At 55.9% G+C, this 52,865-nt stretch overlaps 2 protein-coding genes across 3 annotated transcripts; one reads left to right on the forward strand and one right to left on the reverse strand.

Annotated features, from left to right (window-relative positions):
• Positions 1-4,255: 4,255 nt before the first annotated feature.
• RCC2 (regulator of chromosome condensation 2) lies at positions 4,256-29,119 on the forward strand. 2 transcript variants are annotated; one of them, XM_032392694.1, is made up of 13 exons: positions 4,256-4,404; positions 5,449-5,737; positions 10,839-10,932; positions 14,281-14,424; positions 16,723-16,854; positions 17,261-17,349; positions 18,584-18,698; positions 20,642-20,808; positions 22,894-23,074; positions 23,331-23,436; positions 24,313-24,385; positions 25,957-26,034; positions 26,748-29,119. In XM_032392694.1, the coding sequence occupies exons 2-13, from the start codon at positions 5,456-5,458 to the stop codon at positions 26,850-26,852; spliced, it is 1,566 nt and encodes a 521-aa protein (XP_032248585.1). In that variant the 5' UTR covers positions 4,256-4,404; positions 5,449-5,455; the 3' UTR covers positions 26,853-29,119. The 2 variants fall into 2 exon arrangements, with proteins under 2 accessions (XP_032248585.1, XP_032248590.1); XM_032392699.1 differs by lacking the exon at positions 4,256-4,404 and adding an exon at positions 4,716-4,887.
• Positions 29,120-30,361: 1,242 nt separating this feature from the next.
• Positions 30,362-49,129, reverse strand: PADI6 (peptidyl arginine deiminase 6). The gene is made up of 16 exons (XM_032418265.1): positions 48,972-49,129; positions 48,011-48,194; positions 46,173-46,245; positions 43,754-43,821; positions 43,191-43,302; positions 42,274-42,399; positions 39,154-39,332; positions 38,773-38,876; positions 36,465-36,576; positions 35,105-35,212; positions 34,740-34,894; positions 34,041-34,197; positions 33,811-33,934; positions 32,658-32,728; positions 31,648-31,809; positions 30,362-30,825 (listed from the first exon to the last, which is right to left on the reverse strand). Exons 1-16 carry the CDS (start codon positions 49,061-49,063, stop codon positions 30,580-30,582), a joined length of 2,073 nt encoding a protein of 690 aa, XP_032274156.1. The 5' UTR covers positions 49,064-49,129; the 3' UTR covers positions 30,362-30,579.
• Between the last annotated feature and the right edge of the window lie 3,736 nt (positions 49,130-52,865).

Genomic DNA, 52,865 nt, shown 5'->3' on the forward strand with positions numbered 1-52,865 from the left:
TAAACCACAAGCCAGAGAGGGCCCTAGAGCCTGGGTGGCTTAAAAGTCCAATGATAATATTTAAAGATCCTTTGGATTCTAAAACTTCATGGCTCACTGGCAGAAATAGAGTTAGAAGAATTTCCTCTCCCAGAAAACACCTTTCCAGACACTATGGCAAGGATCCCTCCCCCAGCAATTACTGTTCTCAGAATCAGGGAATATTCTTCCAGAAGTAACCCCAAAAGAAATCTAGTACAAACTCTATCTTGCCATTTAACAGGTGGGAAAACTCAAGAACAGAGGCAGAAAGTGTTGGGTCCAGAGCAAATTACCCGTTTTCTAGTTATGCTTTCAAAGGCAGTGCTGTCCAATAGAAATAAAATGTGAACCGCAAAATTTTAAGGAAGTAATTTAAAATTTTGTGGTAGCCACATTGGAAAGAGTAGAAAGAAACAGGTGATGTTAATTTTAATATTCCATTGACCTAATGCCAAAAATATGATCATTTCAACATGTGATCAGGATGATAAAATTATTAAGGAGATATTTCAAATTCTTTTTTATGGTACTAAGATTTTGAAATTCGGAGTCGGTATGCCTCTAGCATACCGTAATTTGCATGAAGCCACATTTCCAGTGCTCAGTATAGTCCATGGCTACCATGTTGGACGGTGAAGGTGGAGATCCAAGTTAGAGCATCCTACCCTAACCCCACTGTACAAACACAGACCATCGGGACCAATTTTCCATTGGTCATTAGCATTCTTCTCATGATCCGTGATCTTTTTTTTTAAAGATTTTATTTATTTGTTTGACAGAGAGAGAGACAGTGAGAGCAGGAACACAAGCAGGGGGAGTGGGAGAGGGAGAAGCAGGCTTCCCGCTGAGCAGGGAGCCCGATGCGGGGCTCGATCCCAGGACCCTGGGATCATGACCTGAGCCGAAGGCAGACGCTTAACGACTGAGCCACCCAGGCGCCCAAGTGATCATTTTTTTTTTTTATAGACCCTGGAGTTGCAGCTTTCTGTGGCCAAGGTGAACAGCATTCTGCTTCTGGGACGGACCTTCAATGCCACCTAATCTCACTTGACATATGACTTCACCGAACACCAGAAGAGGCCAAACAGCCCATCGTGGGGCTCGGTGATGGCAGGCTGGCGGCTGGAACCCACATTTCCACAGTTCCTCGTGTGAAGTGCTTGTAACACAGGGCTAGCCGCCTAGAAGTGCCCGAGAAATCTCAGCCACCTTCTTCGTTTCTCCTCTTCCAGTTTTGCACCGAACCGGTCTGTCCCCAGAGACGCGCCGCTCGATGAAAGTGAGATACAACTCAGAGCGAGTTTCGGAGGAGGAAGTGTCATTTCCAGTCTGCCTGGTGGGTGCGCCTCCCGAGGTAACGTTCATTACATAAGCGGCAGTGGGACACACCTACCTGATCAGTGTCTCCAGCACACGCCTTTCAGCCAGGAAAGCCACACCGCCTCTCCCTAGGAGGATAGTGGTGTGGAACCCAGGCATGTACATGCAAAAATTACTTCTGCCATCTGACGAGTAGGGCCAGTTCTTGGGTGTTATCCCCAAAGTACTTTTCTCCTGCAGCACCACCTCAAGAAAAACCAGTTTCAGGAGCGCCACACCTAGGATCACATGATGCAATCTGATATTAGCGTCTCATTGCATCAGTGTTCCTGACGCATGTGTTTTCTGCACTGGCAAAAAGACTTATAATGGGGAAGGAGAAAAAAAAAAAAAGGAAAAAGACTCACGGGCTGAAATCTAAAAGTACTATCAGTACTTCTCCTAATTGGCCACATAGAGTGTTTGGAGGATAAACACCCAACCAACCACGGAGACCTGGCAGGCATCAGCATGCCGTTTCCTGAAGGGGACTTGATGGCATATTTAGGCAAAATTCTTTTCTGGTTGGTTCTACTTAGGTTTTATATGAAAGCATCAAGGTTTAATCTCCTAAATCTTTTTTAATGCAGGTCTGTTAAGAAGAGGCTTTCAAAGGGTTTTTCTATTTTCTGTCTTGACGTATCTGAAAATCTCTGGAAAGTACCAGTTGATTTCTCATTTCTAAAGTTCTCTTACATAAGCGCTCTTGGCTCCCTGGACACACAGACTTGGGACTGATCAAATACCTTAGATTTGGGACCCCTGGTGTCTCTGTCTTCCTTTAGATATTTGTTGCCTCCTGAATCGTGCTTCTTGCTATAACGATTAAGGAATGAATTAATTGCAAAAAGCCTGGAACCCTACCCATCTTCCGGAAGCTGTCTAAAGAAGGAACTTCTGTGTGGCAGTCTAAGACAAAAGGGAGCAGGTAAAAATCTTTGGTAGGAAGCCATGTGCTATTCAGATCATAACGTTGGAGGGGAAACCAGTAAGTCATCCACCTCCCAGGATGAGTAAACAGATTTTCTAAGAAAAATCAATCCTTAATATGGTTCACTAGGCACTACATGATCTAGCTCTTGCCTACTTACCCAGTTCTGGGCACATTGCTCTTCTCGCCCGGCCCCATGGGACACTTATCCTCAACATGGCATGTCTCTCAAGGTCCTGGGACTTTTGTATGTACTGTTCCTCCACGTGCCCTGGAATAGTCTTCTTTATCGCTCTTCATCTGGTGGGTCTTACCCATCCTGAAAGTCACTCAGTTTAACTTTCTAACGGAGGCCTTCCCTGCACCCCGAACAGGATGAGTGCCATTGCTGTAAAGGTCCCACACAGGTATTACTCCGCAATGCTTCCGTAGGACGGGAGAAAACTTTCCTCCTCAACCCTCTTAAGGGTCGCTGGCTGAGTCTGAAAATCATGCTGACGAAGACAGTTTAACAGGAGAAAAGCATATGACTTTATTTTAATGTAAGTTTTATGTGACATGGGAGCCCTCATAAGGAAATGAAGACCAAAAGGAACAGACCCGTACATTTTTCTGTTATGTTTGATGGAGAGTGGAGGGTGCTGGAGGACTAGCGTAGGTCAGAGGTAGGTGTAGGACACTGGGGACATGTAGCAAGGGTCGTTTACTAGGATTCTTCTCGGTGTTCATTTGTCTTCGGAGAGAAGGCTGTTCCTTTCCTCCTGGGATGAGGCGGGCACCTCTCATCTGAGGGTTTTATGACCTGTTTTTGGGAAGAAGGGTTGGGAGGGAAGGGGCTTAGGTGGTGTTGGGGGAGGTTGGGAGATGTGGGGGGATATCAGTGACCTTAAACCGGCTTCCGCAAGTTTTCTGGAAACTCCTTCAGCTTACAATATTCAATTCATCAAGGTGCAATGTTTTGGAGTAGCGTGTCCTGAACCCCATCACTTATCACGCTTGTGATTACTTACTTGCTTAATGATCTATGTCTCCCGTTAGACAGTGTTTCACTAGGACAGGAATCTCGTTCTCTAGCTTTGGATACCCAGCACCCAGCACTGTGTGTCTCGCAGGTACTGGGGGCTCAGTAAATATTTATGAAAAATTTCCATCAAAACTAGCTTCTAGGGCGCCTGGGTGGCTCAGTTGGTTAAGCCACTGCCTTCGGCTCAGGTCATGATCCCGGAGTCGTGGAATCGAGTCCCGCATCGGGCTTCCTGCTCGGCGGGGAGTCCGCTTCTCCCTCTCACCCTACCCCCTCTTGTGTTCTCTCTGTCTCAAAAAAAACAAAAACAAAAACACAACTAGCTTCTCGTGCATCCCAGGCCAGCGTATTAATTAGTAGCCAGTTCACTAATCGAGCAAATCTTTATGTAACTCTACCACGTAATAGCACCTTGCTACATTCTGGGGACACAGAGGCAAATAAAACGCAGCTTCCCTTAGCACAAGAGAAAATTTTATGCAAACTGTATTCATCTTTCATTCCAATCACTCAATTAGGGCACGTCCCTTGTTGGCGGATGCGTGAGCAAAGTAACTATTTTCCGGCGAGTGTCCTCAGGTGACCTGTCTAGACCTGCCCAGGGAAAAACAATCTAACATTCTCCTAAACCCCAAAGAAATCCCTGGCGCGGGACGCAATGCGCAGAGGGCCCGGGGCGCGCGGCGCAGCCTGCAGAACGCGGAGGACCAGGGCGCGTGGAGTCTGGCCGCGTGGCGCCCGGCGCAGGCTCCAGTGGGCCGGCCGTCCCGCGGGCTCCGGCGCGGGCGCGGGCGGGCCGCCGCGGGGTCCGCCGGCCGGCAGGGGGCGCGCGCTCCCCGGATCCCCAGCCGCCCGCTCCGTCGCGCGCTCGCTTGCCGCCCGGCAGCACATGTGTTTCTGTTTTGTGTTGTAGCATTTGTTCTGGAAGCTCGTATTTACATTTTAAGTGTATCTGGTGAGTGGGCTGGAGCCCTGGTCTGGGCCGGGGGGGAAAAAAAAAAAGCCCTCCGGTTCATCTTTTAGTTGCTCCTCTTCCGTTTTCTCTCCGGTTTCTTATCACTCCAACCAGGTAGGGACTGAAAATCAAAATCGACAATGTTCAGTTTGCGGGATCTGGGAAAGTTTTTTTTTTCCCCCCCTCCTTTTTTTTTTTTTTTCTGAAGGAGAAAAGGTAAAAAAAAAAAACCCTAAGGAAGGGGGGTTGGGGGATTGAATGAATAAAAAGGGGAAGGAAGGCGGATCCACGTGGTTTAATCGGAGACAGACAGAGATCCCATTGTTCAAAATCAATAAAAAAAAAAAAAAAGGCAGACAGGGCGAAAGCGCAGGGACGCTGGGGGAAAGTAGCGGCGGAGCGGGGCACTTCGCAGCCGGGATCGGAGGGACCGGCTGGGCCGCACGTTCGGGGAGGGGCCGGGAGAGTTGGGCACCATTAAAGTTTTTATTTTTCGTGTCTGTGCGAGCAGGTGTTTGGGGCTGGGGGCCGGCTTCATTCGCCCCCCTCTCGCCGGGGGCAGCCCACCCCGAGGGATTAGGCTAATTAGAGCCAGAGGTCGGAACCCCCAGGCTGGCGCGGAATTGGGGGCTCGGGCGGGGGAGGGGGGCGACCGAGAGAATTGCATTTAATTGAGGGGGCTCGGGGAGGGGGGCGCGGAGACAAAAGCAGCAGGTGGGGCGGCCAGGGAGGGGGTAGCTCTTTCAAAGGGGGATCTTTGAAGTATCCCGGAGCCTTCTCTAATTAGAAGCTAGGGGATCGCAGGCTCCTTTTTCTTTCCCTTTACTTTCTTGGGGACCAGGCTGCGATGGTGATGCCATGTAGGCAAACCTAACTTGAGGATGGCCCGGGGGGGGGGGGGGTCTCCATTTTTTTTCTTTCCCTAAGCGGATTGCAGTCGGAGACCTGGGCTCCCGTGCGGGATTCCCCGGAGGAGGCGCGCCGGGGCCCGGGAGGGGCGCGATTTCCTCCCGGCTCGCCCCCTCTCCGCCCACCCCGCGGCCGCCACTTTGGGGAGGGCAGGGGAGGAAGTGGAGGCCGGTGGCTCGGCTGCGCTCCCCTCCCCCCGCGCAGTTTATAACCCGTCCATTGTGCGCCGCTGCCCCGTGTCTCCTCCAGCGCGACCATGCCCAGGAAGAAGGCGGCGGCGGCGGCCTGGGAGGAGCCGAGCTCGGGCAACGGCACGGCCCGCGCCGGGCCCAGGAAGCGCGGTGGCCCGGCCGGCAGGAAGCGCGAGCGGCCCGAGCGCTGCAGCAGCAGCAGCGGCGGCGGCAGCAGCGGCGATGAGGACGGCCTGGAGCTCGACGGGGCCCCCGGCGGGGGCAAGCGCGCAGCGCGGCCGGCGGCGGCCAAGGCGGGCGGCGCGGCCGTGATCATCACCGAGCCCGAGCACACCAAGGAGCGCGTCGTGAGTGCGGGGCCGGGGGGAATCGGGGGGCCGGGGCCGCGGCGCGTCACTGCGCTTCCTGGCCGGGGGCGGCGGGGCCGGCGCAGGCTGCGGGCTGAATCATCGCCGCCGCCGCCGCACAACAAAAGGGCGCGGGCCGGGGGCGGGCGCGGGCCGCGGCCTAGCCGACCCCGTCGCCCCCGCCGCCCCCGCCCGCGCGGCCGTTGGCCGTTGGGGCGCGCGCCCCGGGCCCCCGCCGGGGGAGGGGCGGCCGGAGCCCGCGCCCGCCCGCGCGAGGGGGTCATGGCCCCGCCCCCGGCGCCGCGCGAGCCGACTCCCTCCGCCTCCCCTCCCCCTCCCGCCCCGGGAAGGGAGACTTTTGCAAGTTGTCTCGGGCCGGAGGAGAGGACGCGCGCGCGCCGGGTGCGGGCCGCGGCGCCCGGTGCCCTCGCCGCCCCCGGCTCCCGTCCCCCTCCCCAAGGCCGCTGTTCCGCCGGGGCGCCGCCGGGAGAGGGGGCCGCCGGGGCGCTGCGGGGAGCGGCGGTTTGCGCCGGGGCTTTGAGGTTCCCGCCGCCTCGGCTCCGGCGCTTCGGGGGGGCGGGGCCTGGCGGCCGCCGCGCATGCCTCATACAGCCCTGCGCTGTCTCGCGCCGCCTGGGAGGCGGGGGTGGCCGGCGCCGGGGCGGGGTGCGAGGGCGCATGCTCCGGAGAGCCCTCCCCCTGAGGTCGGGAAGCCCCCGGGGCTGAAAGGTGTTGGGGCTTTGTTCAGCGTTTGAGGTTGGGGGCGCGGGTGCTCGGTGCGGGCTCCGTGTACAACCCCCTTCCCTCCCCGCGGGAAGAAGCATCTCCCGTCCCCTGAGTGGGCTTCAATTCTCTCGTTAGAGTTGGGCCTGCAGATCTTAATTGAGGTCATAACCAACTCTGGTGCCTGCAAAACCCTGCACAGAGCCAGAGATCTTAGCCTGGGGTCTGCGATCCTCAAAACCCACGGGCTTCTTGTGGGACGTGTATTCAGTAGAGGATCAGAGCATTGGCCAGATTTCAGATAGCCCCAGAAGAGTAAGAACTTCCACTTAGGGTGTAGGCACTCTGGAGAGGCCCTTTTCTGTCCCCAAAGGGTGTGTGAGGCTTCGCAGTACCAGAGTGCTTCCCTCAGAGGTGCTCAGTGTTTAAATGGTTAACAAGAATGCGTTTCATCATCTGCTTTACAGATGAGGAAACTGAGGCACAGAGTTTAAGGGCCTTGTCCCAGCATCCCATGGCAGTAAATTTCCACATGGGCTCAGGTGTATACTGATGGCGTCCTTAACCCCTGTGCAAAGTGTTCATGTGAAAATGCTTCGTAACTGCCCTCCCGTTGAAAGGGTCAGCACATCAGATGGTGGAGGAGAGACCGTGTCACTGAACTGTCTTAACCTTGGGTCTGGGACCAGGCTGTGCCAGGAACTGGCCAGAATGGAGAAACTGGAGCACAGGAACGGTTTTCGTTTGACAGATGTAATTCTCTGTGCGGGACTCTAGCTGTTTGCCCTTCCCGTCCCGGTGTGTTAGGAGGGAAACGGAACAGAAGGGCCAGCAGGGCTCTGTCTCTGCTGTGTTCTGTGTGCCGGAGCGCCTGTCAGCTGCAGGGTTCCAATCAGCCTATCAGAGCAGCGTGTTTTCTTGTCCCGAAGTGAAGGAAGTGATCCTTACCCCAATGCTGAGGTTCACCCAAGCATGTAGTCCCAGAGAGAGTGTGCAAAGGGGCACACGCTGGCTTGTCTGATGGGAATGGTACTTTCTTAGTCTTACTGAGAGATTCCTTTGCTCCCCAGGAGTAGACAGACCCAGCAATGCCTTGTAGTTTGCATTTGCTTTGTATTTACGACCGCGAACCTTGTACGTTCTGGATACACGTACACAAATCTATACATACCTTCTCCCACCCTCTTAAAAAACAAGCAGTAGTGCGGTTTCCTTTGGACTAGTAAGCGCATCCAGGAGACTGAGCATCCAAATGCCTCGTGGAAGATGCACACCCTAAGTTTCCAGTTCTTGTTAGCATCTTTTGAGTTTGGTCCAGAGTCAAGGCCAGGCCCGTGCTGCCCCGCTGCTTTCCCACGGGCGTGGGTCCCCCCGCCTGGCCCCAGGTTCCCGGCTTCCAAGGGAAGCATCAGCTCGCTCCTGCGAAGCAGGCCTGCCCCGGGCCGCCAGCAGTCCCTAGCTTGTTTCCATAGAGGCTTTTTGCGGGAGAATTTTGCAAGCCTCACTGTGGAGGGCCGCCTGAAGGAGGTGTGTGTGTGAGAGCAGTTGCCGGGAGCGGTCTGGAACTCCAAGCCGAAGTCGGGGCTTGTGAACCCAGATACTCGTGTGGTTGAGGGGCAAGGTTGCCTTGAGTAAAGAAGTGTATTTTTGTAAAACAGTCTTAGGATTTCAGTCTCAGGAAATGCTCTCTCCCGGGCTTACGTGTAGTGTTGTCAGATGAGCATTTTACAGTGGTCTAGGGTGGATGACGTGTGATCACCCTGACCCTGGAGGTAACGCAGGCCGCCTCGGCAGAGTTCTGGAAAACGGGAGTGTCGCCGGCTGTGTGGGTCTTTGTGGTTTCCTCAGTGTCGGGGTGCTAAGGTCTTGTGGACCCCAAGACGAGTCTGTCCCATCTGCAAGGGCCAAACAAATATGACCAAAAAGCGAGCTTGAAGTCTGTTCTAGTTGATAGCCCGTTAGGGAATTTGCCGTTGCTGGCATTTCTCTGAGCAGCCTTCCCTCTGCCGGGGGTAGCGGTTTCTTAAAAGGATATATGTTAAAAGGTGGACTCTCAGCTTCATAAACATGCTTTTTGCTCTTGGGCAATAATTCAAAAATCGCTTTGAACCAGAAATCCCATTTTGCTGATTGAAGAAGCTCAGTGCATTTTTCTGCGCTGGCCATTCATCTCGGACCAGCTTACGTGACCGGGGTGTCGGGAGGCAGCAGGTGGAGTGAAATTCACTCATCCTCTTGGGGAGACTGTTGGACTGGCTTCCCTGCCACATAGCCTTTAGTCACAAAGAGCACTCTCTCGGCCCATCCGGGAAGGCTGGATTAGACCGCGAAGGGTCCGAGCCTCCGTCCCTCAGCCCCGCAGCCATCCCTGGGGTTCCTCCAGGTGGAGCCCGCAGACATCGGGGTCTTTCCCACCTGTCAGGCCAGCTCAGGTCTGTGACCAAGAGGGACATGGGCTGTGATTTAAAGGGTGTTAGGAGTTCTGTTCCTTATTTGAAATTTTTCTTTCCTAGAAGGTAGAGGGAAGAATTACATTAGGGAGAAATCAAGTGGGTGGCCTGTGGCCAACGGCTGTGCAGATCATAGCATGAAGCCTAGTCTGTTAGTTTCATCTGATGGGTGAGGACCTAAGGCCCAGGACAGGAGAACCTGAGAAAGAGAACAGTCTCTCTGGAGGACTCCGACCACGGTGACTAGAGTAGACTGCACTGACGAAGGCTTGCCACAAGCCTTGGATCAGAAAGGTGGGAGTTTTGGAGAAGCCCAGTACCCACAGGCCCTTGCTCCCTGGCGCAGAGGAAGCCCGCTCCTGCCCGGGGCCATCGCAGAACTCTTGCAGTCTGAGGGAGCGGCCGCGCTGGTGGATGCCCCTCCATGTCGTGGTTTCGTGGTCACGTCGCCCCCGGGGGTCGTCTGCTGCCCTCTCCACGCAGACCTGAGGAGCCGTGGGGGGCCGGCGGGCATCTGGGCAGAGACACAGGGCCGCTCCTTCCTTGGGGAACTTGACGGGACCCACTGGCTGCTCTTCATCCTCTGTGGTAGACCTGCAGAATGTTCCAGCCAGGCCTGCCCGCTAAGCAAAGAAGGGGAGATAACTGAGGGAAACTCGGCTCCCGTTCAAGTAACCCGAGCCCGTGGGTGCTGTGGGCTGGGACTGTCCTCCGATGGAGGTCGTTCTCTCAATAATTTACGTGTGATGAGGTCCTTCTCCGTCCCCAGCTATTGGGCTCCCCTTCGTGTGCTGCCTGCAGGACGGGGCCTGTTGTGTGGGGTGCCCATGGCCTCAGGTCTGGGTCACACAGCGTCCCCCTGAAGATGTGTTCCTCTTAAAAACGCATGCACCGTGTCGCCAAGCATCCCGCCAGGGCAGGCACAGCCTAGAGCTTAGAATGACCGGGGCCAGGGGCGCTTTTTTTCATCGAGCCTTCCAAGAACAGTTCTGTAAACAGAAGGAAACCATTCTTTTCGGTGACCTGGGTGGTGAGGTAAAGGATGACGGCAAAGAGGGAAGTCCCCCTTCCCCGGCCCCCGCAGGGACCTGGGTGCATGGTTCAGAAGTGAGTCTCCGGCTGACGGTCAACTTTTAAAAGTGTGTTTGGACATTTCGTTAATGCAGCACATTGCTGAGTATTCTAAAGAGTGCCACCCCAGATTGGACAGTGGCCTTTTTGAGTGTCGCGTCCCTCGACCACCCAATAGTGTGTGGTCCTAGTGCCATTCTGTGTGGGGAGGCTGAGCGTCTGGACTCCGGAGTCCTGGGGCAGGGAACACGGCCTCTCCCTCCGAGGGCCCGGCCCCGGAGCCGCCCCGTCCCCACTCACCGCTGCTTCCCTGGCTCACGGTCCGGCAGCCGGGATCTCCCATGTCACACGGTGCTCTGATGCTGTTCCCCGCCCCCCCCCACCCCCCCCACCCCCCGGAAAGGCGCCGCGCACAGCAGGCAGCAGAGGGCCGGTCCAAAGTCACTGGTGATGCAGGGCTCTGCTGGCCCCAAGGTCGGCCGCTTTAGGACTCCCTGCGCCTCCACGCCTGGCTTCTTGCAGTTACCTCTGAGGCAGTTTGCAGGGTGGAGGGAAATGCCACGTATGTAGCTGATTTTTTTAGTGTTTTGCACAAGGTATTTTCAAGAGAAATAGACGATCGGATAAAAATGAGCCTGGGCCTCGCAAACGAGCTGCCGTGGGCAGGTTTGGGATTATGCACACTGATGAGGTGGAGACCACCTCGGGCCTCCGTTCACGGTACGAGCCACGGGGAGAGGCACGAATAAAGAATAATGATTTTTCTTTTGTTTCTGGCTGTCGTGGGACAGACTGCCAAAGCTGGAAGCTGCATTGCAAGCTAATCCTTTTTTTCCTCTCTTTCCCTCTCTCTCTAGAAACTTGAAGGGTCTAAGTGCAAAGGGCAGCTTTTGATTTTTGGGGCAACCAACTGGGACTTGATTGGTCGAAAAGAAGTGCCTAAACAGCAAGGTATGAGACCCGGTTTCTAAAACTACGAAGCTACTGTTTGTCGAGTGTTTCCTGTGTGCTAGGTGTCCCGTGTGGTTCCTGCGAGCAGCCACCAGGTAGGTACTCTCTGCGTTGACAGAAGTGTTCAGAGAGGCCAAGCAACTTGCCTGAGGCCACACAGCCCCTCTAGTGACAGGGCAGGACTCAAACCCTGGTCTTGTGCCAGTCTCTCATTTCACAGTTCTGTGTTGTTGTTGTTTTTAAGATTTTATTTATTTATTAGAGAGAGAGCAGGAGAGAGAGGGAGAGAGAACCCGAAGCGGACTCCATGCCGAGCACAGAGCTGGACGCGGGGCTCAGTCCCACAACCGTGAGATCACGACCTGAGCCAAAACCAAGAGTCAAACGCTTAACCGACTGAGCCACCCAGGCACCCCTCACAGTTATGTATTTTAAAAACCCAGTTCCATTTAGGATTAAACGGGAGAAGTACAAATAGTCACAGATAGCATGGACACCTTTTTCCCATCCTCCTCCTCACATCAGTTACTTTCATGAACATGAAGAGGCTGGTCCCGTGGGATGTCAGAATGTCCAAGACGTTTGTCACATGTCACACGTCCAGCTTGTTAGACATTGCAGAAGAGTCCATGAGTTTGCACGCTGCCAAATTGTTGCAGGAACTGGTCAGACGGAGCGAGCAGCAGTGTGGCGTGGAGGGAGCAGAGAAGCCCCAAGAAGTAGCTTTTGGTTCCCAGTGGCTTTTAGAAAATCGGTATCTTTCCTCAGGAGGATACTGGCCCATCCAAGAGAAGTGGAGCTGGCCTGTCGCCACATTTTATGGCTTCTTGATTTCATTTGGAAAGATTCCCAAAGTACTTTCCAACATCGCCCAGCGAACAAATATTTGCACACGGACACTCCCTGTGCCTCAAGCTGGGCAGAGGAGATCATCGTATTCCGTGAATGCAGCAGGACTTCCAGCAGCGCCTGGGGTCCGGCTGAGCTGGAGGGGGCCCGAGCCCTTTGCCTCCTGTCGTGGAAAGGACCACCTGCCCCGGGGCTGGTGTCCAGGAAGCCCCTCCCGGGGTGTGATGGCCACCATCTCCCTGCCGGCCCCGTGCGGGCGCCAAATCATGTCTCCGAGCTGCTCTTCCAATGAGTGGCCGGCTCACAATCACACACGCTCAGGCTGGAGCAGGGAAGTAAATGCCAGAGGAAAGCAAGCGGCAGAGTATGGGCCGTCTCCTGTGGACGTAGGGTGGGGTGCCGGGCTCCCCACACCCCGGTGAGGCCCAGAAGGAAGGAAAACTGCCTCTGGTTTAAAATCCACTTTCACGCCCTGGTTGAAGGCATTCTGGGCGCATTTTAAGACTGCCTTTTTGTCTTCTCCCATTCCGGCCTTTGCTATCCTCATGGATCTCCCTGCAAGTGAAGTTTTATATAATTAACAAACATTCTTCCTAAGTATTTTAAAGTATCCTTTGGCCCTCCGTGACCTTGCCAGGGAGACTATAGGAAAAGGGGGAGGACTTGTTGTCCCGCTGGTGCGAGCTGAAGGGGAGGAGGAGTTCTCCTCCCACCCTGGCCCTTCCCAGTCTCATTGCACCCTGGGGGGGGGGGGGCGGCGGGCAGCCCCCCGGGTGCCCACTGCCACGAAACCCCTGGAATCGGCGTGATGCCCACTTCGTTGATAGCATGACACGGTGGCTCACGCTCCATCCCCTGACCGCCAGGCTGGCCGAGGAGCTGCCACTGCCGCCGGGCACCGAGTTTGACTCGGATCACTCGGACAGGGCTCCTCGGGAGCCGGGACAAATCCTACCCCTCGGGCTCTCGGCGTCTCGGGCATTGATCCTCCTGGAGCTGCCCTAGGGAAGAGGCTTCGGCACACCAGGGCGTCCGGCCCCCTGTGAGACAGGTCCACTTCAGGCTGGGTCTGCTACGGTACCGGGTCCCTCCACGGTGTCCCCGGGCGCTGTGCGTTTTTCCCAGAGATGACACGGGTCAGTCCTGCCACCGTCCTTTTCGCCTTCGTGATAAACAGACATTGGCAGAATCCCTGAAGGCCGTTGTTTGGTGTGCTCTTTCCGGGGAATTGTTGGGTCGTCTTCCACCTTCCAGGAGAGCAGAGTGTCTCAGGGTGGAGCAGCTCTCGGGGGTGTTGCTGTGTGTGGGGGGGGTGCTGACTGCAGCGGCCCCATAACTGAATGAGGGCGCGCCTGGCGCCCTCTGCTGGTGGGGCGCGGCAGGGCAGGACTGGCCTCGAAGAGTTCACCGATGCTTTTCCACTGGAGCCCGGTAACTGAGCAGCCTCATAACCAGCTCCGACATCCAGATTAACGTGACACGGTTGACGTGGCAGCTGCTAGCATTTCATAATGGTCCCCACGGGCCGAGAAACGTGGCTCGTGTCTCTGTCCTCGAGAGCCCCAAATTGAAAGTATTAAGCAAAACGTTGGCCATGCCCAGTCTACAAATGGGGAGGAGAGGGAGTTTTGAAGGAAGCAGCTGTGTTCTTCCCACCCACACGCCTTCCAGTGTTCCTGGGTGCTCCCTGGGTGACAGGCATTGGCGAGGCCCTCAGGTTGCTAGGGCCTGGAAGGCACATGAGTTCAGTAGGCTTGAGTGCTGTGATTGGCCTCCCGGTGTGTGGGAGCCATGAGCTAAAAGAGGGATGTGGGCATGGAGGGCTTCCCAGAGGAGGGAGGGCTTGACATGAGGTTTGAAGAACAAGCAGGGGACACGGAAGGGCATTCTGTGGGAGGGAGTGCATGGCAAAGCATGGGGCCATGACCTGGCCACTACAGTGGGACCCCGGAGAAAGGAGGACACCGTGTGGCAGGGGAGGGGTGTCAACTGGGCCCCCCTGCACGGGGCCTGGTAGATGTGCAAGGGGGGTAGGTGGTTCTGGGGAGGATGGGGACACTCAGACTCCGCTCGGAAAGGAGCCTCTGGCTGTAGGGGTGAGGCCGAGGTGGGTGGAGGGCAGACAGGGGAAGGTGAGAAGGGGTATGGGGAAGGAGATGCCGGGTCCACCACCAGCTTTCCTGGGTTGGGCTCGCAGCAGGAGGGAGAGCACCGTCCCTTTTTGGCCATTTGCATGTGGGCATGCTCAGCAGCCGATGCACGAGGGTCTGAGATCCCCGTGGGTTGGGGCCGGAGACAGAGGTGGGGCGACAGTGGTCGGTTTGTTTCAGTTGCTGCACACTTTCTCTCCTCAGTCAGCCTCCCGATGCGAGGCTGACACAGCACCCCGGGGGTTCTATGTCGTAGGAGAGTGGACCCTTTGTGGCTAGTGACGTTTCTTGGGGTGCATTTCGCTCCCCAGTCACTGTGGGTGTTTGATTTGCATTCTTCCCTTTGCAGCTGCCTACCGCAATCTTGGTCAGAATTTGTGGGGGCCCCATAGATATGGCTGCCTGTCGGGGGTCCGGGTGCGGACGGTGGTCTCGGGTTCGTGCGCTGCCCACAGCCTCCTCATCACCACGGAAGGGAAGCTGTGGAGCTGGGGTAAGTCTGGGGTCGGGCGGGACAGGGTGACTTGTGGGGCTGAGCCCTCCCGGGGGGCTGACTTTCTCCTCTGTCTGCCTGGAAGGGTGGCCTTTTTGCAGCCATATTTCTTCTCCCCAATTTCCAGTTGGTCTTGCCTGTTCCTTGCAAGTGCATCCCCTTCCTCCACCCTTCTGCCATTTGCTCATACACCGAACTCTTTGAATCTTCTTTTTTGGAGGAAAGATTTTTTTTATTGGAGAGCGCATGAGCGGGGGAGGGGCAGAGGGAGAGGGACAAGCACGGAGCCCTACATGGGGTTGATCCCAGAACCCTGGGACCATGGCCCGAGCTAAAGGCAGACGCTTAACCTTTTCCTGAATGTTCTGACTGAATCTGGATTTTTGTGATCTTGAGGTACCTAGAATTGAATTCCTCTTTTAGATACGCTGTCCTCTGGGCAGACAGTCCCCCCCTTCTTGCTTCGTGGCACAGTGTTGACGTAAGACCTCTGTTCTTGCCACTTTAAATGCCACCGGCCACGTCATGGCATTGGCCACCGTGTCTCTGCGATCCTGTCCCTCCAGTTCCAGGGATCACACCCGTCTGCAGGTTCAGTTGCTAGGTTCCTATTTCTTCTTAGATTTCCTGACCGTTGAGTTTACTTTTTTCTGAGTGGAGTTGCTCTTCTGCTGCTGGACCCCTTCGCCTGGGTCCCTGGGAGGTGGCGTCCTTGCCCTTGGTCCCCTCCATGGGGCTCCCACGCACCGCTGCCTATTTCCTCCTTCCAGATTTTTGATCCAGGTACTGACTAAGGCTCAGTTTAGCCCCACGCCCTCTGGTAGCTCCGGGACTCTTCCTCCAGCTGGGTATGTTGGCAGTTGTCCCCGCCCTTTGTTTCTGGTCCTTTGGCTAGCTTTTAGTCCATATGACTGCTTTTTTATTTCAGTCTGTTTGAACCGTTTTTTGCAACTTCATGAGCTGCTGTACCAAAGTCCAAATATATTAACATCTGTTGTCTTGCTGCACTCTGCTAATTTTGTAATGCTGTTGGAAAAAAAAAAAAAAAGCTAACAAGTGTGTCTGGCCCAAATTTAAACTTTATAGTCTCTTGATGACATGCTGACATTGCCACGGTTTTCCTTTTCCCCGATTGGCGCAGAGGTGTGTCCTTCCCCCAGAGCACACCCCTTCTGCCTAGCGTGCCAGCGCTGAACACAGCAGTCTGTCTGAGCTCCGAACTTGAAATATCTTCTTTCTGATCTCTTTACTGAATTGCACTTACATGGTGCTTCTAAAAATGTGCTCTGTGCTGGCCCTGTGGGCAGGGAGGTGCAGAAGGCCGTGCACCCAGCCTGGCCCCCGAGCAAAGACCTGTGTCCCTTCAAACAGACTTAGTGGCGGGGTGGGGGGGATACGTCCCGGTGGCACGGTTAGCTGCTTGAAACGGCCTGGGATGTCGTCTGGCGTCTGGAAGCTTCAGTGCTACAGCACGTCACTCTTGAGGGGTCCGTACCGGTCGGCCACTCGGGCCTCTTGAGGGGCTGAGAAACCATGCCTTTCCTGGTGAGCTTGGACAACTCCTGGTAGAAGCTGCCAGAGGGCTGGAATCCGAGCAAGCCTGTGTGGCTCCAGAGGCCGTGGTGGCCCCACTGGGAAAGGCTTGTGGCCCGCGCGGTCCTGTCCTCTGTCCCTGGCTGAGGGTCCTGTGCAGGGCGGTCCACAGGCGGTGGGCTTGGCACTGCTCTGTGGGCATCGTTTCCAAGGCAGGTAAAAAGAAATGATGATTAGAAATGAACCAAATGGTCCATGGAAGATGCCCAGGGCAAGTCTGTGGGGCAGGTGTCGAAAATGGTTCCCCTCTTAAAATCCACCTCGGAGGGAAGGGAGCGAGGGAATTGTGGGCTGGCTGGCAGGTGGAGTGAGAACTGGGAGTTTCCGTGAGCTCATGTGCCTGCACGGGACACCCAGGGCAAACCGAGCGCTTCTGTCTCTTGGTGGCAGAGCCACGGAAGGGGCTCCCGGCCAGGTCCCAGCCGCTGTCCCAGAAAAGCAGGTCAGAGAAGGTGAGGGAGGTGGCAGCGGCCTGCGGAGCCGTCTCTGGGGACGGCAGCGTGTATCCTACCCTGGTCACCCAGCCCCACTCGCGGGCCTCGAGAGATTGGCCATTGGCAGAAGAGCCAGGGCTTGCTTCTGCCTCGTCCTCGGCTGTCACGTGTGGAGGGCGCCTTTGGGGGGACCCAGATGTGTCTGCCTTTCCCGAGACGCCGCTCCGGCCACCCTCTCTCCTTCCCACTGTATCTTGCTCTTGTTCTGCAGGTCGCAACGAGAAGGGGCAGCTGGGACACGGTGACACCAAGAGGGTAGAAGCCCCCAAACTCATTGAGGGTCTGAGCCACGAAGTGATCGTGTCTGCGGCATGTGGGCGGAACCACACCCTGGCATTGACGGGTAAGGAACGGCTGGTTTCTTCTGAATCGGGCAGGAGGCCACACGGTCCCCCCTGGGCTTTGGGTGGAGTTGCCTCTGTGGCTCTTGGTCAGGATCAGAAAGATGCCCAGAGAGCCCCGGTGGGTGCTTCTCGGGGCTGCTGACGGCCTCACCCACCTCCTGTTGGCATCGGAAGGCGGGCCAGGAGGCAGAGGCCGGAGGCCGTGCCTAGTGCCTCCCCGCACACTCGGCCTTGGCCGTGAAGGGCTTCTGTCCCTGAGCTGCCCGCCCCACCTCTGCCGTACGGTCTCACTTGTGCTCTTCCTGGCAAAGGAGCTGTTTTATTATTTTGGAGCCTTTGATCCCAAATCGAGTTCAGAACCCTCAGTGTTCTTTTCCCTTCTGTGATACTGTTCTTTCCTTCCAGAAACGGGCTCCGTGCTTGCATTTGGAGAAAACAAGATGGGGCAGCTTGGCCTCGGCAACCAGACAGACGCTGTCCCGAGCCCCGCGCAGGTGCCACACGCTCCCCTCTCCTGGCTCCAGGGCCTCTGTCTCTCTTTGCTTTTGTGCTCAATTTTCCGGGCTGACACCAAGCACTGCTCCCTATAGTTCAGTCGATGCCTTGTGGAAACGGTCTAGAGTCTTGGAGTGGAATTCACGTGCTGTAGTCTTGAAAGCACACTTCCTAGGTGCCCACGGTTGAAAAACCTCCAGAGAACAGTTCTCTCTGCTTGAAAGAATTTGCTACGGAGGCCTGTTTTAAGCCTGTTCTGTTCCAAAGAAAGTGAGAAATGTTGGATGGATGGGATTCGTCTTTCACTGCAAATACCTTTTGAGTTCTGACCTTGTGTGGCATCACCTGCCGGGGGCTTAGCACCCAGACAGGAGTTAGGTGGTCTTTTATTCCTGAGGAACGTGTGCTTCCATCAGAGAGGTGGCGATCACACCTAAGAGGGACTACTAACGGAAGGCAGCCACGTGCTAGTGAGCGTCTGATTAGTGGTTGAAGGATGAAGGCGGGGCCTCACATTTCCTGGTCTGTAAAAGAGACTGTGTGTGAGCTTACCTGGGGTTTGAAGGATTTTTGAAATGTCCCTGTTGCGTCTGCCATTTGCACAAAGGAGGAAGTGACAGTTTCTAGAGGAAGCCAGGAGCGACGGGCAGGGCCCAGGGCTCACACTTGTTGGGTGTGATAATAGCACGGTTTCCAAGTCCCATCTGACGTGTGTTCCCAGAGCCCATGCTGAGTTCCTCAGGGGGGCCTTGGCTGTCTTATTTCCCAACTTTGAACAAAAAGTTTTATCTCTTGTCCACACCTTCCGTGGGGACTAGTTAGGCTAGTGTCTCTGCAGAGGGTAAGGAGAACGGAAGAAAGCGTCTGTCTTCCAAGTTGATAGTGGCAGGGTGAGGTTTGGGGGTTATATGTGGGCTAGTCTCTGTTTCTTTACCCCTCCCACCCGGGCTGCTCGGCTGAGGTCTGTGCTGACCGGTCGCAGTGTCGGGCATTTTGGGGAATGCGGGGCTGGGCGCACCACGTGCCCTGTCTTGGGATTCGACTCTGCTGGGAAGGTGGGGGTCACAAGGGTATTCCTTCATGTACACTCTAGGCTTTGGCCCTCACAATTCCTGGGTCCGTTCAGTTTCTTTTGCAATCTAATAATTGTTTCACACCAATCTGCAGAGAGGGGGGAGGCTTTTTATCAGTCTTTTAAAAAATGTCTGAGAGTCTACTGTCTTGTCTTTTCAGATAATGTACAACGGCCAGCCAATTACCAAAATGGCCTGTGGGGCTGAATTCAGTATGATAATGGACTGCAAAGGGAACCTCTATTCCTTTGGGTGCCCTGAATATGGTCAGCTGGGTATGGAAACATTTTTTAAAAGCTCTGTAATCTAACTGCGTATCTGGAACCAGAAGTCAGTGTGGGCCTGTACACACGTGTTGGAAATGTGGGTAATTGATCACAGATAATAGCCTTGATCCATTAAGTGGATCTCCCGTTTACTGGGACAGCACGTCCTAAATCACAGGGTTGTGGAGCATTACAATGGCTTGGCCTTAATGAGTAAGTCGGGACTGGAGTCTGACAAAGGATTCTTTTTTTCTGGGAGGGGAATTCATTTATATGTAAAAGGATTTCAAAGTTGTAAGAAAAAAAAACCACTTTCATTCAGTTTCGTATTTAAGAATTTGCCTTTATTGGAAGCGAGAACACACAAGGTAAAGGTTGTTGTGCAAACCCTAGGCTGGGCGGCTACCCCTGGTGTCCACCTGAGCCCCCTTCCCTGTGACTGGGACCCCTCTCGTTTCCGTCCCTGAACAGAACACACTCCCTCCTCCAGAAACACATTCACGTCTGTCTCATTGAGTAGAAAGGGAAAGCTCAGAAAGCCGTTCCCTTAAGTGGAAAATGTCGTCTCGATCCTGATTTTACAAGGTCTCCATTTTCTTTTCCCATCTGACACCAAAGTGGTTTTTTTTGTTGTTTTTTTTTGTTGTTTTTTTCCTTCTGGCGCCTTCCCACAGCCCAGCCCCTGGCGAGTGGGAGGTGAGGAGTGGGCGCCCTCTGCTGGCGTCTCAGCTGCATGCCACTCCGGATCCCGGCGGCCCCCGTATCTGGGTTGCCGGGTCCCCACGTCATTAAGAGCAGGCAGATGGAAGAGGGTATAAATAGAACAAGGAGCATCGCGCTGGCCTTAGACTCCAGGGAACAGTGACTTTGTGAAACTAAATATACCTCAAGTCAGAAGTGAATAAGAACGAACAGCCCCTTACGCACATGCGATGTTGGTTGCCAGGGAGTTGCCAGAGACTGTTGGAGAAACCGTTTCCATGGCCACAGGCCCTGGTGCCATCTCCAACCCCGGGCAAAACACCGGAAGTGTGTTTCCAGTGTCCTTCCGGAAGTGTGTGTGGTTCCCCTGCTGCGTCTCTGGCTGCCCCGGATTTGCGGACGAGCAGGTGGATTTTCCTGGAGGGAAAACTCCCTGACCTTGGTAGTGCTGACCGTGGCTGGTCCTTGAGCAGGGGCCGTGTGCCACACGCTCGGAGCGCCTCATACAGACGCTCAGGTGCCCGGTCGTTTGAGGTACCGGCTTTACGAGTATCTGCGGAATCGGTCCTACTTCTCGGCTGTCTTTGAAACCCACTTTGAATCTCTTTGTCCAAATCCAGAGAGATCCCTTTTAGAATTAGAACATATAAATGTAACCTCAGAGAAGTGTATCCCCAGCACACGCTCCCGCCCCCACCCTCTCTTGCTCTCATGACGCATTTTACTGGGTCAGGCAAGGCAGAGACGAGCATGTGCTATTAACTGTATTTTAATGCCCGTAATGATATGTTTAGGTTACCGGTAAGTCCTAAAAACTTAAGTCTAGGGATTGTGGGTTGAGCTTTTTCTGTCCATTCTTGGCCCATCCAGGGGCCAAGTGGGGCACAAACCATACTCGGTAGGCCATTCCTTTAAACCCGGGGTCTCTGGCTTCTGTGACCACGGCTCATAGTCAGAAATGTGGTTTGTGTTACGGTCTGATCCAAAAGTTAGGGGCACATACAAAGAATTTTTACAAAACAACATCCTCGTTATGGACAGTATCCTCGGGTGTCTCCTATTCTGTCCCTTTCATTTCTTAAAAATAATTGGTTTCATCCCCCAAAATCGATTTCATGGTACTGATCAGGTTGCGCCCCCAGATGGGAGGGCATTACATTGGTGGACAGAAGTGTCCCACGAGGCCCCGATGGGTCAGGCTGGGGCACGTGCTCGTGGCCGCCACTGACTCCTGGCTCTGGTCGCCCCAGGACACAACTCGGACGGGAAGTTCATCGCCAGGGCGCAGCGGATAGAGTATGACTGCGAGCTGGTCCCCCGGCGTGTGGCCATCTTCATCGAGAAGACGAAAGACGGGCAGATTTTGCCAGTCCCAAATGTGGTCGTACGAGATGTGGCCTGTGGCGCTAATCACACGGTAAGGCCTGAGGGTTTCTGGCTTTTCCTCTGCTTCCCGAGCATCACCTCCGCGGAGAAGGGTTGTGTGTATGCTCCGGTGTCCCAAAACTTGGCTCTGGCTGGGAACTGATCCCGGAGATCTGCAACATCCTGCCCTCCTCCCACGGCTTTGCGCCATTCAGTTGTCTCGGGTCATAGTGCTTTAATAGTGTCTCTAACTTCTGGAGATGCAGCTAAGGACAGACTTTGGGGGTCAGAATCCTACTGTAAGTGTCTTTCTGGCCTCGGCTTTTGTCTAACAGAGCACCACAGACCTCGTTTCTAGGTCCATAGATGATCCCCCATATCGAGGGTGTTGAATGGTTTTTAGCTGTGAAGGCTGTTCCCTTAAAGATCACTTGGAATAGGGGTGCCTGGGTGGCTCAGTCGTTAAGCGTCTGCCTTCAGCTCAGGTCATGATCCCAGGGTGCTGGGATTGAGCCCCGCATCGGGCTCCCTGCTCAGCGGGGAGTCTGCTTCTCCCCCTCCCCCTGCTTGTGCTCTCTCTGTCAAATGAATAAATAAAATCTTTTAAAAAAAAATCACTTTGGATAGATGGCAGTACTGTTTTTGTGTACGTGCTGTTTTGTTTTGTTTTTATAAGATCTTATTGGTAAGTAATCTCCACACCCAACGTGGGGCTTGAACTCAGCCCCAAGATCAGGAGTCGCTTGCTCCACCGACTGAGCCAGCCAGGCGCCCCGGTATTTGTGTCTGTTTATCTTCGTTTCCTTTTTGCAGTTATTTTGCCCAAGAACGTCTGTGAGTCAAAATTGGCTCTCTTCTCTGTTGAAAGAGCACTGGGCTGGGAGTCCAGAGACCAAGCTGGTCTCCTGGTGTGTAGCTGGCTGACTGGCGAGTGACCTCAGGCATGGCTTCTTCCCTGCAGTGCTCCCTGTCTGGTGCTCAGTGACGTGGACTAGGAGATTTTGGTCCCCTGGAGTCTAAAATCTGTGGTTCTCTTCTGTCCTGCAGTCTGGGGAAGCAAAGGTGGATCTTGTGCGGGCCTCATGTCAGGTGGTTTTAAGAGGTTGTACGTTCATACCATTCAAATGCTGAATGTTGAAGACGCCGTGAAGGAAAAGTTTTTTGGGTTTTTTTGTTTTGTTTTTTAAATTTTTTTAATTTTAATTTTTTAAAATTTTCTTTATTTGAGAGAGAGCACAAGAGGGGGTAGGGTCAGAGGGGAGAAGCAGACTCTCTGCTGAGCAGGGAGCCTGATGCAGGACTCGATCCCGGGACTCCAGGATCATGACCTGAGCCGAAAGCAGTCGCTTAACCAACTGAGCCACCCAGGCACCCTGATTTGTTTTGTTTTTAAGTAGGCTTCACACCCAATGTGGGGCTTGAACTCATAACCCTGAGATCCAGACCGGAGCTGAGATCAAGAGTCTGATGCATACCTGAGCTACGGGGGTGCCCTGAAGATCAATTTTTTTTTTTTTTTTTTAAAGATTTTATTTATTTATTTGACAGAGAGAGACACAGCGAGAGAGGGAATACAAGCAGGGGGAGTGGGAGAGGGAGAAGCAGGCTTCCCGCGGAGCAGGGAGCCCGATGCGGGGCTCGATCCCAGGACCCTGGGATCATGACCTGAGCCAAAGGCAGACGCTTAACGACTGAGCCACCCAGGCGCCCCTGAAGATCAATTTTAAATTGTTTTCAGTCCCTGTGACCAGATGGAGGTCCCCTGTGAACGGGGTGGGGTGGGGCGTGTCTAAGAAAGAATCCCAGGCAGGCAGGCCTTCCCTTGGTTCCTTCTGCAGTGCCATCTACACTGTGATGGGGGAACCCGGTGCATTGACCTGCCCTCTGGAGACTCAGCTCATGCTTCTGAGGAGGAACCAGGGGGACTTGTGACTTTACGGAATAATGCAGGACGGAAAGTAGTGTCCGCAGCAGAGGAAAGAGGAAATGCCCTGTGCCCTCCCCCGCCTTGGGGGCAGGTTCGGCTTATCTGCAGCATTTCTGCCTCTTACCATGTTCTCTGCAACAGAGCAATGCTCCTCTCGTCCCCTCCCGTTGGGGGGCCCGTCCCAACGCTGTGTGTTCTCTCCGCCCGCAGCTGGTTCTGGACTCTCAGAAGCGTGTCTTCTCCTGGGGCTTCGGTGGCTATGGCCGCCTGGGCCACGCCGAGCAGAAGGACGAGATGGTCCCTCGCCTGGTGAAGCTGTTCGACTTCCCCGGGCGTGGGGCATCCCAGATCTACGCCGGCTACACCTGCTCGTTTGCTGTCAGCGAAGTGGGTTAGTGACTTCCCCCCTTTGGCCTCAGGAGCGGGGGGTGTGCAGAACCTCCCTGGCAGATGAGCACTCTGGTGGGTGGGGAGCCGCAGAGCCCTTCTGCGTTCCTAGACCGAAACCCTGGTGTTCTGTCAGACAGAATGTTCCTCTCTTGTCCGCAGTGTGTGGCGTCTTGCCTTTCTTGTTGTTGTTGCTGAAGAGGAGAATTCAGTTCTTGGCATGTGTGGTCACAGTGGCAATGTGTCTTGTCTTTCCCCAGGTGGCCTGTTCTTCTGGGGGGCCACCAACACGTCCCGCGAGTCTACCATGTACCCGAAGGCCGTGCAGGACCTCTGTGGCTGGAGAATCCGGAGCCTGGCTTGTGGGTATGTGGCCGTGTTGCCTGGTGAGCAGGACGTCTGTCCCCTTCCTGGGTCTGGTGGACACCCGGGGGAGGGGGCCTCTTCCCTTGAGAGGCTTCATTGTACCACCCCCACCCCCCACCACCACCCCGCTCCCTCATCAGGGCATCAGATGCACCAGAGTTCAGGAGGGGGAGGGACTGTTTGGGGCAAGAGGGCTTGGTAGGTCCTACATGACGGCTTGTAGTCCTGCCTTCACAGAAAAGAATACCCTCTTGACGGTTTCTGTTCTTCAAAGGCTTGGTGGGCTCTGCTCATCTTGCAGGTTAAAATTTTAGCTGAACATCATGGTAGGATTTTACTCTGACACGCTGGGAAGAAGTTGTCCTTAAGCCAGTACTTTTCAGTTTGAGGACACCTGTTGAGCTCTCTAGCACTTCTTTGTGAGGAGTTTATGTTAATCAAGTGCCAGGTGGCTTGGGGTGGGGGGGGGACAGTGTCTTTCGGTAGGGGGGGCTCCGGCTTTCATCTCTGCCAGAATGTCTAGCCCCATCTATGTTAGTTTTTGCTGCCCATGTTCCATCCCCTTTGGAATGAGCGCTCCATCCTGATTCGATGACCTCCTTTCCTGGTGGAACGGTCTGGGGCTGGGGGCCTGGTTCCTGGCGCTGTCTCGGGGCTCTGCTTCGGGGCCTGCGTGGGACACCGTTGAGGGTTTCGGAGAAGCCTGTTGGCCTGGTGTGTGTAGTGGCAAATGCGTGCCTCGCAGAGTTTTTAATGGGATGGCCTGGATCTTAATGCTAGTAGGTCACCCCCTGCTCTTGAGCCGGCAGCCTGCAGGAGCGCCCGTGGGGGCCGGGGCCGCTGGCCACGCTGGTGACAGCCCCTACCTGTTTGCAGGAAGAGCAGCATCATCGTGGCCGCCGACGAGAGCACCATCAGCTGGGGCCCATCGCCGACCTTCGGGGAGCTGGTAAGCGGGGGGGCCCGTGTGGCAGGGCGCAGGACCCAGGCCGGGCTCTCTGCGGCTGTGCCTCCTGAAGACGGGCGTCTGAAAGGCTGCGACGCTCCGCCATCTTTGGGTCACATCGGCTCTCGGAGAGGATTCTGTGCCCATCACGTCATGGTGACAGTGCTTCACAGCCACATTGTAAACGAGAACAGGGCGGTTTCAGATCCCATTTCCCTGTGGTCTTGTAGCGCGGTTGAGGTGTGCCGGTGACGCGGAAGGGGGTGCTTTCTCTGCTCCCCTCCAGGAGGGTGCCCGTCAGCCGGAGCAGCGGGGCATCGGGCACCGTGTGGCCCCCGGGTTTTCACCTGCTCCTCCACAGAACGGTGCGCCACGGGGCCAGCCTCTCGGGTCACTTGGGGACATTATTCCCTCATTTTTCCTAAATAAGTCAAAGTCTGTGTTGCCTGCTTTTAATCTCCGTTGCCTGACTGATGAGAACCGATGGCCCTCAATTTCTCGCCCGTACTTGGCCTTCCCCAACCGTCTGATTCTTCAGTTCTGGTGCCTGATGAGTCTTTAACTTTTAATTTCCTCATCGAGAACAGCTTGGCTGCCGAGCTCGGCTGGCGGTCTGCCCGTTTAGTTGCGATTTGATCCTCAGCCTCTTTGTTATTTCCTGTGGGGAAGACGGTCTGTTTCCCTTCCCGCCTCGCTCGTGGGTGGGAGCTGAGGGGCGATGGAGAGGAGGGAAGGGGGGGCTTCTTGGTCCCTTGAGCCATCTCCGGGACTTGGTGGCCTTGTCTTCGGTGTTCTGTGCAGACTTCGGGGCTCCACGGGGGCCCTCTGGCAGCAGACACTCCAGCCTCTCAGAGGCAGCCCCGAAATCAGGAGACTGAGCCTGGCCCGGTTTTTATGGATTCTTCTCAGAGAGGGCCAGGTGTTTTTAGGGCCTATCAGAGAGGGATTCCAAATACCAAATTTAGAAACCAGAGGGGAACGAGGGGGACTTTGGGGCGGCATCTCCGGGTGAGGAGGAGACAGCAGGGCGTCTGGGAGGAAGCACTCACTGAACGGGAAGGTGTGAGGAGGCATCTGGCGGCAGATGGAGCTGGGAACGGAGGGCTCTGCCGGCCCCGGAAGCCCCCATCCCCACCCGGTCTGCGTGACTCCCTGGGAGCAGTCTTCGAGCAGAGCCCGTTGGCTCTGGCGTCCTGGGGTCTGGGGGGGATGGGAGCTGTTCAGTGTCCAGCCTGCAGGGGGAGTGTGGGGACAGCTGATGTTCTTCGTGATGATGGTGTCTCCCCAGTGACCACCCCCAAAAGGTGTCCGTCACCACACAGACCTGCACAGGTGACAGTTCAGCGTCAGGTTCTTCCTCGGGTTGAGAATCAGTCCCCTGTTGGCAGCACTTCTGCGGTAGGTGTTGCTCACGAGGCCGGCCGTGGTGTCCGGCGTGGCGGGGCTCTGTCACCATGCCAGCCGTCGCTGGCTCTGGCTCCCGGACACCGGGGTCCCCACAGATGTCGCCATGGTTCCCGTATCTGGACTGTACCGCAGCGACCCCAGCTCTGTGTCTCTGTTCGCTTCGCCAGGGCTATGGGGACCACAAGCCCAAGTCCTCCACCGCGGCTCAGGAGGTGAAGACGCTGGATGGCATTTTCACAGAGCAGGTGAGCGGGGGCCTCCGGGCCAGCGAGAAGCTAAAGGGGCTGGTAGCAGAGCGAAGAAAGGCTGTGCCAGACCACACCTGACTTGCCCTGCTCCTGGGCGCGTGAGCCTGTTTGAGGCTGGTCTCGTCTCCCTGAGCGGCTTTTCTGCCGCATCATGCGCTAGAGGTTTGGTGGGGAATGGGCATCGGTAGGAAGAGGCACGGGGGCAAGCTGGCCAGGCTCCGTAGCTGTTCTCACCCTGAATGACGCTGGCCGCAGTCCAGCCACGGCGGATTTGTTCTGGGGACAAGGGTACCACTCACATCTGCTTTGTACCTTCAGCCGAGACTATGCACTGTTAGGCCGGGGGGGCAGATGGCAGGGGTGAGGCTCCTGCTTCTCTGTCCAACCAACCACCCTGCCCACCCCTGTCTGCCAACACACAGATGGGGCATGTGCCCCCACACAAGGCAGGATCGTGGTCCAGAGAGGCAGAGGGAACAGGGAGCAGGATCCCCACGTCCCTTCCGGTCTCTGCTGACAGCGTTGAACCCCTGCTTGGTGGCAGCCTGGAAGGCTTTGGTTGGCAGGGCGTCAGTAACGGGTCACATGGACACTAGTGCCATGGGGCAAAGGGCGTGGAGGCGGTCCCGTCCCCAGTGCCTGGTGGCCCGCTGTCCGCTCCACTGTCCAGGACGGGCCCTGGCCCATCCAGCGCTGATCTGTTCCCCCAGGTGGCCATGGGCTACGCGCACTCCCTGGTAATAGCTCGAGATGAAAGCGAGACCGAGAAAGAGAAGATCAAGAAACTGCCAGAGTACAACCCCCGGACCCTCTGATTCTCCCGGAGCCCCCGCAGCTCCACCCGCGGCAGCTGTCAGTTCCACGTGCACTGGGACGGGACGTCAAACGAGGAATTTAAGAAAGCAGAAGTTGACCGAAGGTGCATTTTTGTTAGACTCCCTGAGGTTCCGTTTTATAAGTGATTCAACGTCAACTACCTTTTCTGTATGCTTTCCAAAGTGATTTTTTTTTCCTCTTAATGTTTAATTAAAATATTTGCTCATAGTTGACTTACCATTCCTACAAGAGGCAGAAACTTTGAGCAACCTAGGTGTTTTTTTTTTTTTTCCCTTCAAGTTGTTTTTCTTTTTTTCCTGCTCCTAAATACACTTCTCAGAACACCCCTTTCCAGTTGTAACTAGCATTGTGATCCGAGTGGGGGCTCCCTGGGAGAGGAGTCCCCGTTGATGCAGGAAGAAATGTCCCTTCCGGGAACCTGCAGCGGCTGGACAGAGACCGTCCTGGTGGTGGATCTCCATCCAAAATCACGCCCGCCTGCTTCGGAAGCATCTGGGTCACTTTCTTTCCCGCTTGTTCCTGTAGACCAGCTGAGGCTGGCGTTCTCTTTCTCTCCTTGGCTGCTTGTAAGCCCCACCGCCTTTTGGCTGCAACATTAATAGAATCTGCCGTTTCCCCCCTGGTGGGGGCTCTGGGGTCTGTGTTTAGCCATTTTTATCTACTTTAGCTGTAAAAGAAGTCCAAATGAAAATCAGGTGATTGTGGACCCAGTGGGGACCTGGGGGGTGGGCAGACGTGGGGACAATGTGTCTGGTTCGGCTCTGAGGTTCCTCTGACGTGGCCAGCCCTCGCCATTAGAGATTGATCAGCCAGCAGTTTAAAAAAAAAAAAGTGCATTCTGGAGTCCTTGCAAGGATCAGCCCTTTACGTACCAGCCTTTATCACCTCTGTGCTTCTGTCCCTGCCCCTGCCGGATCCTGCTGGAACAGACCCTGGCTCTGAGATGCGGGGTCCTGTTCTACTATAACCCAGCTCTCTGGTCGCCTTGCTTGGCTGTGGTACCAAAGAGTTGGGATTCCTGAAGAAGTCCCCCTTCCCCGCGTGTCGGCGCAGACCTGTGACTGCCACCCCGCTTCCCGCCACGTGCCCTCTGCCCGAGCTCGTCACCGGCGTTGCGCTGCTCTGCGTGAGTTACGAGGTGCCTTTCCCGGACCCCTCCGCTCACTTGGACCCAGGAGAGGCGACAGCTCTGGCTGGGGCTCTTGGTTTCGAGAGGGTCTGGACTGGTTTGGGTGCTTTAAAATAGATTTTTTAGTTCCGTGGTGCTTCTGGGGGAGATGGGGATAGAACTTCAGTGTGACACTTGGGTGGATGGGAAAGTTGAATATGGGTCTTTTTTTTTATTCTTTGCTTTGCTGTTGTTACCACCTGTCATTGTCTCGATGTTAAAATGCCAAAAATGATCTAGTCGTCGTTGCTTTTTTCCCTGCCCGTCCCCCGTCACGCCTTACGGCAGCTTCGGCCTTTCCAGGGCATTTGACAGGATCTGTCCTGGCCGGTCCCAAGGCCTTGCGCGAGGAGAGCGGCCCGCGTCTTCCTAAGGTTTAGTCTGACTTCACGCTCATCTTTGCTGTCCTGTCAGTCCGTAGTCCAGGGGAGAAGCTTCTGCTAAACTAACCTAATTTGTCCAAATCACCCCCAAAGCCACCATCTCGGGCTCTCACTTCCGTGCGGGGCACCCACCCGTTTTCCCAGACACAAGTCTTTCTCCTGGAGTGGGGCTTCGGCGCATGTGCCCCTTGGACCCGCACAGCTGCCCTGGGGTCCCCTCTGCGGGAGCCACCCCGGGGCAGGCAGGGCTCCGATCTTCCAGGGGACTAGTCTGAAACCCGCCACCAGCCTACTTTAGGGCCCCTTGCCAGGGACTGGAGCAGCCTAGGCACGGAACTTCGAGTGAAGACGGCCCTCTTCTCTACCACAATCACTCCTTTTGGCTTAGAATTTTAAAATGAACTTCCTAACGGGGAAAAAAATCCTTCATGACAAGGAATTAGGGGGTGGTCCTGCACTCCAAGAGAAAGAGTAGCCCTGGCCCCGGCTGGGCTGGGCTGAGAGAGGACTTTGCGCCGACCCCCAGGGCATCTGACCCACCTTCTAGCTCTGGCAGGAGTCCCTGGAAGAGGGGGTTCGGGGCAAAGGGGAGAGCACCCAAGAGGAGGTGGTGATTTGGTCGAAGGTGCCTGGTTTAGTGCTGTAATTGTCTTATTTTTTTTTATATATATATTTCTTGGAGTAAACATTTTAAATAAATGACATCATTGTTTACTCTGTTTTGGCTTTTGTGCTTCTTTTTCAGCAGAACCAGCATCAGATGTTAAGAACGCGGAGCAACTCCGTTTTTCTCTGCTCCCGCAGGCACCCCCCACACCGAGGCTCCCCTGAGAAAGATGGGCTTCAGGGGAGCTCGGTTCAGTTTCTAGGCTTAAACCTGGGGTTGAAGGTGAGTGGAGCTCCCACCTCTCCCTGGAAACCTGTGACCCTCAGGGAGGTGTCCTCCTTCACTGGCCCAGCTCAGAAAGGGGGTTTGGGTTTGCCCCATTGGGGCTCTGAGGGCAAACGCTCAGGCACGGAAAAGCACTGGAACAGGGGTAGGTCCATGTGCCCAGAAACGTCTGTCCTCATTCCCCACCCTTCCCCCTGCCCCCCACTTCCAAGGGGAACCCGAGCCCTCCTGTCTGTCATCTGCCACGTAAGCCCCGGTCACAGAGGTGCTCCAGGCCAGGGCCAGCCGCCTTCCGCTGTACAGCCAACTGCCCACCAGGGGGCACCGAGGAGCCAGTCAGGTGCTCCGAAGCCCCAGACACTTTGCTGTGTCCGGGTTGACCCCCTTTGTTCCCAGGCTGCTGCTCCCGGCTGACTCGGCTGAGCTCTTCCCCTGGGCCCCAGGCGCCTGCACTCAGAGCATCCAACAGCCGCCACTGTGGAGGCTCTCAGCTGCTGGCTGCACTCGGTCCTCAGACCAGCCTCCCCTCCCCTCCTTGTCTTTGCCCCCCTCCCCCATCCCAGTGGCATTGCCCATCAGCAGGAGGAGGGGCGGAGCCTCTGGGTGGTTAGACCTCAGAAGCACTTACCTAAAAAGGGTCTTCGTGCCATCCACCCAGGGGTTGGCGGACAGGTGGAAAGAGGCAGCTTTGGGTCCCAGGATGGGCATTTCTTCTCTCCAGGACACTTGAGGTTAACAAAGGTACCCCCCCCCCCCAGGCCTGCCCCCACTGTATCTTGTCCCTCTGACCCCAGAGATGCCAGCTACCCACAAGGGGCAATGCCTCTTCCTTCCCCGAGCCTGGAGGCTGTCACTGTGCTTAAGTGTGTAGACCCAGCCTGCCAGAGGGGCTTGAACTAGAGACAAATGGAAGTAATCTGAGTCCAGCCTTGTCCCTGCCCCCTTCCCTGCCCAGGTGGGGCAGCCTGACCACAGGAATCCCAGGGACTCAACTTTCCATCCTTAGCTGTCATCCCCATCCTCAAAACAAGACAACTACCAAGATGCATTCAGAACACCTAGAACTTTAATGGATACTTAGTAACCACTTCTCTGCGAAGACCGTTTTCCAAGGGGGTTTGAGCTGGCAGCGTCGGCCACCCCCTCCGGATACTGAGGGACGAGGGTGGCCGGGGGGAGGAGGGGTGTATTGCTCTCCGGACAGGCAGGGCATTGGGATGCTGTGGAATGGTGATTAAGGGGCCGTTCACGCTGGGGCGGGGCTAGGCCTGGGGCTCGGGCACCATCCTCCACCATTTGAAGGCAAAGGGTACCCGGCGGATGTTGGCACAGGCACAGAAGTCCCCGATTTCAGTCAGGTAGCAGTCGAAGTCATCGATGAAGTTGCACTTGAAGCCCAGGGGCTCTAACAACTGGCAGATCTTTTCTTCCAGGCAGCAGATGCCCTTGATCTGGGGCCCAAAAGGCTTGGGGATGCCCAGATTCTTGTCCATCACGATCATCTGCAGCTGTCAGAGACAGGATGGGCAAAGCTGAGGTCGGGGTCAGGGCCACGGAAGAAAGCCCGCTCGGTGGTCAGGCTGGACCACACGCAGCAAGCACAGGGCAGCTTTCTTGAGGCTGTGTCCCTGCAGACATGACCAGTCAACCTCCGCAAAATCCAGCTCACTTTTGCTGAACCTTCCCGTGGCCCTGACAGGTTTCAGCAAAACCGAAATCCCGGTCGGGCCACGGTCTGGCTCTGCAGATCTCCCTGCTTCCTTTCTCTACGGCGCTTCTCTTGTTCTGGACAGGAAGTTTCCTAATCTGGGTGCCTCTCCTGGGATGCCCTCCCCCCAAGCTCTGTCGGTTGACTTCGGTCCATTTCTCCTTTCTCAACTCCAGCCTCTCTTCCTCAAACACACTTCCCCCACTGCTACCCACCCCTGCTCCCAGGGCCACGTCGTGCCAGGGGGCCCCCTGGTCTTCTAGAATTAAAAGCTAACCACGTGTGAGTGATGAATGCAGGGCCTGTGTCCCTGGGATTCAGAAGAGGGCAAGCAGTGCCCCTGTCTGTGAGGTGGGCATGTAGCACCGCTCCCTCAGGGTTGGGGATGAGCCCAGGGCCTGGCCCATGGTCACTGCTTGGCCAGTCACCCAGCCTGGGACCTGCTGGTCTGCTCCCTGAAGCAGTGTTCCCTAACCGAGGGAGAGAAAAGCTTCCACACCTCCCTTCCTCAGGCACCGCTGTCTGCTGGGCCTGAGCCTCCAGTCCCGCAGCAGGGAGGTCAGGAGACCAGCCGGAGTTCGCAGAACATCCCCCCGCCCAGCCCAGCCCCTGCATGCCTCACCAGGTTCGGGAAGTAGGGCCTCGCGAACAATTTCGCCATCTGCTCGTTGGAGGGCACGTTAGTCAGCTGCCCCAAGCAGAAGAGCTGCGGGATGTCAATGATGTCCCTCTCCACCAGGCCCAGCTCCTTCTTCAGGATGTCACGGTTCAGGTTAATGCACTTCTGTGGGGCAGGAAGGGGCCGGGAGACCCAGGGTCATGGCCTGAATGGCCACGGTCTTCATCCCACACCGTGTGCGGGCAGCCTTTCATGGCAGGCCCGCCCTCCGACAGAGGGCACACAGTTCCCTTTGGGGGCTGCGGGGGGTGGTGGGCGTAGGGCTCGGAGGAAAGGCCGGGATCCCACAGCTGGTCGGTGTGGGGCAGCATGGGGGTGGGGGCGGTCGTTTGGCCCTCAGTCCTGGCCAGAGTGGGGGAGCTGGGCCAGGCCAGGCCAGGGCAAGAGGAAGTCCTCTATGGGCACCCTGCTTCCTTCCTTAGGCTAGGAGCCATAAGGTCCCAGGGGGCAAAGCGGTTTGTGCTGTGACCTTGGACAGGTCCTTGCTCTTTTCCAGACTTCTGTTCCCCGCTGGAAGTTGGATAAGCTCTTCTGGAAACTCCTAGCCAGTGGTTCACAACGAGGCTGGAGGTGCTGGGTGGCCCAGAACACAGCTCATGGGCCACTTCAGGAAGCATGGAGACGACCCTGGTCCAAGTCTCCAGAACTTGGAGCTTCTTAGGGGAATTGGGGGGGTGTCCTCTATTTCCTGGTCAGACACTAGGCAACTTGTGTGGCCCAGAGCATGTCTTTGTGGGTCAGACTTGGGAATCAAACCCAGTTCCCCCTACTCCTTGGCTTAGTTCACACCTGGGCGCTAAGCCTCCCTATCCTCCTATGCTTCAGGGGGTGATCAAGGATCATAGTATCTTTCATGATGCTTGGGCTAAGTAGGTGCTCAATAAGGACCTTGTCTAAATTGTCCATGCCTCCCCCCACTTTTTGGAGAAGGTCCCTCACCCCCTGGGCCCTACCTCTACATAGTTGTTCTGCTTCCTCATGTTTTCATCAGCCAGAAGTTGATTGATGGTGTTGGCCTCCCTCCCTGTAGACGGAAGGAGAGGGCGGGCAGGATGTAAGGCCAGGGAGCAGTTCCTCCTAGGGCCGGGCCGACTGGGTGTATTGTTACCCCGGTGACTCTGACAGGTGACCTGGCGTCTCCAGAGACCTACCTAGGTCACCTGTCACCCCTGGGGACTGACATCAAGGTCATTAGGGCTCAGGGAGGACTATTGCTGCCCCCAGCCTCTCTGGCCCTGGTAGGAGGGGAGACAGCCTGGAACAGGTTAGCAGGTGACTCCAGCCCCCACTCCCCTCTCCCCTGGGCATCTGTGCATCATGTGACCCAAACCACCCAGTCACCTCCTACCTGTGACCTTGACTAGGCTATTTAACTGCGTTCCTCAGTTGCTTTGTCTTTAGGACAGGGATGGCCTGCTCAGGCCCCAGCTGAGGTAACACAGTCTTCGGCGTGTGGGGTGTGATACTGAGCGGCTCGTGCTCAGTAAATGTCACCTTCTAGAAGTGTTTCTAGAACCCATGTGATTCCTGGGCCCCACCCCAAAGGTGGATTCACCAGGTCCAGTGTGGGGCTGAAATTGTGTGTTTCTGACAAGCCTCCGGGTGACCCTGAAGCCGCCCTTGGAGGAGCATGGGGTCTAGAGAGCTTCCCAGCACTCCCTCCCTGGGTTCCCACAGACTTTCAAACAGAATGACTGTGCCCCAGCCACATGATCTCCGCCTGTCCACGTAGGTTTTCCACAAGGTGCCCAGGGGACCCCTGAAGTCCAAAAGCCCAGACACTCGACTCCACGTCCCCCAAGTAGGTAGACATGAGTGTTGGTAGCACCTGGTTTTGCCTCATCCCCCCACGGAGTCCCCTTCCCATACACTTGGCCGCCCCTCCGCCACCCCCAGAACTTCTGGCTGACTGGCCCGGGCGGCCCTAGCATCACCAGAATAGCCCCGAAACAGAAGGGGTTCTCATGTGCTACACGTTAGGCTTTCCTGCTTGCCTGGAACTCTGCGCAGCAGGAAGCACAAAGGGAGACCGGCCCTCTAGAGAGGGCATCTGGGAAAGGAGGAACTGGCTTCTGCTTCTGTTCCAGTGCCAGGGGCTTTGCTCACCGTTGGAAAGGAGCTGGTCCTCCCGGACCTCTGCAAACAGAGTCAGGTCTCCGTAGCCCTCCTTCTGTTTCTCCTCGAACACTCTGTAGCAGGAGCTGGGGCTGGCCAGGAGCAGCCGGAAGCCCTGGGAAACTGGGGTCAGATGCTAGCTTCCCCTCCAGAAGCTTCCAAGGGGCTTTACAAGCGGGGAGACCCCTCCCTCTCCAGCCTGCACCCCTACCCCCACCGACCTTGTCACCCTCACTCTTGTCCTGCGTGGGGATGAAGCACATGAACTCATCCACGTGGCCGACCATCAGCCAGTCCGAGAAGAGCTCCACCGGGGCCTGGACTCGCTGGGCGTAGAGGAAGTCCCGGAGGGCCTTACCCATGTCTCGGCCCTCCTTGCTAAGGGTAAGACGGAATGAACAGCCCTTGAGCCAACATGATGCGGGTGGGCCACCACCTGTTCAGTGTCAGGCTCCCTTCAGCTAACTGGCTGCTCTAACCACTGAACTCAAGGGACCGGGGTCCATAAAGGATGGGGTGGCTAAGAATCCCTCTGGCCCAACTCCGGACCAAGCCAAGGGATTCTAGCTAGACCAGCTCTGAACCCTGGGACACAAGTAGCTCTTGGATTTAGATTAACAGCCACCAAGAAGTCCACACACCTTGTAGAGATAAGCTCCTGCTGGTCCCTAGGCCAGCCAAATTTACCATCCTTCCAATCTGAACCCAGGAATCACCACTCCAAAGGATGAACAGTTCGTCTGCTTTTTCTACCTGTAGTCTCCTACAACAATCAAAGACTCAAAAATCCTTTCTGGGCAGTTTAAAGAAAGGTCCAGGGCAGATAACCTGCTGAGTCGTGTGGGAGTCAGGTGGGACCCAGTGATTTACTAGGTCCCCTCAGTTTTAAGAGCTGGCCACCACCTGGCCTCTTGCCTCACCTGGGGTAAAAGCAGCTGCCAATGAGGATCCTGCCTAGGGGGTACTCTTTCCCTTCCACCTTGACAGGTGGAGACACCATCAGGTTCCCAATAGAGTCCATGCTGGCCACCCTGTGGTCCTTGGTGCCTTGGATCATGTAGCCAACCCCCGGGCTCTGGAAGGAGACCCAGTGGGGCAGGGCTGTTAGGAAGGATGGGCTTTAAGCCCCAGTCTTACCCCTGATCCAGACTCTCAGGTAGATTCCCACACCCCCTGCCCCCAGAGCCACTCGGGCCCCCTCCCCCTTGGCAGTCCGTCCCTTCTGGGCAGGCGCCATGCCTGACAGGTTGGACAGGGTTTAGATCAGCCAAACCAAGCCCCACACCAGGGAGTATTTCATGGGGAAGTCGTCCAGCGTGAGGACCCGAGGGGTGTCGAGGACCAAGGAAAGCGTCTTATGGGGAGCCTGAGTGTAACAGAAGGCCATCTCATCCTGGAGGGGACAGGAAAAGGAGTTGAGTCACCTTGCGCCATCGGCTGCTTTCCTGCCTGTGTCCAGCTTGCCAGTTACAATGCTCCCTGCACACAGGCCACCTCCGGGGGGGGGCAACAGGACCCCCTTCTGCCCACTCCTGCTTGGCCCCTGAAACTCAGCTCAGGCATCCCCTTCTTTGGGGCTTTTCCAGACCTGTTCTCCCATGCGTCACGTTTAAAACCTGGGTCACCTAGCTTCTCTTCCTTCTCTTCCCTTCCGTACCCCGTCCGCAAACAAGCCTTGGACTTCTCTCTGGCACCATTCGGGCGAAGCCACCGTGCTCTTCCCCAAATTACCCACCCCCCTGCAGCCAGTGCGCTTTGATTCTTGCCCCTTCCTAAGGCCGGTTCTCTAGTTCTCAGCCAGAGGGGGCTTTTTAAAACCTAAATCAGAACATTTAACTCTCACTTCACACCTTTCAATGTTATCCCACCTCATTGTAAACTCGTTTCTATTCCTTACCTTGGCTTAAAAGATCCCTAATATTCGATCTGGCTCTTTCCTCCCTCTGGCTTTTCTGCTCTGATCTGGCCACACCAGCCCTTCTGTTCTTCAGATCCTCCAAGTAAACCCCCACATTAGGATCTTCACATCAGCTGTGCCTCTACCCAAAGAGCTCTAATGTCTAATGTCTAATGTAGCACATACCCCCCAATCTTTGTACGGCCAGCTCGGTTTCCTGAATTTGAAGCTTTTCCTGACCACCCAAACGGCCTCGTTTGGGCTAGAGACTCACTATGGCATCTTGCTTTCACAGCACGGAGAGCCCCTGTCCTTGCTGGAGCAGGAGCATGATCCGTCCCACTATCCTGTAGCTCTAGTACTTAGATGGTGGCCAGTGTATGGTCCTCACTCAGCTACTTGTGGAGAGGAGAGCACCAGACTTCAGGGCTCTGCCAGGTCCAGCTGGACGCTGGAGGGGGAGCCCTGCCCCAACAGCCAGGAGGCAAAGGTGCCAGACCTGTTCTGTGGTCTCGAACACACACAGTCCGGAACGGGAAGAAGTTGGACTCTAAGCTATCCCTTAGGGGCTAGGATTTGGGCGAGCCATTCCATCTGAGCCTCTACTGAAGTTCTCGAAACAGACACCTCTAGTTAGTCTGAGCTTTGCTGGGCAGGTTGAACGGACACGTGGAGCTGGTCAGATGCACCACCTGCAGTCTCCCAGCCCCTCCCCCAACAGGTGGGTTTTCCCCAGGTGGGGGGTTACCTGGAGCCACCTGCCCATGCGGTTGGGGTCCTCGTAGACAGATGCCACCTGGCTGTTACTCTTCTCGCTCAGCTCCATCACTGTGTTCACAAAACCCTGGACCTGCAGCTCTCTGCCATGGGAGAGAAGCCAACTCTGGGGAGCCCTTCAAGGCTCCCTCCGCCCTGGTCATGGCCTTACTCTTCCAGGGGCAGGGGGCACCTCCTCCTGGTGAGGAGAGATCATGCCCCCGGCCCCAAGGTAAGCAGAGCTGCTGTCCCCTTCTTGCACTACCTCCAAGATCTCCATCTGGCAGCCGGTTCCAACACCTCCAGCTCTGGCTCTAGCTGCCCCCTCACTGGGACCTCTGGTCCTCAGCGGCTGTCATCCCCATCTTCCCCGTTCATGGCCTTTCTCCTCACTCGGCTTCAGTTCTCCCCTCGCCCCTGTGCTTGGGCTGACTCGCTTGGCAGAACCCCAACCCTGGTTAGCCCAGTTCCACATTTCTTCTTCCCTAGAACTCAAGTTACTGGAAATAGTTGGAGAAAAGCCCCTGGGGACAACTGGAACTGGTCCTTAGCACCAGACAGCCATCCTCCTATCAAGTCCCTCATCCCCATGCTCTGCTCTCCCTCCTAGAGCCGCAGATGAGCAGTCCCCCTACCTATCAACAGGACCTATGGACACATCCTACCAGCTTGGTTCCTGGAGCTGCCTTTCCCCTCCTCTCAGATTCTTCCTGCTCTGCTAGATCATTCCATCAGCAGCATTCTCAGCTTCCCACCTTAAAAAACAGCCTTCCCTTGGCCCCATACCCCCTTCTTGCTTCCTATTTCTTTGGAGTTTTGCAACATACTCCCTTCCCATTCATCTTTCCATGCTTCCAAAGCCACCATGCAGGATTTCTTACTGCACAGTGAGTGGCCTCCATCTTGCCAAACCCAATGGGCATCTCGTTCTCCTCTTGGGGTTTCACACAGCTGACCCCTCACCTGGCCTCCCTCTCCCCTAACCTATGGGTCTCCACTCTTCCTGGTTTTTAATCGAACCTCCTCTCCCTTCTTGGTTGTGTTAAATCACCCCACAGCTCACTGCTCAGCTACCTTCCCTGTGTGCACTAGTCCTCAGATGAGCATGGCTAGGCCTGTGGCTTTGAACATCCTCCACCTGCCAGGGGCACCCAGACTCGTCTCGAGCTTCCCAACTGTCCATTGAGCCCCAGAAGTTTAGAGACCCAGTGGGTGCCCCCAGCTTTAAGTCACCAGGGCCAAAGCAATACTCTACCAAGTCAGCAACGGCACCACCATTCACCTTCCTGGGGACCCCAAACCCAGGGGACAGTCTTGTCTCCTTACAGCCCATGCATCAGCTCCCCTGGGTCAGGGGAGGGGGGGAGGTCTGCCTTCAGCACACCCCTGAATCTAACGTCTGTGCTCCCACCCCCTGGCCTGCGCCACTGCTATGTCAGGCTCGCACCATTGCAGTAGCTAAGCTGGGTCCTGCCTTCTGCTTGTGCCCCTGGTTTTCCAGGTGGCCGGAGTGCTTCTACAGATGGGACCCTCGATGGCTTCCCACAGGTTTTACCAGCCAGGGTCCTTTGTGCCCTTCTCCATAGGTATGTGGCCACCTGGCTTCCCTGCAGCTGAGAGTGGCCGTCTGCAGGCCATGAGCACGAGAAGTGGTTCAGGAGACTTCTAGACCTCAGCAGGGACGCATGACCGCTCTGCCCGACTTTGACTCCTCCTCTTTCCTGGGGCGTGAACATGCCTGGGCCGAGCCTCCGTCACAAAGATGGAGATGCCACCCCAGGGAAAGGCATTAGCACAAGACAGAGGAGTCAGGGCCCCTCTGTGACCGAACAACGCAACCCTCCTACCTGTGGCCATCTAAGGGGGAGAACGTGGACTTCAAACCACTGCATCTGGGGTCTGTTACAGCCCCCGAGGCCCCGCTGCCTTGGTCCTGCCATCCTCCTCCTGCTCCTGCCGGCTCGTTCCTGGCTCTCTGGGCCTCCCTGCTGTCCCTGGCGCACGTGCCTATCCTTCACCCTGCTTTCCAGCACTGGCCACTACCTGGAGCCATGCTGTCGTCCACCTCCCCATGAGAGCAGGAGAGGGACGGTCACATTCACTGCTCCGTCCCCAGCACTGTACAGGTTTAGACAGGACTCCAAGCAAGGACTATCTTGGGGGTAGGACTAGACAGTTCAGGCAACAGAAGCTCACTCTGCATGGGGAGAAGTCTAGTGATCTCGACCCACCCCCTCCGGCCCTGCAGACGGACAGAATACCAGGAAGGACCTGGCGCAGGCAGCCCGAGGGTCTCTTACCTGCACAGGTAGACCTCTAGAGGCATCTGGGTGCTGGGAGTAAAAATGCAAGGGGCCACCCGGAACACTACCATGTCCTTGTACACCAGGGTCTCTGGAATTGACTGCAACGTCACACAGGGTCCCATCAGCAAGCTGCTTCCATGTCCCCTTCCCCCCAGCCGCAGGCCTCCAGCTGTTCAGCCCTGCCCACCTCTGGGCCCTCCCCATCCTCTGCCAGGTGCTCTCCCACAGGTGGCACGAGACCCTAACCCTAGCTCTACCCGCAGCAAGCCTGGTCTCCCCCCACCCACCCGCCGCCGTCCCTGTGCCGCGTGAGAGAGGCTTCCTCCCCACATGGCCCCTGGCCCCAGGGCTGCTGGTCTACCTGAGGGGACATACCGGGTCTTGCGATTCTTCCACCAGGGAGACAGAGTAGGAGATGAGGCCCGAGAAGTCAGCAGACGGGAACTCCATGGCTTCAACGTAGAAGGTTTCCTTCAGGTGGTTCTCAAGGGGGGCGAACGTATAGGTGTGCTGGCCAGGCCCCAGCAGCACCTCAAAGGTGCTTGAGCTGTCTCCTGAGGACAGAAGGGATGGGCCAGCTGCTGACGTGGCCCGGTGCCCGTCTCCACATCGGACAGTGGGGGTTCCGGCTCGATCCTCCCGACAGAAGCCAGGTTCGGAGCTCCAGCAGAGCAGGACCCAAGCTGGCTTTTCTGTCCCCGCATTTCTGATGCTTAGGGCTTGGGGACAATTAAGCATTTGTTCCCGAACAAGGGCCAGAGCTCACGAACACTGTTCAAAGACCTATCCCATATCAAGGGCCGGGACTTGGATGAAGATGCCGGCCTTCAAGGCTCTCGGTCCAGGGTGAAGGCCTGAGGCAGGTTGGACCAGCTTTGGGGAAGAAATCCTCAAAAGCCTCAAAGGTGAGAAGCTGCAAAGTTGGGCTTGGCAGCCTTATCTGAAAAACCAGACCCTACTCGAGTAAGCACTAGGGAGGGGTCCGTGGGAATGGTCTGTCGGCCAGGGTAGGCCTCGGATCATTTCCTGAGCAGCTCAGGAAAGTTCCTATCGGCTGTTCAGAGCCTAGCACCTTCGGGTTTCGTGGGTTGTGAAATAGAAAACCATGCACAGGAAAGAAGTTGACCACACCCTGCGGTTGTCTCTAGTTAATTCAATCCCAGATCTGTTTGCTCTCCATTTGCAGAGATCGTCCCGACTCGAGGCCACCAAGCTTCCCCACCTGACCTTCCTGCCACTCTCCTTGTCCTTCCGACCCATTCCCAGTGTGGCCGCCCTGCCCTGATGGCAGCTACTCCTACTTAGAGCCTCTAGAAGGATGCCAACTCTAGGAGATCCCGGTCTAGGTTTCCCTGGGCCACCAAGGCCCCGAACCATCTAGGCACCGCATCCTCTGCAGAGCGCTCTGGTACCCAAGCAGCCAGAGGAACCACATGCTGAAAGACCCCACTTTAGGAGCAGACCAAACCTCACCACCACTCAGGAACACTATTGTCACACTGCTGTCCTACTTAGCGCTTCCGCTTCTCGGGTCCTCCGCAGGGCATGTCCTCCTCCCTAGCTCCCTCCTCTGAGAGGCGCTTCCTCACCTCCGCCTGATCATGCCCCCTGCACAGATGTGCCGTGTTTGTCCATCTCCAGTCACTCCCCCTCCCTTCCAGCCCCCCAGTCACCACCTCCACACGGTTCCCTTTACGGCAGAGTCCTCCCACGTGCACGTCCACGGTCTGCCCACTTCGCTTCCAGCCCCGCATTCTTACCAAATTCATGAATGACCGGCATTTTGAAAACCCGAGACGTTATCACAGATTTGATTAGCCTAGCAACAGCATCTGCCACGGCCGATCACGGCCCTCACTTTCCTTTGTTTCTAGAACTTCCTCTGGCTTTCTATTTCTCTGGAAATCTCCCCTCAGACTCCTTTGCTATATCTTACAGAACAGTGTTCTCAAACTTTAGCCTGCTTCAGAATCACCTGGAGGGCTTGTGAAAACACAGTGCACTGTGTGTCCCTGCCCTTTAAAAATTTTTTTTAACTTATAAAAAATAAACTCTACCCTCAACATGTGACTTGAACTCAACCCCACAGTCAAGAATCACATGCTCTACAGGCTAAACCAGCCAGGCACCTGCTTGCCCTGTATTCTTGACTTTAATTTTTAAGGGGCATCTGGGTGGCTCAACCTGTTAAGCGTCCAACTCTTGATCTCAGCTCATGATCTCCGGGTCATGTGCTCGGGCCTCACATTGGGCTCCACACTGGGCGTGGAGCCTACTTAAATTTTATTTTTATGTAATCTCTACATCCAACATGGGGCTCTAACTCAAGATCCTGAGATCAACAGTCCTATGCTCTTCTGATGGAGCCAGCCAGGCACCCCTAAGTTTTTTGTTTCGTTTTTGAGTGCAAAACCCGACAGTTTGATATGGGTGACGAGCTACAACATCTTTAGCAAGGTACACAAGTCACTGCCTCCATTACTGGTACCCAACGGGCCACACTGGGCTAGAGCATCCTCGTGGCTGAACCAGGCTTAGACCCATGGGTCTAAGGCTCACTCCCAGCCCACATGTGGAAGGACCACATACAACCAACCTGGGCTGCCTCTCGTGGCTGGTCCCACATCACTTCCAAGGTCAGCTGTGGTCTGCAGAAGAGACGGAGCAGAAGACTGAGCGAGGGCCCCTGAGCACAGGTGAGGGAAGCAGCCGAGGCATGCTCTCCAGTGCTGGAGACTGGGAGGTGGTCGATCTACAGCAGAGCCTTCCCTAGTCCCCCAACTGAAGCTGAACTTGGGTTTTAAGAGAAGGGAGCATGGCACATTTCTCCAGAAACAACGTTCAACCTCGATTTAAAGAATTTAGAGGCACAGAATACTAAGCCAGTTTACATGAAAAACTTGTTCATTCAAGGACATTTTGCTGGACACGTCTACCTCCGCTTTCTAAACCAGCAGCCCTTGCGCCTTTATCTATAGAACAGGAACGTGCACCTGCCTTCCAGGTTGGTAGGGCTACAGATGGGCAGGTGTGGTATGGCGCCTGGGATGGACAAGCTCGCACAGCTGCCACACCGGCCCTTGGCTTCCGAGCTCTGGAAACTCAATCTAGTGGGGCCTTGTAGAGGAGTGAAGATGGCCCCTTCTGGCAGGGGTAATTGGGAGAAGAGCTTAGCTCGTCTGTGTAAGGCCATGGCTTCAGCCACTGCGCGTTTCTTCTCTCCCAGCCGTGAAAACCCTGCAGGACAGGCACTGCCGTCATCCCTACTGGCGAAGTGGTTGGAAGTACAGAGACTCACCCACACGTACAGGCTCAGTCTGGAGGTGGCAGCCAGCGTGTCCCAGGGACACAAGCGTGGCCCCACCAGGCCCCCACCTGCAGCCCCAGGTCCCAGCAGGCCTCCGACAGGGTCCCTGCTGGGAATGACATGTGGCCACAGTGCCCCCCGATGCTTTGGAAGAGTAGGTGAAGCTGGAGTTGGTGCAAGAAACTCACTTTGGGGCCGGTAGACTCTGGCCTTCTCTGCCTCTTCCTCCGAGGTGTGGAGAACCAGCCGGTATTTCTTTAAAGCGCAGCCGGGCCCTTGAACATTCAGGGTCATCTGAGACAGACTCTTTATTTCTGGGCAAAAGACAAGGTAAAGGTTCGGGGGCCTCCGAAGGCCAGCACTGAGGAGCAGTAGGGCCAGGGGTGGGGATCCTATATCGGGGCCCTGGGGACCCTCTGCCTCCTGTTCTGGCCCAGCCCTGCAACAGGTCTCTGCTGCCTGCTTCCCCACATGGCCACAGGCCACTTGCCGTCCCTGGGGTCTGCTAGGAGTTAGGACGGCACTCACCCCATACAGCTGGGGAGAATGCACAGCCCCTACAAACACTGAGAACAGGGCCTGGCACGGTCCGCCCAGAGGGGGTCCCCCTCCAGCCTTGGTGTGAACCAGGGCATCCCTTTATACTGCTAAGACCCAGAACCTTGGTCCCAACCACAAGTGAGGACCAGATCCAAGACTGCTCTTGCCTAAGACAGTCGGGGTTCCTGGCCCAGGTCACAAGAGGGCTTTTAGGAAGATGTTCGCAACTCCCTCATGTTTAGCCTTCTCAACTACTTTGTGAAGCCAGCTAGATCATCCCCATTTTACAGATGGCAAAACAAGACCAGGGAAGTTAACACACTCAAGTCCATAGCTAGGATATAAGTTTGTTACCTGACACCAGGACCCACACTGCTCCCACGGAGCCATGTGGCCTCTTCCTAGTTACAAGCTTCAAGCCTCTGACAAGAGACTTTAGGCTCAGAGCGGGGACACCTCAGCCTGGAATCCATGTTCGCTGAGGGGTGTGACAGCAAAGGCCCAGGGAGAGGTAGACCCCGGGGAGAAAAGCGGCCACAGTCCCAGGACAGCGGCCAGTCCTCACCTTCTGGAAAGAACACCTTCGTGGTCTTGTCTACAATCTGGACCTTGTCAGCAGGGCTGCAGTTCACAAGCAGGATGGCACCCCAACCGCTGGGACCCCAGACCCAGTTTTTCTGCAAAGACGACAGGAATGTTGACTCAGGAAGAAGCCAGGGAAATCCTGCTTTCCAGATGCTACCCTGCATCAGGAGCAGAGCCGAAGCTTTCTCCAGGGTGACAGGGACCTCTTGGGGACCTCAAGCACTTAGAAGAAGCAGGCCACGTCAGGGCAGTGGGGGGAGAGGCAGGGGAAAGCTGGCTGCCGGTCACAGCTCGCTGCCTGGTTTCAGTGCTGGGGCAGCAGGGACGGAGGCAAACGGGAGGAGACCCGTCCCACGCAGGGAGCCTGTTCTGGTTGACCGAACAAGCAGGCAAGGATGGGGACCTAGGGTCACCAGACATTTTAGTTTTTTTGAAAGAGCTAGACACGGACTTCATCAGTTCTGATTGTATCGGAGCTGTTGGACTTCAAAGACACCATGTAAGCCAGTCTTTGGGCCCGCGCCCTTCCCCAGGCAGCCTCACCTTAGCCTGCTTGTCACTCGTCATCTCGACCTGCCCACTGCGGTAGATGTCCACGTCCAGGGAGACCACTGAAACAAGAGGGAAAGTTTCCGCCACCCAGACCTGCTGGACGGAGCCTCGAAGTGCCAGGTAACCCTAGCGGTGCCCAAAGCTGGGATCAGGGATGCCCAGCCTTTCAGGCATGCTGTCAGCTTAGAAGAAAGTTCCTCCAAGGCAGACTGCTTCTCTGAGCAAGCCTGGAGAGGACCAAGTATCCGCATGTCTCCCCCAACCCCCTGGGAGTTCACAAACCAAGTCCACTGGGGTCCGAATGCCATCTCTAAGCTCTAAGACTTAGGAAGGGCTCAATCCACAGCAATCCCAAGCCTCGTAGAGCTGAAGGATCCGGTCTCTGCCTGAGTATCCTCAGAGGCTCCTCTTACAGTCTTTACACTCCACCTTCCACTCCTCCCCACCACACACTGACTACCACGCGGCTCTGCCCTGGTTTCATTTTTGTTCATAGAGCTTGTCTCCTGATGTGCTCCGTCCCAACTGGAATGCCATGGCCAGAAGAACAGACCACAGTCGCTGCGTGTACTTTGCACCTGGCACGGATGCTCAGGGACCGGATCCCTGCTACGAACCAGGTACAGTTCTAGGTCCTAGGGCTACGGCAGCGTGCTAGACAGGCCCAGTCTTCTTCAATCTTAGGGAGGAGAGTGTCAGAGCACACACACCACATGCAACAGTGGCGAGGGGTCAAGAAATAAGCAAAATGCATATTGTTTCTGATGGTAAAAGTGCCGTGGGAAACAAGGAAGGGGATGGGGGCTTTGTTTCAGTTTTAGACGATCAGAGGAGTGTTCTAAAGAATGGAAATATGAACAGAGGCCGGAAGGAGGCAGAAAAGGGATCAGTGTTAATATTGGGGTAAAAGTAATTAGAACAGGAAGTGCAAGGTGGCAAGGTCAAGGGTCCAGAGGCCAGCGTGCCCAGAGCAGAATGAGCATGGAGAAGAGAAACAGGCCACGGGGCAGAGATAGACGAGCTCATGTAGGTTTTGTGGGTAAAAGGGACGTCAGCTTTAATCCAAATATGCAGAAGCATTGGAAGGCTCTAATCCGAGGAGACGTTATCAGATATCCTTCTAAAAACATACTGCTCTGGGAGCCAGGTCAGGAGTGGACGGTGGAACAGTAAGGACAGAGCAGGGACACCTCCCCCCCCCCCCGCCAGGGAACCTGTGCAGTGACCCAGGTAAGAGGATGGTGGCTCGGACCAGCTGAGAGCATCAACATGGCTTGTGGCTGGATTCCAGCCAACTTTGAGGAAACAGCAACAAGACCTATGGATTGACATGGGTGGAGGGAGAGGGAAGAGGGACACCCAGCGTTTAGGCCTGACCAGCTAGAAGGGTGGACCACAGTCCACGACAATGGGCAGACTATCAGGAAGGTAGGCGCTGGAGGAAAAGAAAACCAATTCGGGTCCTCCTACTCTGCCACCATCTTCCCCGGAAGTAGAACCCGTTCCATTTGGGTTAAAGATTGAAATGTTGGTTAGACACCCAAGAAATCACACTGGGTTAGCAGATACCCAAGTTTGTGGGAGACGCCTGGCTGGAAGAGCTTGAAGCACTTCTACCAGGCTGGGTGGTGGGTGGGGGATGAAGGATCCAGCAAAGGGACCCAAGAAGGAACAGCCGGCTAGGTAGAAGGAAAACTGGGTGCAGGGTCCCTGAAAGGTTTCAGGTAAAATGGGTCCAGAAAGGGTGAGCAGTTGTATTAAACACTGCTGCCAGGTCAAGGCAGGGGAAGACCGAGGACCAGTGGGCTTAGGGACCTCCATAAGGGCAGTGCTCCTGGGGGGGTCTGACTTGAGACGGTACCAGAGAAAGGGAAGAGAAACGGAGGGTGTAGAGTTAGGGGAGTAGGGCTCGAAGATGATCCAGAAGCAGGTTTAAGAGAGCAGAGGTTGTTTCTTGTTCCTTAAGAGACTAGGCAGCATAACGTGCTCCTATTAAAGGAATAGAGGTTCCTGCTTGTTCTGGAATGATCCAGAAAAGGAGCTGTGGGGGAGGGGTAGTGGCTTCCTACATCAGTAAATTGCCGAAGGAAGTTTCTGAATGAATGAGAGGGGAAAGGATCTAATGTGAGAAGGTTAACTTTGCACCAGACACATCCCCAGTTATAACAGGTGGCAGAATGCAGGCGGGGCTGAGGGTAGGTGGGCAGGACAACAGGAGCTCAGGGAAGTTCCCATGCCCGCTCTCAGGGAACGAGACCAGCAGTGAGTGAGGGCGGCAGAGAAGGGACCGTGAATGGGCATGTTGGGGGGAGTCCATCCAGGACCCAGGAGGTAAATTACAGGGAGAGCCCCTCGGCCCCTCTTGCTGCTCCAGCGCCCGCCCCCCCTCCCGGGGTACGAGCACACTCACCAATACCAGTGAGGCAGAGCACAGCCGTGGCCACGGGGATGTCCTCGTCAGGCAGATAGTACGAGACCAAAACCTGTAGAGATAGCGGCCGGCACCCATGGGAGGGGAGGGCAGGGGGGCAAGAACAGGACCTTGGGCTAAGTACCCACGTCCGGCCATTGGACTTCGGCCTCACGTTACAGCTTCTGAGCTTCTGATGTCTGACTGTGAGCTGGGGCAGGGTCCTCCACGTGGCGGCCTGACTACAACCCTCCCAGGTGGGCTCTACCCTAAGGGCAGAGAGAGATCAAGGCACTTGCCCTACATTCAACCAGAAAGGGGTGGCACGAGCTTTAAGATCCAGGCTGTCTGGCTCAGAGGTCAAGATTTAGACTGGGCTACACATCCCCCCTACTCTTCCCCTGCATTCCTGGGACCCCACCTGTTGCCCCAGAGATGGGCCATGGGGAAGCAGGGGCTCCCAGTGGTTCAACTGCTCACTCAAAAGCAAGTAGGACAGCTGGGGTGGGGCCTGGAATCGGAACGCAGTCTTTCCTGGGTCGTGCACCAAATCTGCTTCCAGAGGGCCTCTATACATTGGACAAAGACCTGCCCTTCAGCCACTTGGCCTGGACCACAAAGCCTTCATCACAAACCAGAGAACTAGCCAGCAGCTGGGGCCATGTTCTCATGCATGTGACCCACCACCTCTTCCTAAATGGAAACTTCTGTCCCCCAAGGCCCAGTGTCTCCCTCAGCGGACCACTCCTGACCGTGCTGGACGCTGAGCTGCGGGCAGACCACGCTTCTCAGGTCTCTGGGCTCAGCCAGGATGCATCACAGCTGCGAATCTTCCCTGTGAGCTAGGCAGCGATTAAGTGTTCTACCTGCCTCCGAGGGAGGTGCCTGCCCTGGGCAGAGTGCAGCATGGGGTGTGTTCTACCCATCTGTCACCTGCCCATCACCGGCAGACTATTCCAGCAAGTTCTGCCGACCAAGTGCCCTAGTCCTGAACGGGCCTCCGTGTTCTCACCCCCACTTCATGTTGGAGTCGGCTGGAGAGCTGAGCCGCAGAAGGCAGGGGCCCACCTGGGAGGCTGACTTAATTGGCAGGAGGTGTGGTCTGGGTGCTGAGTGTTAGAGAGTCCCTGGTGGTTCCAATCGCCCCATATGAGCCATCAGCTGCAACCACAGAACCACCACCAACGCCAAACTCAGGAGCCGGCTTTCCAAGGAGGTCACCCTCCCCGCCACCACCGGTGCCCCATTAGGGGAGACAGCTTGCCCAGGGGAAAGAACACAGCCTTGGGCTCAAATCCTAGATCTCTCCCACTCTAGTCATGTCATTCAGGTTGAGTCTAGAGGTCATTCCGTGCCTCAGTTTCTTCGTATGTAAGATGGGGGTAAGGCCGACCTCTTGAACCAGAACTCCAGATACCCAGTACACAGCATATGCACTTACTACACATTAGCTCTTCAGTTTCCTTAAGATCTTCACACCCCCGAAGACCAGCCTTGGTCAAAAAGCCCATCTGAGTTTTGCTGCTAAGAACTTTGAGCCAGACTTGAAAAGCAGCTTGTTGGGAAGCTAGGCCGGAGTCGTGGTCAGGAGCACAGGGAGGAGACAGACGTGCTGGAGCTTGAATCCTGGCTCTGCTGATCACTCCCTCCCTCCCTGCCTGCTTCTTTGTGTCCTGGGGTCATGGAGCAGCCCCCTCACAGTTTCGGTGCGAGCACTGAACATCAGGCAGAACACCTGCATGTTTCACAGACTCGGGGCCCAGGAAACACCATCTTTTGGGAGGGAGCCCCCTCCCGCAGCTAGGAGATGCCCCCTCATCCCCCACGCCCAGGCTTACCTTGTCACTGTCGATGGCGGAGCTGGGGGAGGTCATCTTCACCAGCACGTCTATGGGATGCGACAGAGGCCACCGGGTCGGGGCGGCCTCCTCCCCGCTCACTGCTGGGACCGTGTTGGGGATATCCACCAAGACCCCAGGAGAGCCACTGACCGTGAACGATTTGCACTTCTCCGGGGCACACCTGGTTGGCCCGACGAGGAGACAGACTTTAGGGCACAAGAGTGTCCCGTTCTCGGCCCACAGGGCAGCCGGCTTGGTGGGGGATGGGCCCTGACCGCGGCTCTCCTTAGGGTGTTGAGGCAGAGGCCGGCTGGTCAGGGCAGGTTTGTGGTCCTCACACAACTTCAGCCTCACTCCTACCTTCCCCCACTCCAAGGACCCCGTGTCCTTCCCCCGCTAGCTCTAGTCCAGAGCCTACCCTCCCGCCGAGGCTCCAGAAGTTACCAACGCTACATCTTATTTGTAAGCCCATGGAGGGAGGAGCCGTTTGTCTGAGTCAGAAAGGATCCCCGTAGAGGGAGAGACAGGACCTGGGCCTCGGGAGGTCCGTGCGGTGACCCTGGGGAAGACCCGGCCTCAGGAGCAAGTCAGCCCTCCTCCCCCCCACTAAGGTTCCATTTTACAGGAGCCCCCCTCCCTTAATCCTCATGGCCTCCTAGAGAGCCAGCCTCGCCCCCATTTCACCGGTAAGAGGACAGGATCGGCAAGGCACTTGTTCGTCTAGGGTTCCTTAGCCCACGCAGGGCAGAGGCAGGACTTAGGTCAGAATCCTGCAGGGTCAGGACCGGGGGCCCTTAGATGAGGGGATGGGGCAGGAGCCAAAGATGCAGAGAAGGGAGGTGACCCCCGGCCCCCACATAACCTAGGGGCAACCCCAGTACGGGAACCAGGCGCCAGCCTCCCTGCCCGGCCCCGCCCCGCCCCCCAGCCAGCCCCGGCAGAGCCCCCAGCTCCTCACCCATTGAGATCCAAGCAGATTTCCGTGCCCAGCACACACAGGGCATGGACGGGCCTGTCCAGGGACAGGTGGATGATGCTCTGGAAAGACATAGCGCGGCCCTCCAAGCTGACTACCCTCAGACCCACGCAATGACCCTGACTCAGCACAGCAACCTCAAATAATGCCAGGGCTCACCTGCGCCCTCCCCTCTTATGGGCTCAGGGCCTCCCCAGCCCAGCCCCTTGTTAAGGAGGCTTCAGCAGCCGCCCAGGTGTGGCTGATTTTCTCCACTGAGACTTGCTGGGGTGGGGGTAAGGGGGTGGTGAGGAGGAGCAGGTGGGGTCCGAGCCCCGTGGTCACTAATCTACCAGGCAGCTAGTTCCCGCAGATCCAGGGCATCTGAGGCTGGCTGCTTAGGTCTCTGGCCTTCAGCTGGGAGCAAGAGGGGCTCTGGGGAGCTGGTGCCCGGGGCGCTGGGCAACCTGGCCATGACACTGTAGGACAGACTCGGCTGGAAGGTGCCGTCAGGAGCACATATCCGCAGGGGGGTATGTGGGGTGGTGGTCAGGAGGGCAGCGCGCGGCAGCATTGCCGGGCACTGGGGCCTCAGTGCTTCCAGAAAATTGCTGAGATGAGCCGGGCAAAGTGCTGGACCAGTGGTCCTCAATGCGTGGTGGTTGCAAAAAGGATCAGGAGGCTTGTTACCGTTATAGACTCCTGGGCCTGGCAGGTCTGGGGTGTGGTCCAGGAACCTGAGTCCCATCCTCAGGTGATTGGGGGGCACTCCTTGTCCAGAGTGGTGGCATCAGCTCCCCGAGGGGGCATGGCAAGTGTTGGTGGAATGAATGAACCGAGGAGCCCCTGCTGATCCCAGTTCGCCAGCTGCTTCCCATCGTCCCTAAGCACTGGGCAAAGAAATGAGAACAGCTCCAGCCCAGGGGACTCACCAGCTAATTTTAAAGCAGTGTTCATGTTATGGTTTAAAGTGAGGGTTTATGGTTATTCTTGAACAGGTACCACGTTCACATGGTTCCAAGTTCAAAAGGGGCTTGCGACAGTGTCCCTCCTGCTCTCTCACCCACCCAGTTCCTTCTGGAGGCGCTCGGTGGTATCCGTTTCTTCTGTGTCTTTCCATATAAATGTAACACAGGACCAAGCAAACATGTATGCATATCCTCCCCTCCTTCTTAGTTTTATGTAAGCGGCGGCATATGCTACGTAGTATCCATTTCTTGCTATTTGCATTTCCTAGTACAACTTGGAGAGAAGTTCGTCCTGGCAGCTTGTGAAAAGCATCCTTATCCTTTTTTGTGGCCGCACGGTCCTCCCAGCAGAGCGGCACCGTGATAGGTAGACACATTTGTTTTCAGTCTTTGGCCCTGACACACAACGTGGTGACGTGTAACCAGTGTGTAACAGCACAGGGTACATAAGTTGGGTCCTGAGTGAACTCGGCTCGGTCAGCCAGGCTTGTTAAATTCGGGACTAAAAGTAGAACTATCCTTCCTTGGAAGCGTTAAGCATGCAACATAACTGTCAGGGGTGGCTTTACTTAGGGGGCTCTGGGACACAGCGGGTTGGCCAGGAAGACCCGAAAGCCCCTTCTGTTCGGGCTGAAAGGGGCAAATATTAAGCAGGCAGGAGGCGCTCAGCCCGTGTATGCTCCCACCCACACCGCCAGAGGTGGGCTGGGGGGAGGGGATGGTCGGACTGGGGAGGGGCTGCTGAGGGTTGGGCTCTGGCTTCTGGAGCCAAACCGTCTGGGACCTCTGTCCCCCTTGACCTCAGACAGCCCTGCCTTGTGCAGTGTTCTGAGCACTGTGGGGGAGGAGCACTCTCAACCTGGAGACCCCTCTGGGCATGGAAGGGACTTGGAGGGATCTAGAGTGGGCCTTGCTCCTCTCCAGGGGGCTTCCTGTTCACCACTGAATCCCCAGCACCCACAAAAGAGTCCTGGACATAGTAGGTGCTCAATAAATTCTTGGGGTGCAAATGACTACATGACCCCCATACCCCTCAAAAAGATACCCCAGTGGGCTTCCATCGGGCTCTCCAACCAAACCAAGGGCTCTGTGACCATGAGGCAAGTTTTCCTAGACTCCCACAGCTCCCTGCATGCTTGCTCAGTGTAGACTGTCCCCTTCGGCTCCTCAGGAAATTTCCTTCATCACTCAGGTAACCAGGTCCCATGGTCAATTTAGGTCACGGTGGCGGATGCTATGGTACGCCACCTGACCCCTTTCAGGACACAGGCACTTATCCCCCAGCTGCTGCCGGCCCCCCTCCTGGAACTGTCCACACTGCCAGTTCCCACGGCTGTGTCCCTTCCTTGGGGGCAGTTTCCTCCACTGTGGCGGGGAGGGGGGGGAAAGGGCAGGTTGCTTGTCTTAATTCAGGACAACTCCAAGGGCCTATCCCAGCAGCAGGGCATCCCATGGGTTACCCAAAACCTTTGTAGCCCCCACATCCCTGCACACTGTCTCCCGCTGCCCCCCGACCACACTCCCTCCCCAATGTGATTCCCTATCCACTGCCTCCGGGTCCCCACCCACCACCTGCGGGCACCTCTCCCCCTCCAAATCTGTTTCTGGGAAGCAGACATGAAACAGTTACCAGACAATTTCAACTCAGAGGTTCAAAAGTCAAACTCCACACAAAAGAAAACCTCCAACTTGGTTTTATAAAACTGTATCTACCCCCCCGACAAAAGAAATGTTAATGATGTGGCATGCTATCCCATTACCGTGTTCAAGTGTATCAGCTCAACACTGTGCACCTTAACCTTATACGGTGTTACGTGTCCATTATATCTCAGTCTTTACTGATGGATTGATTTAAGATTCATTTAAAGATTATTTATTTTATGGGACGCCTGGGTGGCTCAGTCCGTTAAGCGACTGCCTTTGGCTCAGGTCTGGGATCGAGCCCCACATTGGGCTCCTTGCTCAGCGGGGACTCTGCTTCTCCCCCTGCTTCTGCTCTCTCTCTCAGACAAATAAATAAAATCTTTAAAAAAATTTAAAAAAAAAAAGATTATTTATTTTAAAGAGAGAGCAGGGGGAGGGGTAGAGGGAGAGAGAGTCCCAAGCAGACTCCGCGCTGAGCCTGACGCAGGGTCCGATCTCATGACCCCGAGACCACAACCTGAGCCGAAACTAAGAGTTGGCACTCAACCGACTGCGCCACCCAGGTGCCCCTATATCTCAGTTTTTAAAAAGTTAACTCTTGTCCCTTTCCCATTAAGGTTTAATGCAGGTGCAACGCTTCAAGCTGTGGAAAAGGGGTGCAGGGATTCTCTCTGCCTCTTCTGCCTGCCGCAGCTGGACACAATGGTTCTTAACTGTGGGAGGTAGACTAACGGCCCCCCAAAGATGTCAGGTCCCAATCCTGGAACCTGTGTCATCTCACACAGGAAGTCTTTGCACGGGTGACCATGACTCTTTGAGATGGGGAGATTATCCCGGCTTTTCTGAGCGGACCCTAGAAGCAGTGACGAATGTCTTTATAAGAGAAGCAGAGGGAGATTCGCCACACACAGAAAAGAAGGCAAGGTGACCACAGCGGGTCCTGGAGGCATGCCGGCGGCCACCAGGAGCTGGAAGAGATGAGGAAGGGACTCCTCCCAGAGCCGCCGAGGGGACATAGCCCTGCCCGCCCCTTGATTGTAGCCCCCCCTGAAACTGATTTCGGACTTCTGGCCTCCAGAACGGAGAGAATAAATTTCGGTTGTTTTAAGACACCCAGTTTGTGGGGCGCCTGGGTGGCTCAGTCGTTAAGCATCTGCCTTCGGCTCAGGTCATGATCCCAGGGTCCTGGGATGGAGCCCCGCATCAGGTTCCCTGCTCCGCGGGAAGCCTGCTTCTCCCTCTCCCTCTCCCCCTGCTTGTGTTCCCTCTCTCGCTATCTCTCTGT

Source organism: Phoca vitulina, unplaced genomic scaffold (genome assembly GCF_004348235.1).
Source record: "Phoca vitulina isolate PV1807 unplaced genomic scaffold, GSC_HSeal_1.0 scaffold2, whole genome shotgun sequence".
NCBI lineage: Eukaryota > Metazoa > Chordata > Mammalia > Carnivora > Phocidae > Phoca > Phoca vitulina.

Excerpts from the sequence above, each read along its gene's own strand:
- PADI6 (XM_032418265.1), bottom strand. The coding sequence starts at position 49,063 with ATGTCTTTCCAGAGCATCATCCACCTGTCCCTGGACAGGCCCGTCCAT. Across the intron at positions 43,822-46,172 it reads GCTCTGCCTCACTGGTATTG|TGGTCTCCCTGGACGTGGAC; the intron begins GTGAGTGTGCTC and ends CTCTTGTTTCAG. Across the intron at positions 42,400-43,190 it reads GAAGGTGTTCTTTCCAGAAG|AAATAAAGAGTCTGTCTCAG; the intron begins GTGAGGACTGGC and ends TCTTTTGCCCAG.
- RCC2 (XM_032392694.1), top strand. The coding sequence starts at position 5,456 with ATGCCCAGGAAGAAGGCGGCGGCGGCGGCCTGGGAGGAGCCGAGCTCG. Across the intron at positions 17,350-18,583 it reads CTGTCCCGAGCCCCGCGCAG|ATAATGTACAACGGCCAGCC; the intron begins GTGCCACACGCT and ends TTGTCTTTTCAG. Across the intron at positions 20,809-22,893 it reads CCTGTGGCGCTAATCACACG|CTGGTTCTGGACTCTCAGAA; the intron begins GTAAGGCCTGAG and ends CTCCGCCCGCAG.